Here is a 62199-nt window from a genome sequence, read left to right on the forward strand (position 1 = left end):
GAGGGATTTTTGCGTCAGCTTTGGAGATGGGGAAACCCAAGAAGGGGCGCCTTAGCCCGCATAAAGTGAAAGTCTCACATTTGATGACAATGCTGAGGTGCGCAGGGCAGAGCAATCGCAGTGCATGTTGTGTCACTTGTCTATAGTGCATGCCGTGTCTTTTGGGTGTCCTGTGTCACAGGTCTTTTGCCTTAGCCCTTTGATGTGCTTGCAGTCATGCTTTCCACCCTGAGTTCTCTCTCCTTGTTGTATCCTCTCGTTTGTCATCTCCTCTTTCATGGGTGCCTGCATGGGTTTGGCCCAGAGCTGCTCTGCCCTGCTGCATACCCTGGCATATCGGTGTAATAGAACAAGGCTTGGGGACTTGAAATTTGTAATGTAGGGTGCAGTTTGTCCTCTAGATGATATTTCTAGATTGTCAGAAGATGGCTGGAGCTGTGAAGTTCTCATGCAGCCCTTTGACTTTTGTCATCACTTTCTTGCAGATGCAGGCAGATTAAATCCGTGGCAGAGCGCCCCATACCGGGTGAGGGGGTTTCCTGCAGGAAGGTCAGTCACCGTTTGTTTGTGGGGCAAGTGTAACTGGTGGCTGTGTTACAGCATCGTTCTTTGTCTTTGTTTTTAGGAGGTAATGCCAGATCTCAGCAGTCAAAGTTGAGTTAGTGAGGTAAGTGGTGACCTGTGTACTGAACCGGTGGTTATTGTTTTGATGCCAAGTTCTGTCACTCTAAGCTTTAAGCATCCATTGTCATTTGTGTGCTTTAGGCAGTCCCCATGTATTATGGTGAAATTCCTTGCCAACTGGCTGATGGACCTGGCTCGCCGCTGTCGTTAGCCCTCCGGAAGTATTACAGGACTCTGTGACGACGCCTTTACCTTTTCCATTTGAACGTGCCGTCCAGATTGCCTTCGGCAACGGCCAGGTAGTTGCAGTGAGTTGCAGAGGGAGGGAGGAGCGAGGGCCCACTCAAGTTTCGGCAATGTCGCATCACCTCGTCTCCTCTTAACCCAGGTATACTCTGTGACGATGACGATGGCGTCGGCCTCAGAGCGTGGCCAAAGCGTGCGGCCTGAGGAGGCCAGCCTTTTTAGGAGACGGTGAGTGGCAGAATTGACAGGTTTTGGCTGAGGTGCCACTAAGATCATGCACTGATGTTTGTCTGGTTTTCTTTATTGTAGCTGACTAAGAGAGAACCAGCCCGGTGAAGGCACGAGCTTCCCGCATGGTGATGCGGCCTTCTTTTGCACCCGAGGCAGATTGACATCCCCAGACATCCAAGAGATAAGTTGAGACCTGTGACCCACGGTAGGGGTGAAAGCAGGGTGCCGAGTTGGCACTCACCAGGAGGTATTTTTGAGTCAGATTTGGAGGTGGGGATACCCAAGAAGGGGCCCCTTAGGCCCCATAAAGCTTAAGTCTTGCTTTTGATCACAGTGCCGAGGTGCGCAGGGCAGAGCAGGCCTGGTACATGTCACCTGTCTATTGTGCGTTCTCTGTCTTTTGTGCATCTCGTGTCACAGGTCTTTTGCCTTAGCCCTTTGAGATGCTTATCGCAAACGCTGGGCATTATTCTTAGCGTCTCTGTTCTTGGTGTTCCTCAGTGTGGTGCCGATACCATTGATCCTTTGACTCGTGAGCTTGGAGGTGCATCAGGATCACGTCTCTCTTCAGCGAGGTTGAGTCGGGTGTCTTTTCAGGTCTTGTTCTGAGCTGCATTGTCAGCTGTGCCCTGCAATGATCCATTAAAGAGGATGAAGGCTTGTAAGAATGTGAAGATAGCTGGAGGATTCCACCCGTCCCATTCTCGGGCATCCATCTTTGCGGTTCTTGGAATAAGCCCTTCTGTTATCATCCTCCTCTGCCAGGGTTCTTGCAGCCTCGTTGGCTCACCGTCGGTCTCGCCGTGGTCATCTCATTCCTCATTTGCTCGGTCCTTGTGATCATCTAGCCTAGAGTTTTCTCTCCTTGTTGTGTCCCCTTGTTTGTCATCTTCTGTGTCACGGGTGCCTGAGTGGGTTTGGCCCAGAGCTGCTCTTCCCTGATGCATACTGTGGAGTATGGGTGTAATAGGACAAGGCCTGGGGATGTGGAATTTGTGGTGTAGGTTGTAGTTTGGCCTCAAGATGGTATTCCTAGACTGATACAGGATGGCTGGAGCTGTGAAGTTCTAATGCAGCTCTTTGACCTTTGTCATCACTTTCTTGCAGATGCAGACGGATTAAATCTGCGGCAGAGCGCCCCATACCGTGTGAGGGGGTTCCCACCTGAAGGTCGGTCACTGTTTGTCTTTGCAGGGCAAACATAAATGGTGGCTGTGTTACAGGATTGTTCTTTGTCTTTGTTCTTAGGAGGTAAAGCCAGATCTTAGCAGTCAAGGTCAAGTGAATGAGGTAAGAAGTCACTGGTGGAAAGAACCACTTGTTATGCCTTGGGTGCCAAGTTCTGGTACAGCTCTAAGCATCCATTGTCATTTGTGTGTTTCAGGTAGTCCCCTTGTATTACACCGAACTCCTCGCCGACTGGCTGACGGACCTGTGTTGCTGCCCTCGTGAGTCCTCCGCAAGAATCATGGGACTCTGCGATGAAGCCTTTACCTTTTCCATGTGAAGGTACCGTCCCGGTAGCCTTTGGCGACGGCCGAGGAGTTGCGGCAAGTCGGGGAGGGAGGGTGGGGGAGCGAGGGTCCGCTCAAGTTTCACCAGTCCCGCATCACCTCCTCTCCTCTTAACTCAGGTATACCCTGCGGTGACGGTATCGGCCCCGGGGCGTGGCCAAAGCGTGTGGTCCGAGTTCCCCGGCCTTCTTAGGAGACGGTGAGTAGTGGAACTGTTGGGGGCTTGGCCAATGTGCCACGAAGTTCCTGTACTGATATTTGGTTTTCTTTATTGTAGCCGTCTAAAAGACAAAAGCCCGGCGATGGTAGGAGCTTCCAGGATGGTGAGGCGGTCTTCTTTTGCGTCCCAGGTGGATTCACGTCTCAGGACGTCTGAGAGATAAGTCAAGGGGATGAAATCGGAGTATCGAGTCGGGCCTCGCCGGGAGGGATTTTTGCGTCAGCTTTGGAGATGGGGAAACCCAAGAAGGGGCGCCTTAGCCCGCATAAAGTGAAAGTCTCACATTTGATGACAATGCTGAGGTGCGCAGGGCAGAGCAATCGCAGTGCATGTTGTGTCACTTGTCTATAGTGCATGCCGTGTCTTTTGGGTGTCCTGTGTCACAGGTCTTTTGCCTTAGCCCTTTGATGTGCTTGCAGTCATGCTTTCCACCCTGAGTTCTCTCTCCTTGTTGTATCCTCTCGTTTGTCATCTCCTCTTTCATGGGTGCCTGCATGGGTTTGGCCCAGAGCTGCTCTGCCCTGCTGCATACCCTGGCATATCGGTGTAATAGAACAAGGCTTGGGGACTTGAAATTTGTAATGTAGGGTGCAGTTTGTCCTCTAGATGATATTTCTAGATTGTCAGAAGATGGCTGGAGCTGTGAAGTTCTCATGCAGCCCTTTGACTTTTGTCATCACTTTCTTGCAGATGCAGACGGATTAAATCCGTGCCAGAGCGCCCCATACCGGGTGAGGGGGTTTCCTGCAGGAAGGTCAGTCACCGTTTGTTTGTGGGGCAAGTGTAACTGGTGGCTGTGTTACAGCATCGTTCTTTGTCTTTGTTTTTAGGAGGTAATGCCAGATCTCAGCAGTCAAAGTTGAGTTAGTGAGGTAAGTGGTGACCTGTGTACTGAACCGGTGGTTATTGTTTTGATGCCAAGTTCTGTCACTCTAAGCTTTAAGCATCCATTGTCATTTGTGTGCTTTAGGCAGTCCCCATGTATTATGGTGAAATTCCTTGCCAACTGGCTGATGGACCTGGCTCGCCGCTGTCGTTAGCCCTCCGGAAGTATTACAGGACTCTGTGACGACGCCTTTACCTTTTCCATTTGAACGTGCCGTCCAGATTGCCTTCGGCAACGGCCAGGTAGTTGCAGTGAGTTGCAGAGGGAGGGAGGAGCGAGGGCCCACTCAAGTTTCGGCAATGTCGCATCACCTCGTCTCCTCTTAACCCAGGTATACTCTGTGACGATGACGATGGCGTCGGCCTCAGAGCGTGGCCAAAGCGTGCGGCCTGAGGAGGCCAGCCTTTTTAGGAGACGGTGAGTGGCAGAATTGACAGGTTTTGGCTGAGGTGCCACTAAGATCATGCACTGATGTTTGTCTGGTTTTCTTTATTGTAGCTGACTAAGAGAGAACCAGCCCGGTGAAGGCACGAGCTTCCCGCATGGTGATGCGGCCTTCTTTTGCACCCGAGGCAGATTGACATCCCCAGACATCCAAGAGATAAGTTGAGACCTGTGACCCACAGTAGGGGTGAAAGCAGGGTGCCGAGTTGGCACTCACCAGGAGGTATTTTTGAGTCAGATTTGGAGGTGGGGATACCCAAGAAGGGGCCCCTTAGGCCCCATAAAGCTTAAGTCTTGCTTTTGATCACAGTGCCGAGGTGCGCAGGGCAGAGCAGGCCTGGTACATGTCACCTGTCTATTGTGCGTTCTCTGTCTTTTGTGCATCTCGTGTCACAGGTCTTTTGCCTTAGCCCTTTGAGATGCTTATCGCAAACGCTGGGCATTATTCTTAGCGTCTCTGTTCTTGGTGTTCCTCAGTGTGGTGCCGATACCATTGATCCTTTGACTCGTGAGCTTGGAGGTGCATCAGGATCACGTCTCTCTTCAGCGAGGTTGAGTCGGGTGTCTTTTCAGGTCTTGTTCTGAGCTGCATTGTCAGCTGTGCCCTGCAATGATCCATTAAAGAGGATGAAGGCTTGTAAGAATGTGAAGATAGCTGGAGGATTCCACCCGTCCCATTCTCGGGCATCCATCTTTGCGGTTCTTGGAATAAGCCCTTCTGTTATCATCCTCCTCTGCCAGGGTTCTTGCAGCCTCGTTGGCTCACCGTCGGTCTCGCCGTGGTCATCTCATTCCTCATTTGCTCGGTCCTTGTGATCATCTAGCCTAGAGTTTTCTCTCCTTGTTGTGTCCCCTTGTTTGTCATCTTCTGTGTCACGGGTGCCTGAGTGGGTTTGGCCCAGAGCTGCTCTTCCCTGATGCATACTGTGGAGTATGGGTGTAATAGGACAAGGCCTGGGGATGTGGAATTTGTGGTGTAGGTTGTAGTTTGGCCTCAAGATGGTATTCCTAGACTGATACAGGATGGCTGGAGCTGTCAAGTTCTAATGCAGCTCTTTGACCTTTGTCATCACTTTCTTGCAGATGCAGACGGATTAAATCTGCGGCAGAGCGCCCCATACCGTGTGAGGGGGTTCCCACCTGAAGGTCGGTCACTGTTTGTCTTTGCAGGGCAAACATAAATGGTGGCTGTGTTACAGGATTGTTCTTTGTCTTTGTTCTTAGGAGGTAAAGCCAGATCTTAGCAGTCAAGGTCAAGTGAATGAGGTAAGAAGTCACTGGTGGAAAGAACCACTTGTTATGCCTTGGGTGCCAAGTTCTGGTACAGCTCTAAGCATCCATTGTCATTTGTGTGTTTCAGGTAGTCCCCTTGTATTACACCGAACTCCTCGCCGACTGGCTGACGGACCTGTGTTGCTGCCCTCGTGAGTCCTCCGCAAGTATCATGGGACTCTGCGATGAAGCCTTTACCTTTTCCATGTGAAGGTACCGTCCCGGTAGCCTTTGGCGACGGCCGAGGAGTTGCGGCAAGTCGGGGAGGGAGGGTGGGGGAGCGAGGGTCCGCTCAAGTTTCACCAGTCCCGCATCACCTCCTCTCCTCTTAACTCAGGTATACCCTGCGGTGACGGTATCGGCCTCGGGGCGTGGCCAAAGCGTGTGGTCCGAGTTCCCCGGCCTTCTTAGGAGACGGTGAGTAGTGGAACTGTTGGGGGCTTGGCCAATGTGCCACGAAGTTCCTGTACTGATATTTGGTTTTCTTTATTATAGCCGTCTAAAAGACAAAAGCCCGGCGATGGTAGGAGCTTCCAGGATGGTGAGGCGGTCTTCTTTTGCGTCCCAGGTGGATTCACGTCTCAGGACGTCTGAGAGATAAGTCAAGGGGATGAAATCGGAGTATCGAGTCGGGCCTCGCCGGGAGGGATTTTTGCGTCAGCTTTGGAGATGGGGAAACCCAAGAAGGGGCGCCTTAGCCCGCATAAAGTGAAAGTCTCACATTTGATGACAATGCTGAGGTGCGCAGGGCAGAGCAATCGCAGTGCATGTTGTGTCACTTGTCTATAGTGCATGCCGTGTCTTTTGGGTGTCCTGTGTCACAGGTCTTTTGCCTTAGCCCTTTGATGTGCTTGCAGTCATGTTTTCCACCCTGAGTTCTCTCTCCTTGTTGTATTCTCTCGTTTGTCCTCTCCTCTGTCATGGGTGCCTGCATGGGTTTGGCCCAGAGCTGCTCTGCCCTGCTGCATACCCTGGCATATCGGTGTAATAGAACAAGGCTTGGGGACTTGAAATTTGTAATGTAGGGTGCAGTTTGTCCTCTAGATGATATTTCTAGATTGTCAGAAGATGGCTGGAGCTGTGAAGTTCTCATGCAGCCCTTTGACTTTTGTCATCACTTTCTTGCAGATGCAGACGGATTAAATCCGTGGCAGGGCGCCCCATACCGGGTGAGGGGGTTTCCTGCAGGAAGGTCGGTCACCGTTTGTTTGTGGGGCAAGTGTAACTGGTGGCTGTGTTACAGCATCGTTCTTTGTCTTTGTTTTTAGGAGGTAATGCCAGATCTCAGCAGTCAAAGTCGAGTTAGTGAGGTAAGTGGTGACCTGTGTACTGAACTGGTTGTTACTGTTTCGATGCCAAGTTCTGTCACTCTAAGCTTTAAGCATCCATTGTCATTTGTGTGCTTTAGGCAGTCCCCATGTATTATGGTGAAACTCCTTGCCAACTGGCTGATGGACCTGGCTCGCCGCTGTCGTTAGCCCTCCGGAAGTATTACAGGACTCTGTGACGACGCCTTTACCTTTTCCATTTGAACGTGCCGTCCAGATTGCCTTCGGCAACGGCCAGGTAGTTGCAGTGAGTTGCAGAGGGAGGGAGGAGCGAGGGCCCACTCAAGTTTCGGCAATGCCGCATCACCTCGTCTCCTCTTAACCCAGGTATACTCTGTGACGATGACGATGGCGTCGGCCTCAGAGCGTGGCCAAAGCGTGCGGCCTGAGGAGGCCAGCCTTTTTAGGAGACGGTGAGTGGCAGAATTGACAGGTTTTGGCTGAGGTGCCACTAAGTTCATGCACTGATGTTTGTCTGGTTTTCTTTATTGTAGCTGACTAAGAGAGAACCAGCCCGGTGAAGGCACGAGCTTCCCGCATGGTGATGCGGCCTTCTTTTGCACCCGAGGCAGATTGACATCCCCAGACATCCAAGAGATAAGTTGAGACCTGTGACCCACAGTAGGGGTGAAAGCAGGGTGCCGAGTTGGCACTCACCAGGAGGTATTTTTGAGTCAGATTTGGAGGTGGGGATACCCAAGAAGGGGCCCCTTAGGCCCCATAAAGCTTAAGTCTTGCTTTTGATCACAGTGCCGAGGTGCGCAGGGCAGAGCAGGCCTGGTACATGTCACCTGTCTATTGTGCGTTCTCTGTCTTTTGTGCATCTCGTGTCACAGGTCTTTTGCCTTAGCCCTTTGAGATGCTTATCGCAAACGCTGGGCATTATTCTTAGCGTCTCTGTTCTTGGTGTTCCTCAGTGTGGTGCCGATACCATTGATCCTTTGACTTGTGAGCTTGGAGGTGCATCAGGATCACGTCTCTCTTCAGCGAGGTTGAGTCGGGTGTCTTTTCAGGTCTTGTTCTGAGCTGCATTGTCAGCTGTGCCCTGCAATGATCCATTAAAGAGGATGAAGGCTTGTAAGAATGTGAAGATAGCTGGAGGATTCCACCCGTCCCATTCTCGGGCATCCATCTTTGCGGTTCTTGGAATAAGCCCTTCTGTTATCATCCTCCTCTGCCAGGGTTCTTGCAGCCTCGTTGGCTCACCGTCGGTCTCGCCGTGGTCATCTCATTCCTCATTTGCTCGGTCCTTGTGATCATCTAGCCTAGAGTTTTCTCTCCTTGTTGTGTCCCCTTGTTTGTCATCTTCTGTGTCACGGGTGCCTGAGTGGGTTTGGCCCAGAGCTGCTCTTCCCTGATGCATACTGTGGAGTATGGGTGTAATAGGACAAGGCCTGGGGATGTGGAATTTGTGGTGTAGGTTGTAGTTTGGCCTCAAGATGGTATTCCTAGACTGATACAGGATGGCTGGAGCTGTGAAGTTCTAATGCAGCTCTTTGACCTTTGTCATCACTTTCTTGCAGATGCAGACGGATTAAATCTGCGGCAGAGCGCCCCATACCGTGTGAGGGGGTTCCCACCTGAAGGTCGGTCACTGTTTGTCTTTGCAGGGCAAACATAAATGGTGGCTGTGTTACAGGATTGTTCTTTGTCTTTGTTCTTAGGAGGTAAAGCCAGATCTTAGCAGTCAAGGTCAAGTGAATGAGGTAAGAAGTCACTGGTGGAAAGAACCACTTGTTATGCCTTGGGTGCCAAGTTCTGGTACAGCTCTAAGCATCCATTGTCATTTGTGTGTTTCAGGTAGTCCCCTTGTATTACACCGAACTCCTCGCCGACTGGCTGACGGACCTGTGTTGCTGCCCTCGTGAGTCCTCCGCAAGCATCATGGGACTCTGCGATGAAGCCTTTACCTTTTCCATGTGAAGGTACCGTCCCGGTAGCCTTTGGCGACGGCCGAGGAGTTGCGGCAAGTCGGGGAGGGAGGGTGGGGGAGCGAGGGTCCGCTCAAGTTTCACCAGTCCCGCATCACCTCCTCTCCTCTTAACTCAGGTATACCCTGCGGTGACGGTATCGGCCTCGGGGCGTGGCCAAAGCGTGTGGTCCGAGTTCCCCGGCCTTCTTAGGAGACGGTGAGTAGTGGAACTGTTGGGGGCTTGGCCAATGTGCCACGAAGTTCCTGTACTGATATTTGGTTTTCTTTATTATAGCCGTCTAAAAGACAAAAGCCCGGCGATGGTAGGAGCTTCCAGGATGGTGAGGCGGTCTTCTTTTGCGTCCCAGGTGGATTCACGTCTCAGGACGTCTGAGAGATAAGTCAAGGGGATGAAATCGGAGCATCGAGTCGGGCCTCGCCGGGAGGGATTTTTGCGTCAGCTTTGGAGATGGGGAAACCCAAGAAGGGGCGCCTTAGCCCGCATAAAGTGAAAGTCTCACATTTGATGACAATGCTGAGGTGCGCAGGGCAGAGCAATCGCAGTGCATGTTGTGTCACTTGTCTATAGTGCATGCCGTGTCTTTTGGGTGTCCTGTGTCACAGGTCTTTTGCCTTAGCCCTTTGATGTGCTTGCAGTCATGCTTTCCACCCTGAGTTCTCTCTCCTTGTTGTATCCTCTCGTTTGTCATCTCCTCTGTCATGGGTGCCTGCATGGGTTTGGCCCAGAGCTGCTCTGCCCTGCTGCATACCCTGGCATATCGGTGTAATAGAACAAGGCTTGGGGACTTGAAATTTGTAATGTAGGGTGCAGTTTGTCCTCTAGATGATATTTCTAGATTGTCAGAAGATGGCTGGAGCTGTGAAGTTCTCATGCAGCCCTTTGACTTTTGTCATCACTTTCTTGCAGATGCAGACGGATTAAATCCGTGCCAGAGCGCCCTATACCGGGTGAGGGGGTTCCCCCAGGAAGGTCAGTCACTGTTTGTGTTTCCTCAGCAAGTGTAACTGGTGGCTTTGTTACAGCATTGTTCTTTGTCTTTGTTCTTAGGCGGTAAAGCCAGATCTCGGCAGTCAAGGTCAAGTGAATGAGGTAAGAAGTCACTGGTGGAAAGAACCACTTGGTATTCCTTGGGTGCCAAGTTCTGGTACAGCTCTAAGCATCCACTGTCATTTGTGTGTTTCAGGCGGTCCCCTTGTATTACACTGAAACCCCTCACCGACTGGCTGATGGACCTGGCTCGCTGCCCTCGTGAGTCCTCCGCAAGTATCATGGGACTCTGCGATGAAGCCTTTACCTTTTCCATGCGACGGTACCGTCTGGGTAGCCTTCAGCAACGGCCGAGGAGTTGCAGCATGTCGGGGAGGGAGGAGGAACAAGGGTCCACTCAAGTTTTAGCAATGCTGCATAACCTCTTCTCCACTCAACCCAGGTATACCCTGCAATGATGGCGTCGGCCTTGGAGCGCGGCCAGAGCGTGCGGCCTGAGGACCCGGGCTCTCTTAGTGGACGGTGAGTAGTGGAATTGTTGGGTTTTGGCTGACATGCCACTAAGCTCATATACTGATGTTTGGTTGTCTTTATTGTAGCTGACTGAGAGACAACAGCCTGGCAATGGCAGGAGCTTCTGGGCCAGCGAGAGGCCGCCTTCTTTGCGCCCCAGGAAGCTTCACATCCCCAGATGTCCGAGAGATAAGTTAAGGGATATGACCCACGGAGGGAATGAAAGCAGGGTGTCGGGCCGGGGCTTGCTGGGAGGGAGTTTTGAGTCAGCTTTGGAGATGGGGATGTCCAAGAAGGGGCCCCTTAGCCCGCTTAATGGGAAAGCCTCACATTTGATCGCAATGCTGAGGTGCGCAGGGCAGAGCAATCGCAGTGCATGTTGTGTCACTTGTCTATAGTGCATGCCGTGTCTTTTGGGCATCTTGTGTCACAGGTCTTTTGCCTTAGCCCTTTGATGTGCTTGCAGTCATGCTTTCCACCCTGAGTTCTCTCTCCTTGTTGTATCCTCTCATTTGTCCTCTCCTCTTTCATGGGTGCCTGCATGGGTTTGGCCCAGAGCTGCTCTGCCCTGCTGCATACCCTGGCATATCGGTGTAATAGAACAAGGCTTGGGGACTTGATATTTGTAATGTAGGGTGCAGTTTGTCCTCTAGATGATATTTCTAGATTGTCAGAAGATGGCTGGAGCTGTGAAGTTCTCATGCAGCCCTTTGACTTTTGTCATCACTTTCTTGCAGATGCAGACGGATTAAATCCGTGCCAGAGCGCCCTATACCGGGTGAGGGGGTTCCCCCAGGAAGGTCAGTCACTGTTTGTGTTTCCTCAGCAAGTGTAACTGGTGGCTTTGTTACAGCATTGTTCTTTGTCTTTGTTCTTAGGAGGTAAAGCCAGATCTCGGCAGTCAAGGTCAAGTGAATGAGGTAAGAAGTCACTGGTGGAAAGAACCACTTGGTATTCCTTGGGTGCCAAGTTCTGGTACAGCTCTAAGCATCCACTGTCATTTGTGTGTTTCAGGCGGTCCCCTTGTATTACACTGAAACCCCTCACCGACTGGCTGATGGACCTGGCTCGCTGCCCTCGTGAGTCCTCTGCGAGTATCATGGGACTCTGCGATGAAGCCTTTACCTTTTCCATGCGAAGGTACCGTTTGGGTAGCCTTCAGCAACGGCCGAGGAGTTGCAGCATGTCGGGGAGGGAGGAGGAACAAGGGTCCACTCAAGTTTCAGCAATGCTGCATAACCTCGTCTCCACTCAACCCAGGTATACCCTGCGATGATGGCGTCGGCCTTGGAGCACGGCCAGAGCGTGCGGCCTGAGGACCCGGGCTCTCTTAGTGGACGGTGAGTAGTGGAATTGTTGGGTTTTGGCTGACATGCCACTAAGCTCATATACTGATGTTTGGTTGTCTTTATTGTAGCTGACTGAGAGACAACAGCCTGGCAATGGCAGGAGCTTCTGGGCCGGCGAGAGGCCGCCTTCTTTTGCATCCCAGGAAGATTCACATCCCCAGATGTCCGAGAGATAAGTTGAGGGATATGACCCACGGAGGGAATGAAAGCGGGGTGTCGGGCCGGGGCTTGCTGGGAGGGAGTTTTGAGTCAGCTTTGGAGATGGGGATGTCCAAGAAGGGGCCCCTTAGCCCGCATAATGGGAAAGCCTCACATTTGATCGCAATGCTGAGGTGCGCAGGGCAGAGCAATCGCAGTGCATGTTGCGTCACTTGTCTATTGTGCATGCCGTGTCTTTTGGGCATCTTGTGTCACAGGTCTTTTGCCTTAGCCCTTTGATGTGCTTGCAGTCATGCTTTCCACCCTGAGTTCTCTCCTCATTGCATCCCCTCTTTTGTCGTCCCCTGTGTCACGGGTGCCTGCATGGGATGGCCCAGAGCTGCTCTGCCCTGCTGCATACTCTGGCATATAGGTGTAATAGAACAAGGCCCAAGGCCTTTAAATCTGTAATGTATGGTGTAGTCTGGCCTCTAGATGATATTCCTAGATTGTCCCAAGATGGCTGGAGCTGTGAAGTTCTCATGCAGCCCTTTGACTTTTGTCATCACTTTCTTGCAGATGCAGACAGATTAAATCCGTGGCAGAGCGCCCCATACCGGGTGAGGGGGTTTCCTGCAGGAAGGTCAGTCACCGTTTGTTTGCTGGGGCAAGTGTAATTGGTGGCTGTGTTACAGCATCGTTCTTTGTCTTTGTTTTTAGGAGGTAATGCCAGATCTCAGCAGTCAAAGTCGAGTTAGTGAGGTAAGTGGTGACCGGTGTACTGAACTGGTTGTTATTGTTTCGATGCCAAGTTCTGTCACTCTAAGCTTTAAGCATCCATTGTCATTTGTGTGCTTTAGGCAGTCCCCATGTATTATGGTGAAACTCCTTGCCAACTGGCTGATGGACCTGGCTCGCCGCTGTTGTTAGCCCACCAGAAGTATTACAGGACTCTGTGATGAAGCCTTTACCTTTTCCATTTGAACGTGCCGTCCAGGTTGCCTTCGGCAACGGCCGAGTAGTTGCAGTGAGTTGCGGAGGGAGGGAGGAGCGAGGGCCCACTCAAGTTTCGGCAATGCCGCATCACCTCGTCTCCTCTTAACCCAGGTATACTCTGTGACGATGACGATGGCGTTGGCCTCAGAGTGTGGCCAAAGCGTGCGGCCTGAGGAGGCCAGCCTTTTTAGGAGACGGTGAGTGGCAGAATTGACAGGTTTTGGCTGAGGTGCCACTAAGTTCATGCACTGATGTTTATCTGGTTTTCTTTATTGTAGCTGACTAAGAGAGAACCAGCCCGGTGAAGGCACGAGCTTCCCGCATGGTGATGCAGCCTTCTTTTGCACCCGAGGCAGATTGACATCCCCAGACATCCAAGAGATAAGTTGAGACCTGTGACCCACAGTAGGGGTGAAAGCGGGGTGTTGAGTTGGGCCTCACCAGGAGGTATTTTTGAGTCAGATTTGGAGGTGGGGATACCCAAGAAGGGGCCCCTTAGGCCCCATAAAGCTTAAGTCTTGCTTTTGATCACAGTGCCGAGGTGCGCAGGGCAGAGCAGGCCTGGTACATGTCACCTGTCTATTGTGCGTTCTCTGTCTTTTGTGCATCTCGTGTCACAGGTCTTTTGCCTTAGCCCTTTGAGATGCTTATCGCAAATGCTGGGCATTATTCCTAGCGTCTCTGTTCTTGGTGTTCCTCAGTGTGGTGCCGATACCATTGATCCTTTGACTCGTGAGCTTGGAGGTGCATCAGGATCACGTCTCTCTTCAGCGAGGTTGAGTCGGGTGTCTTTTCAGGTCTTGTTCTGAGCTGCATTATCAGCTGTGCCCTGCAATGATCCATTATAGAGGATGAAGGCTTGTAAGAATGTGGAGATAGCTGGAGGATTCCACCCGTCCCATTCTCGGGCATCCATCTTTGCGGTTCTTGGAATAAGCCCTTCTGTTATCATCCTCCTCTGCCAGGGTTCTTGCAGCCTCGTTGGCTCACCGTCGGTCTCGCCGTGGTCATCTCATTCCTCATTTGCTCGGTCCTTGTGATCATCTAGCCTAGAGTTTTCTCTCCTTGTTGTGTCCCCTTGTTTGTCATCTTCTGTGTCACGGGTGCCTGAGTGGGTTTGGCCCAGAGCTGCTCTTCCCTGATGCATACTGTGGAGTATGGGTGTAATAGGACAAGGCCTGGGGCTGTGGAATTTGTGGTGTAGGTTGTAGTTTGGCCTCAAGATGGTATTCCTAGACTCATACAGGATGGCTGGAGCTGTGAAGTTCTAATGCAGCTCTTTGACCTTTGTCATCACTTTCTTGCAGATGCAGACGGATTAAATCTGCGGCAGAGCGCCCCATACCGTGTGAGGGGGTTCCCACCTGAAGGTCGGTCACTGTTTGTCTTTGCAGGGCAAACATAAATGGTGGCTGTGTTACAGGATTGTTCTTTGTCTTTGTTCTTAGGAGGTAAAGCCAGATCTTAGCAGTCAAGGTCAAGTGAATGAGGTAAGAAGTCACTGGTGGAAAGAACCACTTGTTATGCCTTGGGTGCCAAGTTCTGGTACAGCTCTAAGCATCCATTGTCATTTGTGTGTTTCAGGTAGTCCCCTTGTATTACACCAAACTCCTCGCCGACTGGCTGACGGACCTGTGTTGCTGCCCTCGTGAGTCCTCCGCAAGTATCATGGGACTCTGCGATGAAGCCTTTACCTTTTCCATGTGAAGGTACCGTCCCGGTAGCCTTTGGCGACGGCCGAGGAGTTGCGGCAAGTCGGGGAGGGAGGGTGGGGGAGCGAGGGTCCGCTCAAGTTTCACCAGTCCCGCATCACCTCCTCTCCTCTTAACTCAGGTATACCCTGCGGTGACGGTATCGGCCTCGGGGCGTGGCCAAAGCGTGTGGTCCGAGTTCCCCGGCCTTCTTAGGAGACGGTGAGTAGTGGAACTGTTGGGGGCTTGGCCAATGTGCCACGAAGTTCCTGTACTGATATTTGGTTTTCTTTATTGTAGCCGTCTAAAAGACAAAAGCCCGGCGATGGTAGGAGCTTCCAGGATGGTGAGGCGGTCTTCTTTTGCGTCCCAGGTGGATTCACGTCTCAGGACGTCTGAGAGATAAGTCAAGGGGATGAAATCGGAGTATCGAGTCGGGCCTCGCCGGGAGGGATTTTTGCGTCAGCTTTGGAGATGGGGAAACCCAAGAAGGGGCGCCTTAGCCCGCATAAAGTGAAAGTCTCACATTTGATGACAATGCTGAGGTGCGCAGGGCAGAGCAATCGCAGTGCATGTTGTGTCACTTGTCTATAGTGCATGCCGTGTCTTTTGGGTGTCCTGTGTCACAGGTCTTTTGCCTTAGCCCTTTGATGTGCTTGCAGTCATGCTTTCCACCCTGAGTTCTCTCTCCTTGTTGTATCCTCTCGTTTGTCATCTCCTCTTTCATGGGTGCCTGCATGGGTTTGGCCCAGAGCTGCTCTGCCCTGCTGCATACCCTGGCATATCGGTGTAATAGAACAAGGCTTGGGGACTTGAAATTTGTAATGTAGGGTGCAGTTTGTCCTCTAGATGATATTTCTAGATTGTCAGAAGATGGCTGGAGCTGTGAAGTTCTCATGCAGCCCTTTGACTTTTGTCATCACTTTCTTGCAGATGCAGATGGATTAAATCCGTGCCAGAGCGCCCAATACCGGGTGAGGGGGTTCCCTCAGGAAGGTCAGTCACTGTTTGTGTTTCCTCAGCAAGTGTAACTGGTGGCTTTGTTACAGCATTGTTCTTTGTCTTTGTTCTTAGGAGGTAAAGCCAGATCTCGGCAGTCAAGGTCAAGTGAATGAGGTAAGAAGTCACTGGTGGAAAGAACCACTTGGTATTCCTTGGGTGCCAAGTTCTGGTACAGCTCTAAGCATCCACTGTCATTTGTGTGTTTCAGGCGGTCCCCTTGTATTACACTGAAACCACTCACCGACTGGCTGATGGACCTGGCTCGCTGCCCTCGTGAGTCCTCTGCAAGTATCATGGGACTCTGCGATGAAGCCTTTACCTTTTCCATGCGACGGTACCGTCTGGGTAGCCTTCAGCAACGGCCGAGGAGTTGCAGCATGTCGGGGAGGGAGGAGGAACAAGGGTCCACTCAAGTTTCAGCAATGCTGCATAACCTCGTCTCCACTCAACCCAGGTATACCCTGCGATGATGGCGTCGGCCTTAGAGCGCGGCCAGAGCGTGCGGCCTGAGGACCCGGGCTCTCTTAGTGGACGGTGAGTAGTGGAATTGTTGGGTTTTGGCTGACATGCCACTAAGCTCATATACTGATGTTTGTCTTTATTGTAGCTGACTGAGAGACAACAGCCTGGCAATGGCAGGAGCTTCTGGGCCGGCGAGAGGCCGCCTTCTTTTGCATCCCAGGAAGATTCACATCCCCAGATGTCCGAGAGATAAGTTGAGGGATATGACCCACGGAGGGAATGAAAGCGGGGTGTCAGGCCGGGGCTTGCTGGGAGGGAGTTTTGAGTCAGCTTTGGAGATGGGGATGTCCAAGAAGGGGCCCCTTAGCCCGCATAATGGGAAAGCCTCACATTTGATCGCAATGCTGAGGTGCGCAGGGCAGAGCAATCGCAGTGCATGTTGCGTCACTTGTCTATTGTGCATGCCGTGTCTTTTGGGCATCTTGTGTCACAGGTCTTTTGCCTTAACCCTTTGATGTGCTTGCAGTCATGCTTTCCACCCTGAGTTCTCTCTCCTTGTTGTATCCTCTCGTTTGTCATCTCCTCTGTCATGGGTGCCTGCATGGGTTTGGCCCCGAGCTGCTCTGCCCTGCTGCATACCCTGGCATATCGGTGTAATAGAACAAGGCTTGGGGACTTGAAATTTGTAATGTAGGGTGCAGTTTGTCTTCTAGATGATATTTCTAGATTGTCAGAAGATGGCTGGAGCTGTGAAGTTCTCATGCAGCCCTTTGACTTTTGTCATCACTTTCTTGCAGATGCAGACGGATTAAATCCGTGCCAGAGCGCCCTATACCGGGTGAGGGGGTTCCCCCAGGAAGGTCAGTCACTGTTTGTGTTTCCTCAGCAAGTGTAACTGGTGGCTTTGTTACAGCATTGTTCTTTGTCTTTGTTCTTAGGAGGTAAAGCCAGATCTTAGTAGTCAAGGTCTAGTGAATGAGGTAAGAAGTCACTGGTGGAAAGAACCACTTGGTATTCCTTGGGTGCCAAGTTCTGGTACAGCTCTAAGCATCCACTGTCATTTGTGTGTTTCAGGCGGTCCCCTTGTATTACACTGAAACCCCTCACCGACTGGCTGATGGACCTGGCTCGCTGCCCTCGTGAGTCCTCTGCGAGTATCATGGGACTCTGCGATGAAGCCTTTACCTTTTCCATGCGAAGGTACTGTCTGGGTAGCCTTCAGCAACGGCCGAGGAGTTGCAGCATGTCGGGGAGGGAGGAGGAACAAGGGTCCACTCAAGTTTCAGCAATGCTGCATAACGTCGTCTCCACTCAACCCAGGCATACCCTGCGATGATGGCGTCGGCCTTGGAGCGCGGCCAGAGCGTGCGGCCTGAGGACCCGGGCTCTCTTAGTGGACGGTGAGTAGTGGAATTGTTGGGTTTTGGCTGACATGCCACTAAGCTCATATACTGATGTTTGGTTGTCTTTATTGTAGCTGACTGAGAGACAACAGCCTGGCAATGGCAGGAGCTTCTGGGCCGGCGAGAGGCCGCCTTCTTTTGCGCCCCAGGAAGATTCACATCCCCAGATGTCCGAGAGATAAGTTGAGGGATATGACCCACGGAGGGAATGAAAGCGGGGTGTCGGGCCGGGGCTTGCTGGGAGGGAGTTTTGAGTCAGCTTTGGAGATGGGGATGTCCAAGAAGGGGCCCCTTAGCCCGCTTAATGGGAAAGCCTCACATTTGATCGCAATGCTGAGGTGCGCAGGGCAGAGCAATCGCAGTGCATGTTGCGTCACTTGTCTATTGTGCATGCCGTGTCTTTTGGGCATCTTGTGTCACAGGTCTTTTGCCTTAGCCCTTTGATGTGCTTGCAGTCATGCTTTCCACCCTGAGTTCTCTCTCCTCATTGCATCCCCTCTTTTGTCGTTTCCTGTGTCACGGGTGCCTGCATGGAATGGCCCAGAGCTTCTCTGCCCTGCTGCATACTCTGGCATATAGGTGTAATAGAACAAGGCCCAAGGCCTTTAAATCTGTAATGTATGGTGTAGTCTGGCCTCTAGATGATATTCCTAGATTGTCCCAAGATGGCTGGAGCTGTGAAGTTCTCATGCAGCCCTTTGACTTTTGTCATCACTTTCTTGCAGATGCAGACAGATTAAATCCGTAGCAGAGCGCCCCATACCGGGTGAGGGGGTTTCCTGCAGGAAGGTCAGTCACCGTTTGTTTGCGGGGCAAGTGTAACTGGTGGCTGTGTTACAGCATCGTTCTTTGTCTTTGTTTTTAGGAGGTAAAGCCAGATCTCAGCAGTCAAAGTCGAGTTAGTGAGGTAAGTGGTGACCGGTGTACTGAACTGGTTGTTATTGTTTCGATGCCAAGTTCTGTCACTCTAAGCTTTAAGCATCCATTGTCATTTGTGTGCTTTAGGCAGTCCCCATGTATTATGGTGAAACTCCTTGCCAACTGGCTGATGGACCTGGCTCGCCGCTGTTGTTAGCCCGCCAGAAGTATTACAGGACTCTGTGACGAAGCTTTTACCTTTTCCATTTGAACGTGCCGTCCAGGTTGCCTTCGGCAACGGCCGAGTAGTTGCAGTGAGTTGCGGAGGGAGGGAGGAGCGAGGGCCCACTCAAGTTTCGGCAATGCCGCATCACCTCGTCTCCTCTTAACCCAGGTATACTCTGTGACGATGACGATGGCGTTGGCCTCAGAGTGTGGCCAAAGCGTGCGGCCTGAGGAGGCCAGCCTTTTTAGGAGACGGTGAGTGGCAGAATTGACAGGTTTTGGCTGAGGTGCCACTAAGTTCATGCACTGATGTTTGTCTGGTTTTCTTTATTGTAGCTGACTAAGAGAGAACCAGCCCGGTGAAGGCACGAGCTTCCCGCATGGTGATGCGGCCTTCTTTTGCACCCGAGGCAGATTGACATCCCCAGACATCCAAGAGATAAGTTGAGACCTGTGACCCACAGTAGGGGTGAAAGCGGGGTGCCGAGTTGGCACTCACCAGGAGGTATTTTTGAGTCAGATTTGGAGGTGGGGATACCCAAGAAGGGGCCCCTTAGGCCCCATAAAGCTTAAGTCTTGCTTTTGATCACAGTGCCGAGGTGCGCAGGGCAGAGCAGGCCTGGTACATGTCACCTGTCTATTGTGCGTTCTCTGTCTTTTGTGCATCTCGTGTCACAGGTCTTTTGCCTTAGCCCTTTGAGATGCTTATCGCAAACGCTGGGCATTATTCTTAGCGTCTCTGTTCTTGGTGTTCCTCAGTGTGGTGCCGATACCATTGATCCTTTGACTCGTGAGCTTGGAGGTGCATCAGGATCACGTCTCTCTTCAGCGAGGTTGAGTCGGGTGTCTTTTCAGGTCTTGTTCTGAGCTGCATTGTCAGCTGTGCCCTGCAATGATCCATTAAAGAGGATGAAGGCTTGTAAGAATGTGAAGATAGCTGGAGGATTCCACCCGTCCCATTCTCGGGCATCCATCTTTGCGGTTCTTGGAATAAGCCCTTCTGTTATCATCCTCCTCTGCCAGGGTTCTTGCAGCCTCGTTGGCTCACCGTCGGTCTCGCCGTGGTCATCTCATTCCTCATTTGCTCGGTCCTTGTGATCATCTAGCCTAGAGTTTTCTCTCCTTGTTGTGTCCCCTTGTTTGTCATCTTCTGTGTCACGGGTGCCTGAGTGGGTTTGGCCCAGAGCTGCTCTTCCCTGATGCATACTGTGGAGTATGGGTGTAATAGGACAAGGCCTGGGGATGTGGAATTTGTGGTGTAGGTTGTAGTTTGGCCTCAAGATGGTATTCCTAGACTGATACAGGATGGCTGGAGCTGTGAAGTTCTAATGCAGCTCTTTGACCTTTGTCATCACTTTCTTGCAGATGCAGACGGATTAAATCTGCGGCAGAGCGCCCCATACCGTGTGAGGGGGTTCCCACCTGAAGGTCGGTCACTGTTTGTCTTTGCAGGGCAAACATAAATGGTGGCTGTGTTACAGGATTGTTCTTTGTCTTTGTTCTTAGGAGGTAAAGCCAGATCTTAGCAGTCAAGGTCAAGTGAATGAGGTAAGAAGTCACTGGTGGAAAGAACCACTTGTTATGCCTTGGGTGCCAAGTTCTGGTACAGCTCTAAGCATCCATTGTCATTTGTGTGTTTCAGGTAGTCCCCTTGTATTACACCGAACTCCTCGCCGACTGGCTGACGGACCTGTGTTGCTGCCCTCGTGAGTCCTCCGCAAGTATCATGGGACTCTGCGATGAAGCCTTTACCTTTTCCATGTGAAGGTACCGTCCCGGTAGCCTTTGGCGACGGCCGAGGAGTTGCGGCAAGTCGGGGAGGGAGGGTGGGGGAGCGAGGGTCCGCTCAAGTTTCACCAGTCCCGCATCACCTCCTCTCCTCTTAACTCAGGTATACCCTGCGGTGACGGTATCGGCCCCGGGGCGTGGCCAAAGCGTGTGGTCCGAGTTCCCCGGCCTTCTTAGGAGACGGTGAGTAGTGGAACTGTTGGGGGCTTGGCCAATGTGCCACGAAGTTCCTGTACTGATATTTGGTTTTCTTTATTGTAGCCGTCTAAAAGACAAAAGCCCGGCGATGGTAGGAGCTTCCAGGATGGTGAGGCGGTCTTCTTTTGCGTCCCAGGTGGATTCACGTCTCAGGACGTCTGAGAGATAAGTCAAGGGGATGAAATCGGAGTATCGAGTCGGGCCTCGCCGGGAGGGATTTTTGCGTCAGCTTTGGAGATGGGGAAACCCAAGAAGGGGCGCCTTAGCCCGCATAAAGTGAAAGTCTCACATTTGATGACAATGCTGAGGTGCGCAGGGCAGAGCAATCGCAGTGCATGTTGTGTCACTTGTCTATAGTGCATGCCGTGTCTTTTGGGTGTCCTGTGTCACAGGTCTTTTGCCTTAGCCCTTTGATGTGCTTGCAGTCATGCTTTCCACCCTGAGTTCTCTCTCCTTGTTGTATCCTCTCGTTTGTCATCTCCTCTTTCATGGGTGCCTGCATGGGTTTGGCCCAGAGCTGCTCTGCCCTGCTGCATACCCTGGCATATCGGTGTAATAGAACAAGGCTTGGGGACTTGAAATTTGTAATGTAGGGTGCAGTTTGTCCTCTAGATGATATTTCTAGATTGTCAGAAGATGGCTGGAGCTGTGAAGTTCTCATGCAGCCCTTTGACTTTTGTCATCACTTTCTTGCAGATGCAGGCAGATTAAATCCGTGGCAGAGCGCCCCATACCAGGTGAGGGGGTTTCCTGCAGGAAGGTCAGTCACCGTTTGTTTGTGGGGCAAGTGTAACTGGTGGCTGTGTTACAGCATCGTTCTTTGTCTTTGTTTTTAGGAGGTAATGCCAGATCTCAGCAGTCAAAGTTGAGTTAGTGAGGTAAGTGGTGACCTGTGTACTGAACCGGTGGTTATTGTTTTGATGCCAAGTTCTGTCACTCTAAGCTTTAAGCATCCATTGTCATTTGTGTGCTTTAGGCAGTCCCCATGTATTATGGTGAAATTCCTTGCCAACTGGCTGATGGACCTGGCTCGCCGCTGTCGTTAGCCCTCCGGAAGTATTACAGGACTCTGTGACGACGCCTTTACCTTTTCCATTTGAACGTGCCGTCCAGATTGCCTTCGGCAACGGCCAGGTAGTTGCAGTGAGTTGCAGAGGGAGGGAGGAGCGAGGGCCCACTCAAGTTTCGGCAATGTCGCATCACCTCGTCTCCTCTTAACCCAGGTATACTCTGTGACGATGACGATGGCGTCGGCCTCAGAGCGTGGCCAAAGCGTGCGGCCTGAGGAGGCCAGCCTTTTTAGGAGACGGTGAGTGGCAGAATTGACAGGTTTTGGCTGAGGTGCCACTAAGATCATGCACTGATGTTTGTCTGGTTTTCTTTATTGTAGCTGACTAAGAGAGAACCAGCCCGGTGAAGGCACGAGCTTCCCGCATGGTGATGCGGCCTTCTTTTGCACCCGAGGCAGATTGACATCCCCAGACATCCAAGAGATAAGTTGAGACCTGTGACCCACGGTAGGGGTGAAAGCAGGGTGCCGAGTTGGCACTCACCAGGAGGTATTTTTGAGTCAGATTTGGAGGTGGGGATACCCAAGAAGGGGCCCCTTAGGCCCCATAAAGCTTAAGTCTTGCTTTTGATCACAGTGCCGAGGTGCGCAGGGCAGAGCAGGCCTGGTACATGTCACCTGTCTATTGTGCGTTCTCTGTCTTTTGTGCATCTCGTGTCACAGGTCTTTTGCCTTAGCCCTTTGAGATGCTTATCGCAAACGCTGGGCATTATTCTTAGCGTCTCTGTTCTTGGTGTTCCTTAGTGTGGTGCCGATACCATTGATCCTTTGACTCGTGAGCTTGGAGGTGCATCAGGATCACGTCTCTCTTCAGCGAGGTTGAGTCGGGTGTCTTTTCAGGTCTTGTTCTGAGCTGCATTGTCAGCTGTGCCCTGCAATGATCCATTAAAGAGGATGAAGGCTTGTAAGAATGTGAAGATAGCTGGAGGATTCCACCCGTCCCATTGTCGGGCATCCATCTTTGCGGTTCTTGGAATAAGCCCTTCTGTTATCATCCTCCTCTGCCAGGGTTCTTGCAGCCTCGTTGGCTCACCGTCGGTCTCGCCGTGGTCATCTCATTCCTCATTTGCTCGGTCCTTGTGATCATCTAGCCTAGAGTTTTCTCTCCTTGTTGTGTCCCCTTGTTTGTCATCTTCTGTGTCACGGGTGCCTGAGTGGGTTTGGCCCAGAGCTGCTCTTCCCTGATGCATACTGTGGAGTATGGGTGTAATAGGACAAGGCCTGGGGATGTGGAATTTGTGGTGTAGGTTGTAGTTTGGCCTCAAGATGGTATTCCTAGACTGATACAGGATGGCTGGAGCTGTCAAGTTCTAATGCAGCTCTTTGACCTTTGTCATCACTTTCTTGCAGATGCAGACGGATTAAATCTGCGGCAGAGCGCCCCATACCGTGTGAGGGGGTTCCCACCTGAAGGTCGGTCACTGTTTGTCTTTGCAGGGCAAACATAAATGGTGGCTGTGTTACAGGATTGTTCTTTGTCTTTGTTCTTAGGAGGTAAAGCCAGATCTTAGCAGTCAAGGTCAAGTGAATGAGGTAAGAAGTCACTGGTGGAAAGAACCACTTGTTATGCCTTGGGTGCCAAGTTCTGGTACAGCTCTAAGCATCCATTGTCATTTGTGTGTTTCAGGTAGTCCCCTTGTATTACACCGAACTCCTCGCCGACTGGCTGACGGACCTGTGTTGCTGCCCTCGTGAGTCCTCCGCAAGAATCATGGGACTCTGCGATGAAGCCTTTACCTTTTCCATGTGAAGGTACCGTCCCGGTAGCCTTTGGCGACGGCCGAGGAGTTGCGGCAAGTCGGGGAGGGAGGGTGGGGGAGCGAGGGTCCGCTCAAGTTTCACCAGTCCCGCATCACCTCCTCTCCTCTTAACTCAGGTATACCCTGCGGTGACGGTATCGGCCCCGGGGCGTGGCCAAAGCGTGTGGTCCGAGTTCCCCGGCCTTCTTAGGAGACGGTGAGTAGTGGAACTGTTGGGGGCTTGGCCAATGTGCCACGAAGTTCCTGTACTGATATTTGGTTTTCTTTATTGTAGCCGTCTAAAAGACAAAAGCCCGGCGATGGTAGGAGCTTCCAGGATGGTGAGGCGGTCTTCTTTTGCGTCCCAGGTGGATTCACGTCTCAGGACGTCTGAGAGATAAGTCAAGGGGATGAAATCGGAGTATCGAGTCGGGCCTCGCCGGGAGGGATTTTTGCGTCAGCTTTGGAGATGGGGAAACCCAAGAAGGGGCGCCTTAGCCCGCATAAAGTGAAAGTCTCACATTTGATGACAATGCTGAGGTGCGCAGGGCAGAGCAATCGCAGTGCATGTTGTGTCACTTGTCTATAGTGCATGCCGTGTCTTTTGGGTGTCCTGTGTCACAGGTCTTTTGCCTTAGCCCTTTGATGTGCTTGCAGTCATGCTTTCCACCCTGAGTTCTCTCTCCTTGTTGTATCCTCTCGTTTGTCATCTCCTCTTTCATGGGTGCCTGCATGGGTTTGGCCCAGAGCTGCTCTGCCCTGCTGCATACCCTGGCATATCGGTGTAATAGAACAAGGCTTGGGGACTTGAAATTTGTAATGTAGGGTGCAGTTTGTCCTCTAGATGATATTTCTAGATTGTCAGAAGATGGCTGGAGCTGTGAAGTTCTCATGCAGCCCTTTGACTTTTGTCATCACTTTCTTGCAGATGCAGACGGATTAAATCCGTGCCAGGGCGCCCCATACCGGGTGAGGGGGTTTCCTGCAGGAAGGTCGGTCACCGTTTGTTTGTGGGGCAAGTGTAACTGGTGGCTGTGTTACAGCATCGTTCTTTGTCTTTGTTTTTAGGAGGTAATGCCAGATCTCAGCAGTCAAAGTTGAGTTAGTGAGGTAAGTGGTGACCTGTGTACTGAACCGGTGGTTATTGTTTTGATGCCAAGTTCTGTCACTCTAAGCTTTAAGCATCCATTGTCATTTGTGTGCTTTAGGCAGTCCCCATGTATTATGGTGAAATTCCTTGCCAACTGGCTGATGGACCTGGCTCGCCGCTGTCGTTAGCCCTCCGGAAGTATTACAGGACTCTGTGACGACGCCTTTACCTTTTCCATTTGAACGTGCCGTCCAGATTGCCTTCGGCAACGGCCAGGTAGTTGCAGTGAGTTGCAGAGGGAGGGAGGAGCGAGGGCCCACTCAAGTTTCGGCAATGTCGCATCACCTCGTCTCCTCTTAACCCAGGTATACTCTGTGACGATGACGATGGCGTCGGCCTCAGAGCGTGGCCAAAGCGTGCGGCCTGAGGAGGCCAGCCTTTTTAGGAGACGGTGAGTGGCAGAATTGACAGGTTTTGGCTGAGGTGCCACTAAGATCATGCACTGATGTTTGTCTGGTTTTCTTTATTGTAGCTGACTAAGAGAGAACCAGCCCGGTGAAGGCACGAGCTTCCCGCATGGTGATGCGGCCTTCTTTTGCACCCGAGGCAGATTGACATCCCCAGACATCCAAGAGATAAGTTGAGACCTGTGACCCACAGTAGGGGTGAAAGCAGGGTGCCGAGTTGGCACTCACCAGGAGGTATTTTTGAGTCAGATTTGGAGGTGGGGATACCCAAGAAGGGGCCCCTTAGGCCCCATAAAGCTTAAGTCTTGCTTTTGATCACAGTGCCGAGGTGCGCAGGGCAGAGCAGGCCTGGTACATGTCACCTGTCTATTGTGCGTTCTCTGTCTTTTGTGCATCTCGTGTCACAGGTCTTTTGCCTTAGCCCTTTGAGATGCTTATCGCAAACGCTGGGCATTATTCTTAGCGTCTCTGTTCTTGGTGTTCCTCAGTGTGGTGCCGATACCATTGATCCTTTGACTCGTGAGCTTGGAGGTGCATCAGGATCACGTCTCTCTTCAGCGAGGTTGAGTCGGGTGTCTTTTCAGGTCTTGTTCTGAGCTGCATTGTCAGCTGTGCCCTGCAATGATCCATTAAAGAGGATGAAGGCTTGTAAGAATGTGAAGATAGCTGGAGGATTCCACCCGTCCCATTCTCGGGCATCCATCTTTGCGGTTCTTGGAATAAGCCCTTCTGTTATCATCCTCCTCTGCCAGGGTTCTTGCAGCCTCGTTGGCTCACCGTCGGTCTCGCCGTGGTCATCTCATTCCTCATTTGCTCGGTCCTTGTGATCATCTAGCCTAGAGTTTTCTCTCCTTGTTGTGTCCCCTTGTTTGTCATCTTCTGTGTCACGGGTGCCTGAGTGGGTTTGGCCCAGAGCTGCTCTTCCCTGATGCATACTGTGGAGTATGGGTGTAATAGGACAAGGCCTGGGGATGTGGAATTTGTGGTGTAGGTTGTAGTTTGGCCTCAAGATGGTATTCCTAGACTGATACAGGATGGCTGGAGCTGTCAAGTTCTAATGCAGCTCTTTGACCTTTGTCATCACTTTCTTGCAGATGCAGACGGATTAAATCTGCGGCAGAGCGCCCCATACCGTGTGAGGGGGTTCCCACCTGAAGGTCGGTCACTGTTTGTCTTTGCAGGGCAAACATAAATGGTGGCTGTGTTACAGGATTGTTCTTTGTCTTTGTTCTTAGGAGGTAAAGCCAGATCTTAGCAGTCAAGGTCAAGTGAATGAGGTAAGAAGTCACTGGTGGAAAGAACCACTTGTTATGCCTTGGGTGCCAAGTTCTGGTACAGCTCTAAGCATCCATTGTCATTTGTGTGTTTCAGGTAGTCCCCTTGTATTACACCGAACTCCTCGCCGACTGGCTGACGGACCTGTGTTGCTGCCCTCGTGAGTCCTCCGCAAGCATCATGGGACTCTGCGATGAAGCCTTTACCTTTTCCATGTGAAGGTACCGTCCCGGTAGCCTTTGGCGACGGCCGAGGAGTTGCGGCAAGTCGGGGAGGGAGGGTGGGGGAGCGAGGGTCCGCTCAAGTTTCACCAGTCCCGCATCACCTCCTCTCCTCTTAACTCAGGTATACCCTGCGGTGACGGTATCGGCCTCGGGGCGTGGCCAAAGCGTGTGGTCCGAGTTCCCCGGCCTTCTTAGGAGACGGTGAGTAGTGGAACTGTTGGGGGCTTGGCCAATGTGCCACGAAGTTCCTGTACTGATATTTGGTTTTCTTTATTATAGCCGTCTAAAAGACAAAAGCCCGGCGATGGTAGGAGCTTCCAGGATGGTGAGGCGGTCTTCTTTTGCGTCCCAGGTGGATTCACGTCTCAGGACGTCTGAGAGATAAGTCAAGGGGATGAAATCGGAGTATCGAGTCGGGCCTCGCCGGGAGGGATTTTTGCGTCAGCTTTGGAGATGGGGAAACCCAAGAAGGGGCGCCTTAGCCCGCATAAAGTGAAAGTCTCACATTTGATGACAATGCTGAGGTGCGCAGGGCAGAGCAATCGCAGTGCATGTTGTGTCACTTGTCTATAGTGCATGCCGTGTCTTTTGGGTGTCCTGTGTCACAGGTCTTTTGCCTTAGCCCTTTGATGTGCTTGCAGTCATGTTTTCCACCCTGAGTTCTCTCTCCTTGTTGTATTCTCTCGTTTGTCCTCTCCTCTGTCATGGGTGCCTGCATGGGTTTGGCCCAGAGCTGCTCTGCCCTGCTGCATACCCTGGCATATCGGTGTAATAGAACAAGGTTTGGGGACTTGAAATTTGTAATGTAGGGTGCAGTTTGTCCTCTAGATGATATTTCTAGATTGTCAGAAGATGGCTGGAGCTGTGAAGTTCTCATGCAGCCCTTTGACTTTTGTCATCACTTTCTTGCAGATGCAGACGGATTAAATCCGTGGCAGGGCGCCCCATACCGGGTGAGGGGGTTTCCTGCAGGAAGGTCGGTCACCGTTTGTTTGTGGGGCAAGTGTAACTGGTGGCTGTGTTACAGCATCGTTCTTTGTCTTTGTTTTTAGGAGGTAATGCCAGATCTCAGCAGTCAAAGTCGAGTTAGTGAGGTAAGTGGTGACCTGTGTACTGAACTGGTTGTTACTGTTTCGATGCCAAGTTCTGTCACTCTAAGCTTTAAGCATCCATTGTCATTTGTGTGCTTTAGGCAGTCCCCATGTATTATGGTGAAACTCCTTGCCAACTGGCTGATGGACCTGGCTCGCCGCTGTCGTTAGCCCTCCGGAAGTATTACAGGACTCTGTGACGACGCCTTTACCTTTTCCATTTGAACGTGCCGTCCAGATTGCCTTCGGCAACGGCCAGGTAGTTGCAGTGAGTTGCAGAGGGAGGGAGGAGCGAGGGCCCACTCAAGTTTCGGCAATGCCGCATCACCTCGTCTCCTCTTAACCCAGGTATACTCTGTGACGATGACGATGGCGTCGGCCTCAGAGCGTGGCCAAAGCGTGCGGCCTGAGGAGGCCAGCCTTTTTAGGAGACGGTGAGTGGCAGAATTGACAGGTTTTGGCTGAGGTGCCACTAAGTTCATGCACTGATGTTTGTCTGGTTTTCTTTATTGTAGCTGACTAAGAGAGAACCAGCCCGGTGAAGGCACGAGCTTCCCGCATGGTGATGCGGCCTTCTTTTGCACCCGAGGCAGATTGACATCCCCAGACATCCAAGAGATAAGTTGAGACCTGTGACCCACAGTAGGGGTGAAAGCAGGGTGCCGAGTTGGCACTCACCAGGAGGTATTTTTGAGTCAGATTTGGAGGTGGGGATACCCAAGAAGGGGCCCCTTAGGCCCCATAAAGCTTAAGTCTTGCTTTTGATCACAGTGCCGAGGTGCGCAGGGCAGAGCAGGCCTGGTACATGTCACCTGTCTATTGTGCGTTCTCTGTCTTTTGTGCATCTCGTGTCACAGGTCTTTTGCCTTAGCCCTTTGAGATGCTTATCGCAAACGCTGGGCATTATTCTTAGCGTCTCTGTTCTTGGTGTTCCTCAGTGTGGTGCCGATACCATTGATCCTTTGACTTGTGAGCTTGGAGGTGCATCAGGATCACGTCTCTCTTCAGCGAGGTTGAGTCGGGTGTCTTTTCAGGTCTTGTTCTGAGCTGCATTGTCAGCTGTGCCCTGCAATGATCCATTAAAGAGGATGAAGGCTTGTAAGAATGTGAAGATAGCTGGAGGATTCCACCCGTCCCATTCTCGGGCATCCATCTTTGCGGTTCTTGGAATAAGCCCTTCTGTTATCATCCTCCTCTGCCAGGGTTCTTGCAGCCTCGTTGGCTCACCGTCGGTCTCGCCGTGGTCATCTCATTCCTCATTTGCTCGGTCCTTGTGATCATCTAGCCTAGAGTTTTCTCTCCTTGTTGTGTCCCCTTGTTTGTCATCTTCTGTGTCACGGGTGCCTGAGTGGGTTTGGCCCAGAGCTGCTCTTCCCTGATGCATACTGTGGAGTATGGGTGTAATAGGACAAGGCCTGGGGCTGTGGAATTTGTGGGGTAGGTTGTAGTTTGGCCTCAAGATGGTATTCCTAGACTGATACAGGATGGCTGGAGCTGTGAAGTTCTAATGCAGCTCTTTGACCTTTGTCATCACTTTCTTGCAGATGCAGACGGATTAAATCTGCGGCAGAGCGCCCCATACCGTGTGAGGGGGTTCCCACCTGAAGGTCGGTCACTGTTTGTCTTTGCAGGGCAAACATAAATGGTGGCTGTGTTACAGGATTGTTCTTTGTCTTTGTTCTTAGGAGGTAAAGCCACATCTTAGCAGTCAAGGTCAAGTGAATGAGGTAAGAAGTCACTGGTGGAAAGAACCACTTGTTATGCCTTGGGTGCCAAGTTCTGGTACAGCTCTAAGCATCCATTGTCATTTGTGTGTTTCAGGTAGTCCCCTTGTATTACACCGAACTCCTCGCCGACTGGCTGACGGACCTGTGTTGCTGCCCTCGTGCGTCCTCCGCAAGCATCATGGGACTCTGCGATGAAGCCTTTACCTTTTCCATGTGAAGGTACCGTCCCGGTAGCCTTTGGCGACGGCCGAGGAGTTGCGGCAAGTCGGGGAGGGAGGGTGGGGGAGCGAGGGTCCGCTCAAGTTTCACCAGTCCCGCATCACCTCCTCTCCTCTTAACTCAGGTATACCCTGCGGTGACGGTATCGGCCCCGGGGCGTGGCCAAAGCGTGTGGTCCGAGTTCCCCGGCCTTCTTAGGAGACGGTGAGTAGTGGAACTGTTGGGGGCTTGGCCAATGTGCCACGAAGTTCCTGTACCGATGTTTGGCTTTTGTTATTGTAGCCGTCTAAAAAACAAAAGCCCGGCGATGGTAGGAGCTTCCAGGATGGTGAGGCGGTCTTCTTTTGCGTCCCAGGTGGATTCACGTCTCAGGACGTCTGAGAGATAAGTCAAGGGGATGAAAGCGGAGCATCGACTCGGGCTTCGCCGGGAGGGATTTTTGCGTCAGCTTTGGAGATGGGGAAACCCAAGAAGGGGTGCCTTAGCCCGCATAAAGTGAAAGTCTCACATTTGATGACAATGCTGAGGTGCGCAGGGCAGAGCAATCGCAGTGCGTGTTGTGTCACTTGTCTATAGTGCATGCCATGTCTTTTGGGTGTCCTGTGTCACAGGTCTTTTGCCTTAGCCCTTTGATGTGCTTGCAGTCATGCTTTCCACCCTGAGTTCTCTCTCCTTGTTGTATTCTCTCGTTTGTCATCTCCTCTGTCATGGGTGCCTGCATGGGTTTGGCCCAGAGCTGCTCTGCCCTGCTGCATACCCTGGCATATCGGTGTAATAGAACAAGGCTTGGGAACTTGAAATTTGTAATGTAGGGGGTAGTTTGTCCTCTAGATGATATTTCTAGATTGTCAGAAGATGGCTGGAGCTGTGAAGTTCTCATGCAGCCCTTTGACTTTTGTCATCACTTTCTTGCAGATGCAGACGGATTAAATCCGTGCCAGAGCGCCCTATACCGGGTGAGGGGGTTCCCCCAGGAAGGTCAGTCACTGTTTGTGTTTCCTCAGCAAGTGTAACTGGTGGCTTTGTTACAGCATTGTTCTTTGTCTTTGTTCTTAGGAGGTAAAGCCAGATCTCAGCAGTCAAGGTCAAGTGAATGAGGTAAGAAGTCATTGGTGGAAAGAACCACATGTTATTCCTTGGGCGCTAAGTTCTGATACAGCTCTAAGCATCCATTGTCTTTTGTGTGTTTCAGGCCGTCCCACTGTCTTATGCCGTGCCCCTCACCGACCGGCCGACGGTCCTTTCTCGCTTCCCTTGTTAGTACTCTGTGAGTATCATGGGACTCTGTGACGAAGCCTTTACCTTTTCCATGTGAGGGTACCATCCAGGTTGCCTTTGGCAACGGCTGAGGGGTTGCAATAAGTTGGGGAGGGAGGGAGGGGGAGCGTGGGTCTGCTCAAGTTTTAGCAATGCTACCTGCCCTCGTCTCCACTCAACTCAGGTATACCCTACAACGATGGTGTTGGCCTTGGAGCGCAGCCAGAGCGTGCGGCCCGAGGACTCCAGCCTTTTTAGGAGACGGTCAGTGGCAGAATTGATGGGTTTTGGCTGAGGTGCCACTAAGCTCATGCACTGATGTTTGTTTGGTTTTCTTTATTGTAGCTGACTAAGAGATAACCAGCCTGGTGAAGGCACCAGCTGCCTGCATGGTGAGGCGGCCGCCTATTGCACCCGAGGCAGATTGACATCCCCAGACATCCAAGAGGTAAGTCGAGACCTGTGACCCACAGAGGGGGTGAAAGCGGGGTGTCGAGTTGGCACTCACCGGAGATATTTTTGAGTCAGATTTGGAGGTGGGGATACCCAAGAAGGGACCCCTTAGGACCCATAAAGCTTAAGTCTTGCTTTTGATCACAGTGCCGAGGTGCGCAGGGCAGAGCAGTCCCGGTACATGTCACTTGTCTATTGTGCGTTCCCCGTCTTTTGTGCATCTCCTGTCACAGGTCTTTTGCCTTAGTCCTTTGAGGTGCCAAGCATGTGCCTTTTCACTTTGCGGGTATTGTCCAGGCCACCTCCAGAGTCGGATGAAGATTTGAGGTGCGCCAGGGCAGCAGTGTAGAGGAGCCCTGGGGATTAATCTTCTGGAGGGTGATAGTCACGTTTTCTCTTTTGTCGTCTTAGGTGCCATGAGCCGGTGTGGAGCCGAAGTTTGGAAACGGCCGGTAAGCAATTAGCCTTTGCAGTTACGAGGGAGGGGGGTGTTGCAGAAGGGGTCATTTTTGGGACGTCTCATTGCAGTCTGAAGTTTCTTTCTGAATTTTCGCAGCCTCCAAAGCAGACTACAGGGAATGTACTGATGTCCACAGCGCCCATGTGTTCTTTTCTGTCGAGGATGGATTTTTTCCTCTCATCTCTGAAAGCTAAGTGCTGGGACTGGTGGTTGGGAGAAGGGAAAAACCTTTGGAATCACAGGAGGCAATCTGAAGTTAGCTTAGAGGAGAGGGCTGTAGTGGGATGGGCCCCTTGGAAGTAAAGGGAGAGGGTTTCTCCTTAGCATCACCTGACCCTTTGCCAGGCAGAGCAGTTCCATACCCATGTTTTTGCAAGCTTTGTGCTTTGAGTCTTGATGTCATCGCAGATCTTTTTGCCTGAGGAGCCTGCCTTTGGGTCCGGAGCGGTCGCCCAGCAGTCATCACCTCTTTCTCTAGGCCTACTGAACTTCTTGAGCATCCTCTTAACAGCTTTGGCACTAACTTCTCGTAAGGAGTTGTTTCACTGTCACGTGCTATTGCCATAGAGCCGTCTTTCCTTTGGCATCATCACTTTCTGGCTCATCTTGCAGCAGGAATCTTGGGTCCATCAGGTGAAACTGCTGGGCAGTTTTAACTTCTCTCTGTGTTACGTAGTTTGTGTCTATGTTGTGTAGTTTGTGTCTGTCGGGGTCCCTTCCCCGCCCTGTAGCCCTGGGAGCCCTGAGGGAGGCACGGGATTTCCCTGCCCCTGGTCAGCCTCGTTCCCCATTGGTTGGTTTGCGTTTCCCTGCGCAGGCAAAGGAGCTTGGGGGCTGACTGTAACAGTTCCTCGGCAGATCCCGGCCATGCGGCTGGAGAAATAAACATCTCTGAAACATCTAGCAAGAATCCATCTATATATATTTCTTTTCCACGGGACTCCTGGTTTGATATAGGCGTGTTGCAGTATCCCCACTGTAACATGTGTCCACCCTATTCTGTGTCCTAGGGCTTTGTTATGTCTTGATGCTTTATTGGCATTGTTCTGGGCCGTATTGGCAGCGGGGGGGGGGTGTCTCTCCTTGTGTACTTTCCCAGATTGGGCTTATTCTGGCATCTTTACATTTTTACTTTTTGAGACCAGAGGAAGTGCAGGAGATGTTCTCATCCATCTTCCTTCTCACTTTTGGTAGTGCCTTCTGTTCACATCCTATTCCCTTAGACTTCTATATGGAGCATATTAGACCCTCCTCATGTGACTGTGGTAGTTCTGTAGGTTTTGTTGCCTTAAAGCATATCGGGCTCAAGAATTAATCTTCCAGAGAGTTATCTCAAGCCCTCTTGTCATCTTTGCTTATATTTGGCGCACCACCTTGTCCATGTGCTCTTTGCAGTTGGAGCTGCCCTGCCCTGGCAGGGTAATGGTTAAGAAGAACAGTTATAAAACTTAAAGGTTCATATCTTTTCTATGGGGTTTTGGGTAGAAAATGTATGGGCCTAGCGTGGAGATAACTCCTAGCCTTCTGCCCCTCACTGACCGCCTCATGTTGTCTCTTAGGTCCCTGAGGTGGCTTTGGATCTCTGTGGTCACTGATGCTACCAATTTTCCCAGAATCTACCGTTTGATGTCGAGGAGCAGCAGCTGGAAGATGTGCTGAAGCATCTTCATCCGTAGAGTTTTTTGAGTAAGGGCCGCAGTCAGTGTGTAAGCTGAAGAGCGTGTGACTGTGTGTGTCTGTGAGAGTTGTCTGTCTTTCTGCTTCTGTCTGCCTGTGAGAGCATGTGTGTGATGGGTTCTAATGTTGTATGTGAGATTTTTGCCTTTCAGGTTTTTCAACACATTTTTAAATTTTGAATTAAAAAAACCCCAGCCAGGTTTGTTCCCCCCCCCAGGTTTTTTTTCCTTCGGTCCTGGCCGGTCTGCGAGGCGACGTTCATCGCCAAGGTTTGGGTGCGGACCGTGCCGGCGATGGGGTTTTGTGAGGCAGGATGATTTGGAGGCTCCTGGGAACCACATTCCCATAGAGCGCCGAGGGTTAGTGGAGCGGTCAAGATGAGAGCAAGGGTGGGTTTGTGTGTAAGCTAAAGGAGGTGTGGGTGGTGGATGACTGTTATGTTCTCTACATGTTGCTGTTTTGGGTTTCTTATAACAATAAAAGAAAATGTAATAAACTTTCTAGAAACAGTAGCATTGTTTTATTGTATTGATATGTATTTGGCTTGCATTGCCCTGTATTGTTCTGTATTGGTGTTTGCCACTGAATTTCCATGTATTGCTCCGTGTGTAAATTGGACTTTTGCCAGCATGTATATGGATTGTATTCGTACTTGTGTTTGTATACGTTATTTCCACATTTTGCTGAAGTGTAAATAAAAAATTCAATGGAGAAAGAAGTTCCAAAGAACTCGCTCAGAACAGGGAAAGAAGAGAAAGCGCACAGACTTTCAATGCAGTACTCTAAAACCGGCGCGAGATTTAGTCTCTGTCGGAGCAAAAGCTCCTCTGGACTCAGGCCCAGAGGGAAGCCAAAGCACGGGGATTGAATTTAAACCTTTGGACAGGCTCAGATACATGAAGCCACACCAAAGTGAAATAGAAACATAGATTTTTAACTTCAGTAGAAATATATGCTAAGTGCCTTAAACATTAAAAAGCTGTAGCAGAGACCTTAAACACAGTTCTTGCTGCAGCAGTGTTACCTTTTCACAGAATTCTTTACTTTAGACAAAATATAGATAGAATTACACTGTTCATATTTTTTAGATAGACTGTTCACATAAACAATAAGAGCCGATAGAAACTGCATACGCAAATCTGTGTAATACCTATGTAGTACTTGTGTAAGGCTTACGACTGTTAGAATCAGGCCAGGATAGGTTAAGAAAAACTGGAATCGTGTATTAATCTTATTGGTCAGTTAACAAATATAATCCACACTTCCGTAAGAAAAAATATAGAGTGTATAGTACATTGTATAGAGTGCATCAAGTATAGTGTGTATAGTATATAAAGCATATAGAGTATATGGAGCATATAGAACATATAGAAGAGGCTGTTTTTGCCTGCTGTTGCTGCTTGGCTTTATCATGTAACCCCCTCTGAACTCTGCCTTCAAGAAAACTATGAGACTATGAAATAAAGAACTTAGCAGAACAGCAGCCTCCTCTGCTCCGTTACCCCGGTCCGAGAAGGAAGGGTACCCCGTCAAAAGCTCAACAAGTCTCGTATATCAAATCTCAAAAGTCACATGCATACTTATGGAACACTTTCTAGTTTAAAAAAATATTTCAAAAACCAACCCTGACAGTTTACCTGCACCTGGCATCAACTATCTATTATCTATGGAAAGGAAAGCCCGGTGCCTCAGCGTCTCAGGTGCAGACAATGAGCCGTCCAGGGAAGGAGCAGCAAATCCTTTCTGCACCTGCCCTCACACTTGGACCGGCAACAACCCCAGGTGTGAGCCGTGAGAATGATGAGGGGGCAGAGCAGCCCCAGGTGTGAGCTGTGACGGTGAGGAGAGGGCGGCTCCTGCCGGGGCCTGTTTTAGGAGGGGTTACCTCAGCTCACTTTTGCAGGGCTATGTTGGAGGAGAGGGGCTTACGGTGAGGTCCTAGGGCGGTCTCTCACGAAAGGACGGTGAGAGCATCTCACAGGGTCTGGGGGAGCACTCGGATGCAGTTAGATGCGGAGCATTGCCAAAGGAGGCGCCAGGCAGCTGCAGCTAAGCAGGTGAGCCGGTGAGTGGGTTTGCGGGGGGGGGTTCTTTCTATTTTTCCCTTCTGATTTCATCTTGCCAGTCCCTCCCCCCGTGCCCTCAGAAAAAATGGGGATCACGAGAACAAAAGGAGTTTAAATGGAGGGAAGAAACTCCTCCTTCGTTATTGTCTGTGTTTGAACGAGGGGATCCCACTTCCATTTAAAATGGAAGGGGAAAGCACAGATGTTACCATTTTATGGGTTTGAATGGAGGGTAACCCCTCCATTTTCATCAACCTAAGTTCTAAATTGAGGGGGAAGCCCTGCTGCCCCTGCTTTTTGAGGGTTTTAATGAAGGTAACAATCGCCCTTTCCCCATCATTTGAGAGTTGAGGAAAACTCCTCTCTTTCTGGTATCTTAGACCATTAAATAGAAAGGGAGAACACATTTATTTATTTACCATTGTATTGGTTTGAATTGAGGTGAACACCCCCCGTTGCCTCAGTTTCAGGGGTTAAATTGAAAGAAACTCCGGCTTTTCCAGCATTTGAAAGGTTTGAATCGGAGCGTGCCACCGCATTTGAGGTCGCTTCCGGCCATGCCCCGGCACCGAATGTCTCGCGCGGGAGCACTCCCGGCCCCTGGGGAATTTCTGAGGAGGAGTGGGAATTTGGGGGCTGGGCCGCCGACAGGGACCGACGGAGCCGCGCCGGTCCGAGCCGCGCGGAGCCGAGGTGAGCGCCGCCGGGCCGGCAGGCGGGAGATGCGGCACGGAGCCGCGCCGCCCCCGGTCGTCCCGCCCGCTCCGTGCCGTCCGTGCGCGGGGCTCGGGCGCCGCCGGGTCCCCTTCGGTCAGGCGCCGGTGCCGGTGCCGTTCGGCAGGCGCCGGGGGCGGGCGGGGGTCTCCCGGCGCGGGACCGCCCCCGCCTGCCGGAGGAGGCGCTTTCGTGCCGCGAGCCGCGCGCCGCCGGGTCCCCCTCGGCCCGGCGCCAGTGCCGCTCGGCAGGCGCCGGGGGCGGGACGGGTCTCCCGGCGCGGGGCCGCCCCCGCCTGCCGGAGGAGCCGCTTCCGTGCCGCGAGCCGCGCTCCTCCCGGTTCCGGGAGCGCGGGGCCGTCCTCGGGCGGCGAGTGCCGCCGGTTCCGTGGGTCGCGTGGCTTTTCCGGTCCCCTCGCACCGTGGAACAGCGCCAGCCCGGAGCGAGTCCCAGCAAGGGGCGCTGTAGCACGCTTGCGGCTTGTCCGCTTCATAGTTTGCTTGCAAAAAGCCACCGAAAGGAACAATGGGAAAAAACCCAACCCCGATCTCCCAGGCTTTTTATCCAGGAGCTTAATTGGTATTGCTCTTTAACTGAGCCACGGCTTTAAATAATGAATGATTTAGCAGCCTCTGAGATAATCCTTGTCCCCTCTGTGATTGACGGAGGCAGACAAGGAGGTTTAATCAAATTAGAGAATTTATTAATTACAGCAAGCAAGGCATAAGCAAAATCAGCGCTGGGCGACAGGGGAGTCCCCGCTCCACCGACTGCCGCAGGGGTTTGCAAATTTCAGTCCTTCTTTTATGCAGGATCATTTCCTATTAACTTATCTTCAAGGGAGTACTCTACGCATGTGTGAGCTTGTTGCTAGGGGGTCGTTTTCTGCCTTCTGGTGGTCGATGGCTGAAGGCAAGTAGTCTTCTTCAAGTGCCCTCTGGGTGACCCTTTCCATATTTGGTCAGTTAGTATCCCCTGCTTTTCTTCCTGGAGCTTAAACAATAGTACACTTACAGCACTTACAACCTTTACATATGGATTTGTTAAGACATTTCCTGTTATGTACGTTGTGGCCTGTGTCAGCTCTTTTCAATGAACAAAATACCCTTATTTATTACAATCCCCCCTTTTTCTCTTGTTCATTTTTGTTCATTGAATCTTTTTAGCTCTTGTTTAGCTAATTCTAACATTTCTTCTTCATGATTTTCTGGTATCTGCTGGTATTTAGCCCTAAGGAGCATTAAATGTGCTACTTCTAAGCACCCTTTTACTATGGAGATCAGCTTACTGAATATACACGGCCCAAATGTGAGTCCTAGGACTAACAGAATTAGAGGCCCTGCAATGGTAGATAACAAAGTGGTTAACCAGGGTGAATGATTAAACCAGGATTCATACCAGCTCTGTTGTGCCTCTCTTTCTCTTTTCCGTTGTTCTAGCCGTTTTCTTAGTTCAGTCATGGTGTCTATCACTACCCCAGTGTGGTCTGCATAAACACAGCATTCCTCTTTGAGTGCTACACACAGTCCTCCCTGCTGAAGGAATAATAAGTCTAATCCCCTCCTATTTTGTAGGACTACTTCTGATAGAGATCTTACTGATTTTACTAGGCCATCAATTGCTTGTTCTATTCGGCTTAGATCTTCATCTACTGAGACCCTTAGTGCTCTTAATTCTTTTTGCTGGGTGACTAAGGATGCTACTCCAGTTCCTGCCCCAACTCCTCCTATAGTGAGAAGGGTTGCTATGGTTAATGCAATAAAAGGTTCTCTTTTTACTAGGTGATGATCTGCTGTGGTGTGTTGTTGGTACATGTATTCACTAGGATGATACGTGATTCGGGGTATGATGGACACTTGAATACAATAATCGTGGGTGTAATTAAATAGTTGAATTCGATGTAGTTTAAGTTCTAGCGGGGGCCTTTGAGTTATCATGCTCTTTTTCCATAATTCTTCTCTATATTTCATTAAGGTAATAATGTAATGATTCATGTTTTGGTCTCTTAAATTTGGGTGATCTTGAGGTTCCCCCATATTATAAGGCATTCCATACAGCATCTCAAAAGGGGAGATTCCCATGTCAGATCTTGGTTGAGTCCGTATGTTTAACAAAGCTAATGGTAGACATTTCACCCACGACAACTTGGTTTCAAGCATAAGCTTTGTCAATTGCTTCTTTATTTCCCCATTCATTCTTTCTACTCGTCCTGAACTTTGGGGATGCCAGGGGGTATGATATTCCCACTTTATTCCCATAATTCCCATTACTTCTTTGATGATTTTAGATACAAAGTGGGGTCCTCGGTCGGAGTCAATAGTCTCAATTATTCCATATCTAGGGATAATATTTTCTAATAGAACTTTGACCACTGTCTGTGCTGTTGCCCTTGCTGTGGGAAATGCTTCGACAAAATGCGTTAGATGGTATACTATAACTAATAAGTATTTACTTCTTCCTACTTTGGGCAATTCGGTGAAATCTAGTTGTATGTTAGCAAAGGGCCTGTGTGCTAGTGGTCTCCCTCCCAATGGGTGTTCTCTTAAATAAGCCTTATTCACTTTAAGGCAAGTTATGCAGCCTTTAACAATTTGTTTTGCCAAATTATATATTCCAATACACATATACTTGGTGGCAAACTGGTCTGCTAGTGCTTGTGTTCCCCAATGAGTTTGGCTATGTTACCTTGGTAAAATTTCTACTGCTATTGATTTAGGTAGTACTACTCTTCCATCTGGGAGTTTCCATTCTCCTTCTGAATTTTCTTTTAGCCCCATTTGTGATAGTTTCTCTTTTTCTTGTTCTGTAAAACTATACATTCTAGTTTTATTGAGGAATTTCTCCTTTGGTTGTTCCTTATCCTGAACTTGTTGTATAACCAAAAGTGCTGCCCTTTTTGCTTCTTGGTCTGGCCCATTATTACCTCTACTCCTAAAATCTAATCCTTTCTGGTGTCCTTTAAGATGTACTACAGCAATTCTTCTAGGCTCCCGTAAGGCCTGGAGTAGCTGTCTTATTAGCTCCTGATGGACTAAGTCTTTCCCTTGAGAGTTTATTAACCCTCGTTCTTCCCATATTTTTCCAAATGTATGTACCACTCCATATGCATATTTGGAGTCTGTATATATTGTCCCTGTTTTATTTTTCAGCAATCTCAGAGCTCGTAAGACTGCATACAATTCACAAGCTTGAGCTGACCAGGATCTACTTAGAGGTCCTGACTCTAAGACTTCTGACCCTTCCTCTTTAATGATTGCATAGCCAGATACTCTCTTTCCCTCGATTACCCGAGATGATCCGTCTACAAACAGCCTCTCCCCTTCTTCTAATTCTTCTTCTTCTAAGTCCGGTCGGATTTTGGTTTGTTCTTCTATGGTTAACATGCAATCATGGGCTAATTTTTTCTCATTTGGTTCTCCGTATAAGAACTGGGCCGGATTTTGTAGTGTAGTGACCTCTAGTGTTAGCTTTGGGGAATCTAATAAGATCCCTTCATACTTTAAAAGTCTCGAATCTGTTACCCATTTTTCAGCTTTTTGTTGCAATATTCCCCTAATATTATGTGGAGATAGTACCTTGAGTTCCCCATTAAAAGTTATTTTACGTGCTTCTTCTACCAAGAGAGCACAGGCTACCACTGCCTGTAGGCATGTAGGCCATCCCTTGCTTACTGGGTCTAATAGCTTTGACAAGTATCCTACCGGTTTCTTTTTCCCAGCCCAATATTGAGTTAATACTCCATATGCTGTCCCATTTTCAATGTTTACAAATAGATAAAATGGTCTTTTAAAATCAGGTAAACTTAGTACTGGAGCGTTAATTAAATCCTGTTGCAGTTGTTCTAAGCTCTGCTCATCCTCTCTGCTCCATTTCAATAACCCGTCATGACTGAGCTTGTTATACAGAAATTTAACCTTGGTACTATAATTATCAATCCATTGTCTACAGTAGCCTACTAATCCTAGCAATTGCCTTACTTGTCTCTTGCTCCTTGGTGGCGGGAGTGAGAGGATTCCTTTCACTCTTTCAGGGTCTATTTTTTTCTCTCCTTTACTCAAATAATGGCCTAAATATTTTACTTCTTCTTCTACAAACTGTAATTTTGCCTTTGATACTTTTAGTCCCTTCAAGCTTAAAAAGTTTAACAGTTTAATGCTCTCCTCCTGAACTTCTTCTTCTTTTTTTCCTGCAATCAGGAGGTCATCCACATACTGAATCAAAGTAATGTTTTCTCTTGTTTGATATTCTTGGAGGATTTGTTCTAATGCTTGTCCAAATAAATTTGGTGATTCTGTGAACCCCTGTGGCAGCACGGTCCATCGCAACTGTTGTCGCCTATGAGTATCTGGGTCCTCCCATTCAAAGGCAAAATAATCTCTACTATTTTCGTCTAAGGGGCAGGCCCAAAATGCATCTTTTAGATCAATTACACTACACCAGTGATTTTCTGGCCCTAGTCTACTTAATAGGGTGTATGGGTTAGCAACCACCGGGAACCGGGCCACTGTCCTCTTATTAATTTCTCTTAAATCATGCACTGATCAATAGGATCCATCTGGTTTCTTTACTGGTAAAATGGGTGTATTAAAAGGGGACATACAGGCTTCTAGGAGTCCCTTGCTTATTAGTCTGTCTATTTCAGGCTTTAGTCCTCGTTTCCCTTCTGGGGATATGGGATACTGCTTGGTCCTTATTGGAATTTCTGGATCTTTTATGGTTACGGAGAAGGGCGGAATGTTCAGTTGGCCCACACTGTCAGGCGTGTACCATACCTCAGGGTTAATTTCCTTTTCATCCTCTACTCTAAGGGGGCATAGTTTGATTCTCAATTCTTTATTAATTACCTCTAGGTTTATTCCCAATTCTACTATGAGATCTCTACCCATGAGGTTATACTCTGCTTCTGGTGCCAACAAAAGGCTTCCTATTCCTATTTTTGATTCGGTTTCTATCAGGACATCTTTAATAACAGGGACCTCAAAAGGTTCACCCTTGGCGCCCACTACAAGGGCGGTGTCTCGGGAGACTTTACATCCAGATGGTAAAACTTGGATAGTTGATCTTTCTGCTCCCGTATCTACCAGGAATTCAAATTCCTGGCACTGGGGACCGACTTTTATTTTTATCAAGGGCTCTGGATGTTTCTTGGTCCCCAGTAAGTAGAGCCCCTGACCCCTCTAATCTTCTTTAAACATCTTTTCATCTCTTATCCTCTTTCTACAATCCCTTCTGATGTGTCCCTTCTCCCCACAATAAAAACATACGACTGCTTCCCTCCTTTCCACTCTCTGATTTCCCTCTGTGTTCCTAGGGGCCTTTCTGGGTATTTGCCCCATTCGGCGGGGAGAGTCTTGTTTTCTGCTTTCCCTTACTGCTGCCACCATCATTCTGACTTGTCTCTTGTGATTCTCTTCATCCCTCCTGACATATACTTTCTGCGCTTCCCTCAACAATTCATCTAATCCTCTCTCCTGCCAATTTTCTAGTTTTTCTAGCTTCCTCCTGATGTCATCCCATGATTTGGCTACAAATTGAGTTTTCAGAAGTGCCTGACCCAACTGTGTGTCTGGGTCCAGGCCTGAATACAGCTGTAGATTCTTTCTTACCCTTTCTAGCCAATCTGTTGGAGTTTCCTCCTTTCTCTGCCTCTCATTAAAGGCCTTATTTATGTTTTGTCCTCTCGGTACTGCCTCTCGGACCCCTTGTATAACTATTGTCCTTAAGTCCTGCATATGAGTTCTGTGTGCTGGATCCTGATGATCCCAATTAGGGTTTTGTAAAGGCCATTTGATATCTGCCTGTGGGCCTTGGGCATGTTGGGCATCCCAAATTTGCATTCCCGCTCGCCTAATCATGTTCTTTTCTTCTGCAGTAAAAAGAATATTTAGAATTGACTGCAACTCATCCCAGGTCTATATATTAGGGCCTAAAAATTGATCTAGCTTCTCTGCAACTCCCAGGGGGTCTTCTAATAGGTTCCCCATTTCCTTCTTAAAGTCCCGTACATCTCCAGAGCTAAGGGGAACTGAAATAAAGCCAATTCCTGGTTGGGGTCCCCCCATAGGCACTTCTCTTAATGGATAGAGGTTATGACGTCTAGCTCTGCCCCTTGTCATTGGTCCCTCCCGTTCGGGTTCAGGATTCCCTTCCTCTTCCTCTAGGGGCTGCTCAGGGAGTGGGAGTGGGGGTGCTTGCGGGGCCTGCGGAGGTATATAGGGGGGTGGAATCAACGGGACTTCCTCTTTCTTTTTATCTTTTCTTCTTACCTCCGAGTTTTCAGATTTTTCCTTTAAAGTAAACAGGAGTACCCCGGGGGTCTCTATCCATATTTTTGCATATTCACTCTCTTCTCGACTAAAAGGAGTTTTGGAATTTACCCATAAATTCAAATCCTGTCTCACCCAGTCCTCGTAGGACCCAAATATAGGCCAAAATACATTTTGTGATATCTGCTTTCCTCCCCAGACCTCTATACAATAATAAATCATCTTGGCCTTATCTTTATTCTGTGTACTCGAATAATGCCTCCAATTATTCAATAAAAGCCCTAACGGACTATCCTCAGGTACTGGGGGAAACCTCATGGAACTAGAGGGCTTGCTTTTCCCCTGTCCCATCCTCTGGAGTGCCTTCAGGCGTTCTGTGTGTGGAATCACTCGCTTCCCCTGGTTCGTGGCCCACGCCCTCGCGGGCAATGGGAACCGCACTACTGAGGGTCCACACTCGCTTGGGGAGTCCGGCTGCCGGCCCCCCTCTCACACACCGCACTCGCCACACTCCAGGATACCCGACCCCGACCGAACGGATCCCTTTTCCGCAAATACTCACGCTTCCAGCGTCTTCGTCCGGACCTCTGCGCACAAAGTTTATGGGGCCGACCGGTTCCCTTTGTTTAATGCCTTGAGTTTAGGTTCGTCGGTGGGAGCGAGGTAAAGACTGAGGATACCGAGGCCACCAGAGGTGGGGCGCCTCCCCTATCTCTGTCTCACCGTACCATTCCCATCCGAGTCACGGCACCAAATTGTGATTGACTGAGGCAGACAAGGAGGTTTAATCAAATTAGAGAAGTTATTAATTACAGCAAGCAAGGCATAAGCAAAATCAGCGCTGGGCGACAGGGGAGTCCCCGCTCCACCGACTGCCGCAGGGGTTTGCAAATTTCAGTCCTTCTTTTATGCAGGATCATTTCCTGGTAACTTATCTTCAAGGGAGTACTCTACGCATGTGTGAGCTTGTTGCTAGGGGGTCGTTTTCTGCCTTCTGGTGGTCGATAGCTGAAGGCAAGTAGTCTTCTTCAAGTGCCCTCTGGGTGACCCTTTCCATATTTGGTCAGTTAGTATCCCCCGCTTTTCTTCCTGGAGCTTAAACAATAGTACACTTACAGCACTTACAACCTTTACATATGGATATGTTAAGACATTTCCTGTTATGTACGTTGTGGCCTGTGTCAGCTGTTTTCAATGAACAAAATACCTTTATTTATTACACCTCTATCTTGACAAGATTAAGGTGAATTTGGCTTCTTAGGTTGTGTAATTAGCATCTGCTGTCTGAACTAACATTTGCTGTCTCCAGCTAGTTAACTTGTGCTTACATGAGTTAGTTATTGACTGCCCCTTCTTCAATCCCCCCCTTTTCTTTGGGTATTTGTAATTCTTTACAAATCTTGCATGTCTTTAAAGTAAGAACCCTTCTCTATCTTAGTTCTAAGTTTATGCTTGTGCCATGGAGCATAAGCATCTCGATTCCAGGTACATAATATCATACAACAGTAACTACTAATACAAACACTAAGTAACAATGCAATAACACAAATAGCTATTACAAACAATTGTTTAAGCCGGGTAAGTTGGGTAACCATGCTGTAAGTTTGTCTCATACCTCCTCAAACCTTCAAGAACTGTAATCTAAGGTGATCTGATGCAATGTTCGCTTTGGATAAATAATTTTAACAGTTTTCTGGGTATGATTATGAGACCCTTTATCCTAGCCCACCCATCTGTGCTCATTTGTCCCTTGTCTTCTTGTATCCAATTTAAATCATCAGTGTCATATGGTGGTTTGTTTTTATTTTTTTACTTATAAGGATGCTAGAAGGAATTAGAGCTAGGGCTTGGATCTGAAGCCCACTGGCCACTGCCTTTGCTGTTTTGTCTGCCATAGCATTTCCCAGTTCAGGGATAGTGTTACCCTGGGACTGTCCCTTACAATGCATTATAGCCACTTTTGAAGGTTTTACCACTGATTCCAGTAACTGTACAATTTCAGTAGCTTGCTTGATTTCTTCTGTGAGGTTAATAAACCCCTTTCTTTCCAGATAGCCCCGTGAGCGTGTACCACCCCAAAAGTATACCTCGAATAAGTCCAAATGTTGATAGGTTTTCCTTCGGCCAATGCCAAGGCTCGAGTTAGGGCTATTATTTCAGCCTTTTGAGCTGATGTCCCCACAGGTAATGGTTTTGCCTCAATGACAGCATCTGTGGCTATAACTGCATACCCAGCGAGCCGCTTACCATTCTTGACATAACCGCTCCTATCGGTGAACCAGTTTGCCGCATTTTCTAGCGGAGAGTCCTTTAGGTCCGGGCGGCCAGAGTAAACCGAGTCCACGGTTTCGATGCGGTCATGCCGTACAGGCTCCTCAGCAGCTTTGCCCCAGGTAAGCTGCTGGGTTTAAAATGTTAGTTACTTGGATACTCACATCCTCCGATTCTGCTAGGACAGCCTGGTATTTGAGAAAGCGAGATGGGGTTAACCAGTGATTTCCTTTCTGTGTGAGCACTGCTGACACCGTGTGAGAGACAAAAACAGTTATCTACTGTCCCAGTGTGAACTCGTGAGCTTCTACGTTCAGGATCACGGCTGCCACTGCACGCAGTGCAGGCTCTCCGTGGCTGACCACGTCCAGCTGCTTGGAGAAATAAGCCACCGGCCTTTTGTAGGGTCCCAGCTTCTGTGCGAAAAGTCCCAGCGCCAGTCCTTGTCTCTCATGTCAAAACAACAGAAAAGGTTTAGTGACATCTGGTATGCCCAGTAGAGTTACAAATACATTATTAGTCTCTGGTGTCCAGCATAGGTGAGTTCCCCTAGTCTCTTTTAGGAGTTGGTATAAAGGTTTCACAATGAGTCTATAGTTGCAGATCCGTAATCTACACCATCCTGTCATTCCCAGAAAAGTTCTCAGTTCTTTGGTTCTTCAGTTGGCCAGGGCATTTGACAAATTGCCTCCTTCCTGTTGTCTCTCAAGGCTCTCTCCCCTCCTGCCAGTTCATACCCCAGATATGTAACATTGTGGAGGACTAGCTGAGCCTTTTCAGGAGAGACTCTATGTCCACTTAGTCTCAGAAAATTTAAAAGACTTACAGTCCAGTTCTTGCAGTCTTCACAGGTCCTTGTTGCTATTAATAGATCATCGATGTACTGCAAGAGCGTACCTTCCCTTTCCCAAGCGGCGGCGTCCAGGCTTCCAGTTCCTCGGCTAATTGATCTCCAAATATCACGGGTCTATTTTTGAATCCTTGTGGCAATACAGTCCACGTAAGCTGGCTTTTTCTCCCTGTTCTGGGGTTTTCCCATTCAAAGGCAAAAATTTCCTGACTGCTTTCAGCTAATGGCAGACAAAAGAAAACATCCTTTAAATCTAAAACTGAAAACCACACTCAGTCACTTGGTAATTTTGTGAGTAAAGTGTCCTCAGGTCCTGAACTAATCAATAACTTCCATTTGGCTTTTGTACTGGTAGAATTGGGGTATTGCAGGAAGACCTACACTCTCTCAACAACTTCTGATCAATAAATTTACTAATTATTGGTTCCATTCCTACTCATGCTTCATGCCTTAGTGGATATTGTTTAACTGACACTGGTTGTACCCCTTCCAGTAGTTCAATAATCACTGGGGGAGCCCGTTTTGATCTCCCTGGAATTTCAACATCTCTTACTAATGGGATCATCTGATTTGTTATTTTACTATCTATGGGTATTTCTCTTCTTTCAGTCTTGTTTGTTTTGTTGGTTTTTTTTTGGTTTGGTTTTGTTTTTTTTCCTAGGCCTGAGTTGGGCAAAGAATGGGTTTTCCCTTTATCTAATCTTAGTGGTTTAACTTACACTTCAAAGTCCTAGTCAGGTATCTTCAGGAGGCTTCTTTGGTTGTAACTTCTTTATACAGTTTTTGTTATAATGATATTCTTACTCTGCTATATAATTCTATACATTATGAAGGATTAGTTTTTATGATACAAAACTAACACACAGAACATTTTCATACAAAATATTCTCATGCAAACATATCTTTACATCAGGGCTATGCTCTGTTTTCCAGGAGACAGATTATAGCACTCTTGTCATTTAATCTTGACACAAACTACAAACTGTGGCTTTATTTTTGGTGGGATTAAAAATGAAATGAATTCTCTTTCAAACTTAGGGGTTTTTTTTTCTTTTTACCTCATGTAGCCTTTTTTTTTTTTTTTTGGTGAATAAATTGCCTTCATCCCATTCTGCACCTACAACTGACATTGCAGAATATGCTATAAATAGGAGGGGTGAGGAAAAGTTAAAACATCCTCTTAAGACATATGGCATGAGATTGAACAGCACTTTAGTTTGAGAGCTGGTAGAAGGCTTTTCTGTATCCCTCCTGGTTTAGGAAGGGGGATTCAATCATTTCTCATGTAGCATTTGCTTGTGTTTTGTCAAGACTCTTTAATTCACTAATTAGAAAATCCAAAAAATTTAGCCAGATTATAATAATTTTGAAGCCTTCTGAGGCAGAACCGGGAGGGTTAGTCCATATTTGTAGGATTTCAAATATGTATAAATTCTTATACCAACTCTCAGGATAATATTGGTTGAAACAAATTATACATCCATAAGACCCGAGCCACACCATTTTTCAGTAAAAAGACAAAACAAGTTAGACAAAAATTAAACTCAAGAATATGTAGAATGCTTTAACTACTATTTGATCTGTCACTTGCAATGAAAACACAAACAAATTACAAACATTAACCAACTGACAATGCAAGCAATTATGGTGACACTTTCAATTTCATTGGTTTTCACACAGCTCCATCTCAGGTATTGGTAGATTCCTATAAAAGAAAAGTGAAAATTTGGCCCACTAGACCGATTATTAAAAAAGAAGTAAAACTTTATAGGGCTAACACAAAGTGACAGCGAAGCAACGGTTATCACATTTAGGTGTGATTTTGCTGCTTGCAGTTTCCTTGCTCTCAAACTGCTTGCTTTATCTTTGATGTCGGGACATTTGACATTCCTAGAAAAGAGAAAAGAAACAAACTTCCCCCAAAAAAAAAAGTCTGAGTGAAACAAGAGTTTAATTGCATTAACTTATTCAAGTGGAGTTTTAGTTTTTATTCTATGAAGTGCTTGTCGCACCACTTTTGTTGTCTCCCACAGGTTTTCGGTGGGGTTTCTTCCAATTGATTCTTCAGCGGAGGGAGTGAGACTGCTTTTAAGAGTTTTGCAAGAGTCGCAGTCTGTGAATCAGGCATTTGAGTCGCCTTTTTTTCTTTTTAAATAACCAATCACATTTTTAGTAATCAATCATCTTTTAGTAACCAATTGTTCCTTATCTCAATATTTTTTTTTTTTTACCAAGTCCACCCCAGGAGTAGAGAGGTGACTAACAAATTAACCAAGGAAGGACAGCAAAACATTCTCCCCATAGGTTTCTTTACAGCCCCCGCAGATGAGGCTGCATGACAAATACCTGGGCCTGCACAGGGACAACACCATCCCCACAAGGCAGCAGCTGCAGAATTGGCCGCAGGATTAGAATCTGCCAATTCTAGTTCTCCACAATAAACCACAGACCGGTGGCAGGGGAGGGTTCCCCACAAGATAGGAGCTCCGGATTCACCTCAGAACCGAAACCTGCCAATTTTGGCTTTTCACAACAAAACACAAAAGGCACAGGGGCACGGGTCCCCTCCAAACAGGAGCCTTTCAGCTCTGCACAAGCACCACATAACAGGAGCCTCGCAGCTCCGCACAAAACACCAAGCAGAAAAGGGAACTAAACACCCAAACCTATTAACCACAATGTCCACAATTCTTACAACCTCTGCCATCACCTTTGCCATTGCTTTTGCCTTTTCCTCATCTCTTCTTCCATACGCTTGCTGTACTTTTCTAACCAGCTCCTCTCAAATTTCTCACTATTCTCTGCCACTCTCCCCTTTAACATTATCTGCACTTTCCTTTTCTGCCAAGTTCTTTATTCCTGCTCTTTCTAGTCTGATACCAAGCTCTCTCCTCTGGCAGCTTGGACACCACCCACTCCATCTAGTAGAAATACAATACCACTTTCTCTCACAATTAATACATGCACACAAAGACAAGCTTCACAACCGTTTTCTCACACTTAACACGGGATTTCAAAAGGGAAATCAGATGGAGCTATATCAGAAAGGCGTTGGGGGTCTGCATGTTTTCAATTCAATAGCTAAAATCTTTCTCCTCTAAAATCCACCCCCTTTGGACAGTAAGGTTGAATTCCAAACCGACAGTTTATGTGATTTATGCTCATTCGCTCTTTGCCAAACGCTTCGCTTTCCTCCGGTCGAGCCCGTCGCCGGGGTACGGAACCGCAGATAGAGCCTCTCACTCGCTTTGTACTTTGACAGCACGTCTCATCCACTCTCACTCACACAGCAGCAGAATAGCGACAGACAAAACAAAAATAGCAGTACAATAGCACACGCCAGTGGGGTCCAGCCCCTTAAAGGTACCTTTCCCAGTGGGGTCCAACCCCTTTGAAAGTCGGGGTCCAACCCCTTAAAAGTACTTTTTTTTCTTGCCCAGGACTAATTTTGGGAGACCCAAAAGTCCCGAGTCTTCTTCGGGACTTTCAACCCACCCTCAGGGACTCGAACCCTGGACCTGCAGGTATTTCTGTGTTTAAAAGGAATAGCAAATACCTTAATTTGGTGCAGATGGTCCTTGTCCGCCCCCGCCACGAGCGAAAGGACAGCCGAGCTCCCCCTGAAAATTCAGGGTCGCGACCGGGAGGTCCGCTTAGCCCTGGATCCGGCAGCCGGGCAGAGAGGGTCCCATCTCGGGGCACCAGATGAATCGCGCCGCAGCCGGGCCAGGAGATTGGCTTGAAATTGGGGGTCACGAATTGGTCTGGATTTGATGATTCTGCATGAGATGTCATGGAAATGAAACTCTTGGATATTTCTGAGACGTACCTGGGGACACTCCAGGCGGTTTCATGTCTCAGCCATACCCAGAGTGACACAGGCTTCTGAGCTGCACTGAAATAACTGAATTGTAAATAAGTAAATTTACTTACCCAATTCCCTTTGGTCCCAGTGGAGACCTTCACAACAAGAGACAATTACTTGTAATTAGTTTCTTGGCTGTGCAGCTATAAAAACTCCCTGAGACTCCCTGAAACTTTGTCCTTGGAATTTAAGTCAGTCCTTCTGACTGGTGTATCCAAACTAAAACTGTTCCCAAACCCTGTTTTTGCAGACCCAGGAAACTCGGGAGATTCTGCACTTTCACTACACCACCTGGCCCGACTTTGGGGTCCCAGAGTCGCCGGCCTCGTTCCTGAATTTCCCGTTCAAGGTGCGGGAGTCGGGCTCGCCGAGCCCCGGGCACGGCCCGGTCGTGGTGCACTGCAGCGCTGGCATCGGGAGGTCGGGCACCTTCTGCCCGGTGGACACCTGTCTGCTGCTGGTAAGGGCCACCTGCAGGGCCACCTCTCCTGCACAGGCACCTTCAGGGGAGCTTTGGTGCAGCCTTAAAGGAGCTGGAGCAGGGGCTGGAGGGGTTCCCTGTGATTTCCTGTTGTTTTACTCTGCTGTTTTGGGAGTGTATTCCAAGGCAGGTCTCATTCCTAAGTGGCCATTTTGAGTTAGGGGAAGAAAAGTCTCCAGTTTTCAGAGTGATTCGCAAAGACAGGCTTTGCTTTCAGGGAAAGCAGCATTTTTGAGGCCCAGTGTTTTCCCCTGTGTGTTTTTGGAGACCCAGTAAAGAGCTGCTGATACCAATTGTATGTGAGTTCATTCGTTCTGTAATGTGGAGGGTGGTGTGAAGGCCTTACCACAAAGTGAGTCATTGTAGTGAACCTCATCAGAGCAGAAAACACGTTTCACGTTTTTATCTGCAGATGGACAAACGGAAAGACCCTTCTTCCGTGGATGTTAAGCAGGTTCTCCTGGAAATGAGGAAGTACAGGATGGGGCTCATCCAGACTGCAGATCAGCTCCGGTTCTCCTACTTAGCTGTTATTGAAGGGGCAAAATTCATCATGGGAGATGCTTCAGTGCAAGTAAGTGCTCCTGGCAGCTCCCAGGGAACTGCAGCAAGTGGGTGGAAGGAACAGGATGGAAAGAAGCTTCAAATGTGGTGCTTGCTTCAGCTTCAGTACATGTTTATGTTATGGGGCTTTTAGGTACAGTGCTTTACAATCTGTCACAACCTAAAGTGCTGCGTTCTATTTATTTCCAAAAGTACCTGTGATGTAGCAGGTGCCTCCTGTGCTTTCCAGCACAGTGACTGGGGTGGAGCTGCTGCATCAGCCTCCCCTGACATTTCAGACAGTACAAGTTTTCTAATATGCCTGAAGTTTAAGTGTCATGATTAAATTAATCAGGGTTTTTTATGGTAAGCAGAACTCTAGCAAAATAGATTTTGTTTTGTGCTGCTTAGGTTTTTTAGAAGCAGATGGGAATTTCTTGCTTTTATGGCCAATATGTTTTGTGTAGTGGATGTAGCTTGGGCTTGGAGTTCTTGTGTTTTTCTTGCCTTTTTTTCAATTCTGCCAAGCCTCCAGATCTGTGTAATTCCCTTGCCAAACTATCCTCCTCCCCAACAGTGCAGCGCTTGTTCCCTTACACCTTTAGTTCATTGTGGAAAGCATTTATTTCAGTGAACAAATGTTGTTGTGGCAGGTGCAGCGAAAAGCAGAAGAATTCTCGGTAAGTTCATCTCGGAGACGTCAAGTGCCGGCCAAAACCTCGCCGCATTCTGCCGTGACGCCACCGAGGGAGGAAAGAGCCTGAGGTGCAAAGCCCCGAGCAGAGCGGTAGGAAACGGAAGGACCGAAGAGTCGGGCTAGGTACGGATTTAAACCGGGCCAGGTATAGGAACTGCAGAGCAGGAAGAGTCATTTAGCTGGAATTAATTTGTTTCAGGAAGCGTCTCATCATATAGTCTGTAATTTAACAGTTCCCATGCCAGGAACTGTTAATCGTAGCGGAAGACAGCAAACGAAGCCTAGAGACTCGACCGGGATGCCCCAGGTCCCTGCCAGGCGCAGATTACAAAAAACCAAACCCCGAGGTTACAAAACCAGTAAAAGCTCATCATACAATACACAGGGAAAAAAAAAAAAGCCTACAAATACACCAAAAAAACAGCCTACAGAAAAATTTTGTTCTTTGTTTTGTTTGTTATTTGTCTGGTATTTTGGAACAAAATACCAGAATAACCTAGTTCAAAATCATAGAAACCCAAATTTCAAAATACCAGAAAAACAGTTTCAAACAACCACAATACCCAGTTCCAAAATATTAAAATAGCCTAGTTTCAAAATACCAGAACACCACGTTCAGAGGTAGCAAAGTAACCCAGTTTCAAATTGCCAGAACACGTTCAGAAATACCAAAGTAACCCAGTTACAAATTACCAAGTTCCAAAATACCAAAGTTACCCGGTTTCCAAATATCAGAATACCAGGTTCCAAAATACCAAACTAATTCCATTTCAAAACAACAGAATATCAAGTTCCAAAATATCAAAATGACCCCGTTTCCAAATATCAAATTGTAAAATACCGATTTTCAGATGTCTTGTACAGGCAGGATTCCCAAACCCACAAAAATGCAGTATTGTCAAAATGGGATCTGTGCTACCAAAATGGGTATTTTCTCCTCTGAAAAGCTTTCCCATAATGACCATCAATAGATGCATTTTTTTAAATTGTACAGCCAGATGTACAATAAGACTTTTACTTCAAAAAGCCAACACTCGTAGTAGTTTTCTGCTTAGATCGTGTCCGCAAGCATCGGCATTTGGGCCGGAGAGCTGCGGGTGGGATCAAGGGATAGAGTAAACCCTCTCCCTGCAGATACACGAGGAAAGACCGAGTAGCAGGGAAAGGGAGTATTTATAAACCATATCAATATTTCACCGAAATTCAGGGCGGACCGGCGACGGGGGCGCTCGGGTTCGGTCCGGGCCTGCCGGGACGGGCCATAAACGACCCGGCCAAACCCTCGACCCCCTCGAGGAACACGTCAAACACTTCAAAGGAAACGGAAGTCAGTAACAATTATGGAAGAACCATTACCGGTAATCGCTTGCGATCGGCAGGGAATTTCCTCGGTAAGTACAAGCCTAGGACATAGGGAATTTTGGAGGCGGGATCCCAATTTTGGCCACGTGCACCCGGACGAGAAGGCCGGTCCTTTTCCACGGAAAGGAAAGCCCCACACCCCGGCGTTTCGGGGGTGGACGACGGCCCACGTAGGGGAGGGAACGACCGGCAGGACCTTTCTCCGCCTCATCCCCCCGCTCCGAGGTGCGGCAGCACCGAGCGCGACCGGCGTGGATGAGGAGGGGGCGGCTCTGCCAGAGGTCGCTTTCAGAGGGTTCCCGAGGCACACCTACACGGGGAGCTGCCGGTCGAGAGGGGCCAACGGAGGCGTCTCGAGAGACGCTTCGGGAACAACGGTCGCAGCGCTCCGCAGGAGCCGGGGAGCGGCCGGATGCACCCGGGTAAGGAGCATCGCTTCAAGAAAACACCCAGGGAAGAGCTCTTGTGCCAAGGGGCAGCACCTGAGCGGGCAGGGCAGTATGTGAGGTCCCTTTCATCTCCCCCTTTTCCATCATTGTAAGGTTTAAATTGAGGGGGAAGCCCAGTTCTCCCTCCTTTCTAAGGGTTTGAATTGAGGAAAAATCCCCCTTTTTCCAGCACCAGAGAGTTTTAAAGTGAGGAAAACCCCTCTTTTCCCAATAGGTTAGGGGATTAAATTGAAGGGGAGAAGCCATTAATTTGCCATTGTATCGGTTCAAGTGGAGGCAACTCCCGCCCGTTCCCTCATTTTAAAGACTTCAGTCAAAGAAAGCTCTCCCTTTTTGAGCATTTTAAGGATTTAAATTGCATCTCAGGGTGCTCCTACCCAAGCCCCGGTACCGAACGTCATACGGGAGCGAGCCCCGCACGGACGTAACCCTAATAGCAGCTAGGAGGGTATTAAGAAGTCTTATTTTTATTTATAATGTATATAGCCTTAATTAGAGGTCCCAAGGAGAGTTACATCGTTAATAAAATTACTATTCTTCTCTACCCTACTAAGCCACAGGTGGAGTACTACTCAGTAATTACTAGGGAATAATTATGCAACTTAACAACAAATTACCTAGCTGAGTTCCCAAAACACAAAGTTTGATTTCTTACCGGCCGGCCACCCTTTTGCTCAATATAAAAGCAAAAAAAGAAAGCATCGTCGTTTCCCTGAAGAGTTTCCTACCAAGCCCTTTACTCACCTCAAATTTAAGTCAGAGGAGCCAAACAGTGGCAACTCCTAGGAGGGCTTTTATACCTTGCAGGATTTGGCTCCTCCCTTTTCCCTGGGCATCATGGGAACGAGGGGCGGACCCGGCCAGGGGTATATTAAGCCCAGGCTTTTGCAAGGGGAGTCATTCCCTCTCTGGGAGTGAGTGGGGTAAGAGCTCTCCTCTCATTTCAGTGATGGGGATCTTTCTGCTTATCTCAGCTTGCTTTCAGCAGGCTCTTTTAGCCTCTAAAGCAACAGAGGCTTTGAAGACATTGGGAAGAAGATACCATGGAATACAGGTAATATTTAAGTTCACTCATTTGGGTTACATGTTTAGGGTTGGTAAGGTGGTTTTATAATTTCTGGTTTTGTGCTAAGGTTTTTTTTTTTTTGGAGCAGTGCAACTTCCTGCTATTCTGGGTTGTGTTGAGTGGGATACTTCAAATTTTTTCAGTGAATTCATTGTGTCCAAAAAGGGATCTACCTCGTGCCGTAGATGGTGTCCGAGATTGAGGCTTCCGATAGGGAAGTTGAGCATTGCGACCGGGAGAGGGAGGACGAGCAGGGTAGCGGGTTAGGAGTTACAGCAGGGGGCTTTTGAAGGCGGCACGGTGTATTTGGGAGCCGCTTAAGGCCTTTCCATAAGCATAGCAGCCGCATTTACAAGTTTTATGGCATGCAAACACATCCCATGCATTTATGGAAACGCCTTGTAACTCTGTCCCTTGCTACCCTGGGTGCCTATCACAATAGCAGCCGCAGCCTTAGACTAGGGATAAAGCTAGGGCCTTGAGAATCTAGGGGCACTTAGGAGCGAAGCGAGCCGCCGACTTGTTGCTATTTGCCACTAAACTCATAGTTTGATCTTGGTTTTCTTTATTGTATCTGACTAAGAGACAACAGCCCAGCGACAGCAGGACCTTCCCGGGTAGCGAGAGCCAGCCTTCTTTTTGCACCCGAGGCACGTTCGCATCCCCGGACATCCGAGAGATAAGTCGAGGGCTCTGACCTACGGAGGGGATGAAAGCGGGGTGTCGGGTTGGAACTTGCCGGGAGGGATTTTTGAATTAGCTTTGGAGATGGAGATATCCAAGAAGGGGCCCCTTAGCCCACATAAAGGGAAGTCTCGCTTTTGATCGCAATGCCGATGTGCGCAGGGCAGAGCAATCCCGGTGCGTGTCGCGTCACCTGTCTATTGTTACGTTCTGTGTCTTTTGGGCATCTTGTGTCTCGTGTCTTCTGCCTTAGCCCTTTGATGTGCTTGCAGTCGTTCTTTTCGCAGAGAGTTTTCTGTCCTTGTCGTGTCTCCTCATTTGTCATCTCCTGTGTCACGGGTGCTTGCACGGGTTTGGCCCGGAGCTGCTCCGCCCTGCCGCATAGTCTGGCACATAGGTGTAATAGAACAAGGCCTGGGGACTTGAAATTTGTAATGTAGGTTGTAGCTGGGCTCTAGATGATATTCCTAAATTCACACGAGATGGTCGGAGCCGTGAAATTCTCATGCAGCCCTTTGACTTTTGTCATCGCTTTCTTTCAGATGCAGATGGATTAAATCTGTGGCAGAGCGCCCCATACCGGGTGAGGGGATTCCCGCAGGAAGGTCAGTAACTGTTTGTCTGTGCTGGGCAAGTGTAAATGATGGCTATGTTATAGCACCGTTCTTTGTCTTTTTCTTTTAGGAGATAAAGCCAGATCTCAGCAGTCAAGGTCAAGTTAGTGAGGTAAGCGGTGACCGGTGGAAGGAAAAAGTTGTTATCGCTCGGGTGCCGAGTGCCGGTACTCTAAACTTTAAGCGGCCATCGTCATTTGCGTGTTTTGAGCAGTCCACTCGTATTATGCCAAATCCCCTCACCGACCGGCCGACAGAGCCGCCTCGCCGCCTTCGTGAGCCCTCCCAAAGTGTTATGGGACTCTGCAATGAAGCCTTTACATTTTCTGATGTTTTGGTTTTCTTTGTTGTAGCTGACTAGGAGATGGCAGGAACTTCCCGGACAGCGAGGTAGCCTTATTTTGCACCCGAGGCGGATTCACATCCCGGACGTCCGAGAGATAAGTCGAGGGTTACGACCCACCGAGGGGATGAAAGCAGGGTGCCGGGTCGGGCCTCGCCGGGAGGGATTTTTGAGTCAGCTTTGAAGGCGGGAATGTCCAAGAAGGGGCCCCTTAGCCCACATAAAGGGCAAGTCTCACTTTTGATCACAATGCCGAGGCGGGCAGAGCAGTCCCGGTGCGTGTCGTGTCACTTGTCTGTTGTATGTTCTGTGTCTTTTGGGCATCTTGTGTCTTAGGTCTTTTTCCTTAGCCCTTCGAGGGGCCAGCTTATCGGAAATGCCAGGCATCATCCTTAGCATCCGCGTTCCTCGGCCGGGTGCCGATACCGTCGGAGCTTTGACCGACGAGCTTGGATGCACATTGGAATCGCATCTCCCTTCAGAGGCATTGAGTCAGAGGTCTTTTATGGTCTTGTTCTGAGCTATATTCACAGCTCTGCACCGCAGTGATCCATTACAGAGGATTAGGACTTGTCAGAATGCAAAGAGCGGTAGAGGATTCTGACCGGACGATTCTCGGGCATCCATCTTTGCGGTTCTCGGAATAAGCCCTTCCGTTAGCATCTTCTTCGAGCCTCGTCGGTCTCGCCGAGATCATCTCGCTCCGCATTCTCTCGGTCCTTGCGGTCATTCCTCTTGCCAGAGTTTTCTCTCTTCATCGCATCTCCTCGTTTGTCATTTCCTGTGTCACGGGTGCCTGCATGGGTTTGGCCCGGAGCTGCTCTGCCCCGCCGTGTAGTCTGGTGTATAGGTGCAGTAGGACAAGTCCCAAGGCCTTGAAATCTGTAATATAGGGTGTAGTTTGGCCTCTAGCTGGTATTCCTAGATTGACACAGGATGCCTGGAGCTGTTATCATGCAGGACTCTGACTTTTGTCATCGCTTTCTTTCAGATGCAGACGGATGAAATCTGTGTCAGGGCGCCCAAGACCGGGCGAGGGGGTTCCCGCAAGAAGGTCAGTCGCCGTCTGTGTTTGTGGGGTAACTGTAAATGGTGGCTGTGTTACAGCATTGTTCTTTGTCTTTGCTTTCAGGAGGTAAAGCTGGATAGCAGTACTCAAGGTCGATGGAGCGAGGTAAGCGGTGACCGGTGGACAGAACGAGTTGTTATTGCTCGGTTATCAATTTCCGGTGCAGTTCTAAGCATCCATTGTCATTTGTGTGTTTTAGGGGGTCCGCTTTTTTTATGCCGAACCTTCTCGCCGACCGCCCGACAGACCCGGTTTGCCACCGTCGTGAGCGCTCTGGAAGTATTACGGGACTCTGCAACGAAGCCTTTACATTTTCTCTTCTGAGGTACCTTCCGGTACATCCACGGCCGTGGAGTTGCGGTGAGTCAGGGAGGGAGGAGGAGGGAGGGTCCACTTAAGTTTCAGCAATGCCACACCACCTTGTCTCCTCTTAACCCAGGCATACCCCGCGATGACGGCGTCGGCCTCGGAGCGCGGCCGAAGCGTGCGGTCGGAGGACCCCGGCCTTCTTAGGGGACGGTGAGTAGCGGAATTGTCGGGGCTTTGGCCGACGTGCCACTAAGTTCCTGTAGTGATGTTTGGTTTTCTTTATTGTGGCTGACTAGGAGACGACAGCCCGGTGATGACAGGAGCTTCCCAGAGGGTGAGCCGGCCTTCTGTTGTGCCTGAGGAGGATTCCCATCTCCAGATGCCTGAGAGATAAGTTGAGGGCTACAATCCACTGAGGGAATGAATGTGCGGTGTTGGGTCAGGGCTCGCCGGGAGGGATTTTTGAGTCAGATATGGAGGTGGGGATGTCCAGGAAGGGGCCCCTTAGGCCACATAAAGGGCAAGTCTCACTTTTGATCACAATGCCGAGGTGTGCAGAGCAGAGCAGTCCCGGTGTGTGTCACTTGTCTATTGTATATTCTGTGTCTTTTGGGCATCTTCTGTTGCAGGTCTTTTGCCTTAGCCCTTTGAGATGCTTATTGGAAATGTTGGGTGTTATTCTTAGCATCTCTGCTCTCGGTGCTCTTTGGCCCGGTGCCGATACCATCGATCCTTTGACTCAAGAGCTTGGAGGTGTATCAGAATCGCATCTCTCTTTAGAAGCGTCGAGTCAGATGTCTTTTATGGTCTTGTTCTGAGCTGTATTCACAGCTGTATGCCGCAATGATCCATTATAGCGGATTAGGACTTGTCAGAATGCAAAGAGCGGTAGAGGATTCTGACCGTACGATTCTCGGGCATCCGTCTTTGCGGTTCTCGGAATAAGTCCTTCTGCCGGGGTTCTTCGAGCCTCATCGGCTCACCGTCGGTCTCGCCTAGGTCATCTCATTCCTCGGTCTCTCGGTCCTTGCGATCGTTCTTCTCTACGAGGGTTTTCTCTCTTCATCGCATCCCCTCCTTTGTCCTTTCCTGTGTCACAGGTGTCTGCGTAAATTTGGCCCGGAGCTGCTCTGCCCTGCTGCACGGTCTGGCATATGGGTGTAATAGGACAAGGCCTGGGGACTTGTAACTTGTGGTGTAGGCTGTAGTTTGGCCTCTAGATGGTATTCCTAGATTGACACAAGATAGCTGGGGCTGTGAAGTTCTCATGCAGCACTTTGACTTTTGTCATCGCTTTCTTTCAGATGCGGAGGGATTAAATCCGTGGCAGAGCGCCCTGGACCGGGTGACGGGGTTCCCACCGGAAGGTCAGTCACCATTTGTGTTTGTGGAGCAAGCGCAAATGGTGGCTGTGTTACAGCATTGTTCTTTGTCTTTATTTTTAGGAGGTCAAGCTGGATCTCAGCCATCAAGGTGAAGTGAGTGAGGTAAGTGGTGACTAGTGGACTGAACTAGTTCTTCTTCCTCACTTATCAATTTCTGGTGCAGCTCTAAGCATCTGTTATTTTTTGCGCATTTTAGGCGGTCCACTGGCAAGATGTCCCGGTCGGGGATGCTGGCAGCCAGGTGGGTGCAAGCTTAAGCTATAGGTACAGTGTACTTTAATTGGAGGGGGGAGGTTGTGATTTCAGAGTCTTTCAGGATGTTTTTTGCTTTGTTTCTTTGCAGGTGCTGCTGCTGCCTTGGATGTGCCAAGAAGTAGAGACAATCAGGTGAGTTGGCCTTTAAGTGGGGCAAGTAATAGGCGAGCGGTATGTGGCAGTGTGCTAAGCATGTACCTTTTCGCTTTGCAGGTATTTTCTGGGCCGCCTCTGGAATCGGATGAAGATTTGAGGTGAGCCAGGGTACTGGTGCGGAGGACCCCCGGGGATTAATATTCTCGAGGGCCACAGTGACGTTTTCTGTTTTGTTGTCTTAGGTGCCGTGAGCAGCTGCGGAGGTGAAGTTTGGAAGCGGCAGGTAAGCGAGCCTGGGCCCTTAGGAGGGAGGGAGGCCTTGCGGAAGGGGTCGCTTTTGGGACGTCTCACTGCGGTCTGAATTTTTTTTCTGAATTTTTGCAGCCACCAAAACAGACCCTGGGGACCGTATCAACATCCATGGCGCCCGTGTGCTCATTTCCATTGAGGATGGATTTTGTCGGCTCGTCTTCCAAAAGCTAAGTGTTGGGATCGGTGGTGGGGACAAGGGAAAACCCTTTGGACTTGCAGGAGGCAATTTGAAGTTAGCTTAGAGGAGAGGGCTGTAGAGGGATAGGCCCCTTAGAAGTAAAGGGAGAGGGTTTCTCCTCAGCATCACCCGACCTTTTGCCGGGCAGGACGGTTCCGACCCGTCTCCGTGTTCTCACGAGCTTCATGTCATCGGCCTTCTCTGAGTCTTGATGTCATCGCAAAACCTTTTGGCCCAGGAGCTCGCCTTTGGGTCCGGAGCGATCGCCCCGGTCCCCCAGCAGTTGTTGCCTTCTTCTCTAGGCCTACTGAGCTTGAGCATCCTCTTAACAGCTTTGGTACCAACTTCTTGTAAGGACTTATGTTTTGCTATCATGTGCTATTGCCATAGAGCTTTCTTTCCTTTGGCATCATCGGCCTCTGGCTCATCTTGCAGTAGGAATCTTGGGTCCATCAGGTGAGACTGCTGGGCAGTTTCAACTTGTGTCTATGTTCTGTAGGTTGTGTCTGTTATGTAGTGTCCATTGTCCTCTGTGTCACAGGGCTTTGTTGCATATCAGTGACTTTTTTTGCATTGTTCTGGGCCGTATTGGCTGTACTCTACTTGCCTACTTTCCCAGATGGGGCTTATTCTGGCATCTTTACCTTTTCACTTCTTGAGACTGGAGGAAGTACACAAGATGTTCTCATCTATCTTCCTTCTCAGTTTTAGTACTGGCTTCTTTTCACATGTCATTCCCTTGGACCTCTAGAGGGAGGGTATCGGACCCTCCCTCCATGACCGCAGTATTTCAGTAGGTTCCATCGCCTCTAAGTGTATTGTGCTCAAGAATTAATCTTCTGGAGACTCATCTCAAGCCCTCGTGTCATCTTTTCTTAATTTGGGGTGCCGCCCCTCTGTTCGCCGCTTAGGGTCGGAGCCGCCCTGCCCTGGCATGTAGAGTCACAGTTAGGTAGAACAGTCATAAAACTTAAGGGTTCATTTATTTTCTGTGGGGTTTTGGGTAGAAAATTTATGGGCCTGGTGTGGGGATAACTCCTAGCCACGGGCCACTCTCTGACCGCTTCACATTTTCTTGCAGGTCCCGAGGTGGCTTTGGATCTCCATGGTCACAGATGCTACCGATTTTCCCGGAATCTACGGCTCGATGTCGAGGAGCGGCAGCCAGGGAAGATGTATCGAAGTATTTTCATTGGTGGAGTGTTTTGATGAATGGCTACAGTCACTGTGTAAGCTGAAGAGCGTGTGACTGTCTGTATCTGTGTGTGAGAGGTTGTGTGTGCTTATGTGGTTGTGTCTGCCTGTGAGTGTGTGTGTGTGGAATGGTTCTAACCTTGTGTGTTTGGTTTTTGCCTTTCAGGTTTTTCAACACATTTTTAAATTTAGAATAAAAAAACCCCAGCTGGGGGGGTTTTTTTTTTTTTCCCCCCCGGCTGGGTTTTTTTTTCCTCGGTCCCGGCCGGTCTGCGAGGCGACGTTCATCGCCAAGGTTTGGGTGCGGACCGTGCCGGGCCGGGGTTTTGTCAGGCAGGACGATTTGGAGGCTCTCGGGAACCCCGTTCCCGAGCAGCCAGGGTGGGGAGAGTGGTTGAGATGATGGTGGGGTTGTGTGGAAGCTGAAAGAGGTGTGGTGTGTGTGTGTGTGTGTGGTGGAATGGTTCTAACCTTGTGTGTTTGGATTTTGCTTTTCAGGTTTTTCAACACATTTTTAAATTTAGAATAAAAAAACCCCAGCTGGGGGGGTTTTTTTTTTTTTCCCCCCCGGCTGGGTTTTTTTTTCCTCGGTCCCGGCCGGTCTGCGAGGCGACGTTCATCGCCAAGGTTTGGGTGCGGACCGTGCCGGGCCGGGGTTTTGTCAGGCAGGACGATTTGGAGGCTCTCGGGAACCCCGTTCCCGAGCAGCCAGGGTGGGGAGAGTGGTTGAGATGATGGTGGGATTGTGTGGAAGCTGAAAGAGGTGTGTGTGTGGTGGAATGGTTCTAACCTTGTGTGTTTGGTTTTTGCCTTTTAGGTTTTTCAACACATTTTTAAATTTAGAATAAAAAAACCCCAGCTGGGGGGGTTTTTTTTTTTTTCCCCCCCGGCTGGGTTTTTTTTTCCTCGGTCCCGGCCGGTCTGCGAGGCGACGTTCATCGCCAAGGTTTGGGTGCGGACCGTGCCGGGCCGGGGTTTTGTCAGGCAGGACAATTTGGAGGCTCTCGGGAACCCCGTTCCCGAGCAGCCAGGGTGGGGGAGAGTGGTTGAGATGATGGTGGGATTGTGTGGAAGCTGAAAGAGGTGTGTGTGTGGTGGAATGGTTCTAACCTTGTGTGTTTGGTTTTTGCCTTTCAGGTTTTTCAACACATTTTTAAATTTAGAATAAAAAAACCCCAGCTGGGGGGGTTTTTTTTTTTTTTCCCCCCCGGCTGGGTTTTTTTTTCCTCGGTCCCGGCCGGTCTGCGAGGCGACGTTCATCGCCAAGGTTTGGGTGCGGACCGTGCCGGGCCGGGGTTTTGTCAGGCAGGACAATTTGGAGGCTCTTGGGAACCCCGTTCCCGAGCAGCCAGGGTGGGGGAGAGTGGTTGAGATGATGGTGGGATTGTGTGGAAGCTGAAAGAGGTGTGTGTGTGGTGGAATGGTTCTAACCTTGTGTGTTTGGTTTTTGCCTTTCAGGTTTTTCAACACATTTTTAAATTTAGAATAAAAAAACCCCAGCTGGGGGGGTTTTTTTTTTTTTCCCCCCCGGCTGGGTTTTTTTTTCCTCGGTCCCGGCCGGTCTGCGAGGCGACGTTCATCGCCAAGGTTTGGGTGCGGACCGTGCCGGGCCGGGGTTTTGTCAGGCAGGACAATTTGGAGGCTCTCGGGAACCCCGTTCCCGAGCAGCCAGGGTGGGGGAGAGTGGTTGAGATGATGGTGGGATTGTGTGGAAGCTGAAAGAGGTGTGTGTGTGGTGGAATGGTTCTAACCTTGTGTGTTTGGTTTTTGCCTTTCAGGTTTTTCAACACATTTTTAAATTTAGAATAAAAAAACCCCAGCTGGGGGGGTTTTTTTTTTTTTCCCCCCCGGCTGGGTTTTTTTTTCCTCGGTCCCGGCCGGTCTGCGAGGCGACGTTCATCGCCAAGGTTTGGGTGCGGACCGTGCCGGGCCGGGGTTTTGTCAGGCAGGACAATTTGGAGGCTCTCGGGAACCCCGTTCCCGAGCAGCCTGGGGGGGGGGAGAGTGGTTGCGATGAGAGCAATGGTGGGGTTGTGTGGAAGCTGAAAGAGGTGTGTGTGGTGGATGACTGGT

At 49.5% G+C, this 62199-nt stretch overlaps 1 protein-coding gene and 9 long non-coding RNA genes across 26 annotated transcripts; all 10 read left to right on the plus strand.

Moving 5' to 3' along the window:
• The first annotated feature begins 870 nt into the window (after positions 1–870).
• LOC138113056 (uncharacterized) lies at positions 871–2272 on the plus strand. Its single transcript, XR_011151989.1, has 4 exons — positions 871–923; positions 1013–1098; positions 1180–1286; positions 2209–2272. It is a non-coding gene; the product is annotated as an uncharacterized lncRNA (long non-coding RNA).
• Positions 2273–2518: 246 nt separating this feature from the next.
• Positions 2519–2947, plus strand: LOC138113275 (uncharacterized). Its single transcript, XR_011152083.1, has 3 exons — positions 2519–2610; positions 2735–2814; positions 2893–2947. It is a non-coding gene; the product is annotated as an uncharacterized lncRNA (long non-coding RNA).
• A 963-nt stretch (positions 2948–3910) lies between these two features.
• Positions 3911–5312, plus strand: LOC138112956 (uncharacterized). Of its 2 annotated transcripts, XR_011151941.1 has the most exons (4): positions 3911–3963; positions 4053–4138; positions 4220–4326; positions 5249–5312. It is a non-coding gene; the product is annotated as an uncharacterized lncRNA (long non-coding RNA). The 2 variants fall into 2 exon arrangements; XR_011151940.1 differs by lacking the exon at positions 5249–5312 and having other exon boundaries at positions 4220–4347.
• A 1638-nt stretch (positions 5313–6950) lies between these two features.
• On the plus strand, positions 6951–8352 carry LOC138112955 (uncharacterized). 2 transcript variants are annotated; one of them, XR_011151939.1, is made up of 4 exons: positions 6951–7003; positions 7093–7178; positions 7260–7366; positions 8289–8352. It is a non-coding gene; the product is annotated as an uncharacterized lncRNA (long non-coding RNA). The 2 variants fall into 2 exon arrangements; XR_011151938.1 differs by lacking the exon at positions 8289–8352 and having other exon boundaries at positions 7260–7387.
• A 13038-nt stretch (positions 8353–21390) lies between these two features.
• On the plus strand, positions 21391–22792 carry LOC138113057 (uncharacterized). Its single transcript, XR_011151990.1, has 4 exons — positions 21391–21443; positions 21533–21618; positions 21700–21806; positions 22729–22792. It is a non-coding gene; the product is annotated as an uncharacterized lncRNA (long non-coding RNA).
• A 246-nt stretch (positions 22793–23038) lies between these two features.
• On the plus strand, positions 23039–23467 carry LOC138113277 (uncharacterized). Its single transcript, XR_011152085.1, has 3 exons — positions 23039–23130; positions 23255–23334; positions 23413–23467. It is a non-coding gene; the product is annotated as an uncharacterized lncRNA (long non-coding RNA).
• Positions 23468–24430: 963 nt separating this feature from the next.
• LOC138112954 (uncharacterized) lies at positions 24431–25832 on the plus strand. Of its 2 annotated transcripts, XR_011151937.1 has the most exons (4): positions 24431–24483; positions 24573–24658; positions 24740–24846; positions 25769–25832. It is a non-coding gene; the product is annotated as an uncharacterized lncRNA (long non-coding RNA). The 2 variants fall into 2 exon arrangements; XR_011151936.1 differs by lacking the exon at positions 25769–25832 and having other exon boundaries at positions 24740–24867.
• A 1638-nt stretch (positions 25833–27470) lies between these two features.
• LOC138113420 (uncharacterized) lies at positions 27471–28994 on the plus strand. 2 transcript variants are annotated; one of them, XR_011152158.1, is made up of 5 exons: positions 27471–27523; positions 27613–27698; positions 27780–27886; positions 28809–28871; positions 28950–28994. It is a non-coding gene; the product is annotated as an uncharacterized lncRNA (long non-coding RNA). The 2 variants fall into 2 exon arrangements; XR_011152157.1 differs by lacking the exons at positions 28809–28871; positions 28950–28994 and having other exon boundaries at positions 27780–27907.
• A 1270-nt stretch (positions 28995–30264) lies between these two features.
• Positions 30265–33938, plus strand: LOC138113273 (uncharacterized). Of its 4 annotated transcripts, none has more exons than XR_011152072.1 (7): positions 30265–30308; positions 30403–30477; positions 30652–30731; positions 30813–30915; positions 31154–31247; positions 31332–31372; positions 31477–33938. It is a non-coding gene; the product is annotated as an uncharacterized lncRNA (long non-coding RNA). The 4 variants fall into 4 exon arrangements; XR_011152073.1 differs by lacking the exon at positions 31154–31247 and having other exon boundaries at positions 31477–32834; positions 32940–33937; XR_011152071.1 differs by lacking the exon at positions 31154–31247 and having other exon boundaries at positions 31477–33066; positions 33275–33936.
• Positions 33939–34972: 1034 nt separating this feature from the next.
• Positions 34973–60303, plus strand: LOC138113274 (uncharacterized). Of its 10 annotated transcripts, none has more exons than XR_011152078.1 (22): positions 34973–35114; positions 35588–35816; positions 48665–48748; positions 49340–49549; positions 49983–50144; positions 50767–50933; positions 52018–52594; positions 53610–53675; positions 54271–54337; positions 54914–54954; positions 56320–56382; positions 56461–56502; positions 56597–56757; positions 56837–56916; positions 57003–57040; positions 58011–58073; positions 58152–58193; positions 58288–58332; positions 58408–58478; positions 58560–58600; positions 58685–58725; positions 58827–60303. XR_011152078.1 is itself a non-coding variant. In XM_069021437.1 (13 exons), the coding sequence occupies exons 7-13, from the start codon at positions 52151–52153 to the stop codon at positions 56663–56665; spliced, it is 792 nt and encodes a 263-aa protein (XP_068877538.1). In that variant the 5' UTR covers positions 34973–35114; positions 35627–35816; positions 48665–48748; positions 49340–49549; positions 49983–50144; positions 50767–50933; positions 52018–52150; the 3' UTR covers positions 56666–56824. The 10 variants fall into 10 exon arrangements, 1 of the variants encoding a protein (XP_068877538.1); XR_011152075.1 differs by having other exon boundaries at positions 35627–35816; positions 57003–57100; XR_011152074.1 differs by having other exon boundaries at positions 35627–35816.
• Positions 60304–62199: the final 1896 nt, after the last annotated feature.

This window comes from Aphelocoma coerulescens, chromosome 7 (genome assembly GCF_041296385.1).
Source record: "Aphelocoma coerulescens isolate FSJ_1873_10779 chromosome 7, UR_Acoe_1.0, whole genome shotgun sequence".
Taxonomy (NCBI): domain Eukaryota; kingdom Metazoa; phylum Chordata; class Aves; order Passeriformes; family Corvidae; genus Aphelocoma; species Aphelocoma coerulescens.

Bases quoted from the DNA above. Each gene is read 5' to 3' on its own strand.
- LOC138113274 (XM_069021437.1), top strand. From the start codon at position 52,151: ATGGAAGAACCATTACCGGTAATCGCTTGCGATCGGCAGGGAATTTCC. The intron at 54,338-54,913 runs GCACGTTCGCAT...GCTTTCTTTCAG, and splicing joins GCCTTCTTTTTGCACCCGAG to ATGCAGATGGATTAAATCTG. The intron at 56,503-56,596 runs GTAAGCGGTGAC...TGTGTGTTTTAG, and splicing joins CTCAAGGTCGATGGAGCGAG to GGGGTCCGCTTTTTTTATGC.